The 71,160-nt window shown below is 37.2% G+C and overlaps 2 protein-coding genes across 2 annotated transcripts; both read right to left on the minus strand.

Annotated features, from left to right (window-relative positions):
• Nucleotides 1-4,078: 4,078 nt before the first annotated feature.
• LOC150078043 (H(+)/Cl(-) exchange transporter 3-like) lies at nucleotides 4,079-14,670 on the minus strand. The gene is made up of 3 exons (XM_090384440.1): nucleotides 14,574-14,670; nucleotides 10,633-10,727; nucleotides 4,079-4,226 (listed from the first exon to the last, which is right to left on the minus strand). The coding sequence occupies exons 1-3, from the start codon at nucleotides 14,574-14,576 to the stop codon at nucleotides 4,079-4,081; spliced, it is 246 nt and encodes an 81-aa protein (XP_090240566.1). The 5' UTR covers nucleotides 14,577-14,670.
• Nucleotides 14,671-16,497: 1,827 nt separating this feature from the next.
• LOC150078044 (H(+)/Cl(-) exchange transporter 3-like) lies at nucleotides 16,498-54,987 on the minus strand. The gene is made up of 14 exons (XM_090384441.1): nucleotides 54,594-54,987; nucleotides 51,137-51,264; nucleotides 46,639-46,791; nucleotides 45,069-45,266; nucleotides 42,672-42,752; nucleotides 41,753-41,935; nucleotides 31,349-31,473; nucleotides 27,611-27,749; nucleotides 25,842-25,927; nucleotides 23,392-23,504; nucleotides 19,901-20,114; nucleotides 19,603-19,655; nucleotides 19,406-19,510; nucleotides 16,498-16,598 (listed from the first exon to the last, which is right to left on the minus strand). The coding sequence occupies exons 1-14, from the start codon at nucleotides 54,985-54,987 to the stop codon at nucleotides 16,498-16,500; spliced, it is 2,073 nt and encodes a 690-aa protein (XP_090240567.1).
• Nucleotides 54,988-71,160: the final 16,173 nt, after the last annotated feature.

The raw sequence follows: 71,160 nt of genomic DNA on the forward strand, positions 1-71,160 counted from the left end.
GCTTTTGTACACCGGGTAGAAAAGGCCCGGGTTCGAATAGCGTCGATGACGCGAGGAACTTTAGCGGGCTTTTTGCACTTCGTGGCTGAGTTAGTCGGTCTCAGGCGTAGATAGCAAGGTTTTTCCCCAGAAACTGGGTTTTTTTTCGTCAAGAAAACAGACAAATCGATCAGAGAACACATGCAATTTACAGACAAAATAAATATATGGGTAGATGTAATCATTTACAGGGAACCCTAATATCATAATTTGGTATATGATTTTGTATTACTGATTGGTTTCCGTGGCTTTAAAATAATTCTTGGCATCGCTGTCTTCCAAATTCCAGGAAAGATACCACAATTTACATATTTTGAATAAAATAAAAGGTGATTTGGACAAATGAATGGAAACATTTAATAAAATGCTATCAACTAAATTCAGGTCCTAGGCATTTTTCTTTCTTCGTGATATAATTCCAGTTTTCAGATGATCAGAAGTGAAAGGGGGTATAGATTCATTAGAAACAAAACGATTATTCATAGAATTGATTTCCTTATGGAAAATGGAGTTCAGGGAAGAATTATCATCGGGAGACAGGTGGTCCAAACTTTATTTATGGTGTTTGTCCAGGTAAGGGTGTTTGCATCATCATTATTAATAATGTTGAGGATATCTCCAGAAAAGGTCTTTATTTTTGCAGATTTTATGTATTAATCCACAAAGATTTCAGTTTCCGGATTCACGAACAGACTTTTGCCAAGAATTGAGTTTGTTTTTATATATTGCTTTCCCACATTGTTTTTTAAATGTCTTATATTGAGGATGTAAATTGTTAAGATATTCAAATGACAAGGTTCTATTTCGCTTAGCTCTTTGGAACGCATTATGTACATGATGGACTTGGCGTCTTAGAACTCATGTCGTAAGTCCACCACGAATTTGTCTTAAGAGTTAAAACTTTTCTTTTAATAGACTTGAATATCGCTTTCCGAATTGCTAAGGCTATGGCTTCAACATCAAGAAAAAAAAAATTAGGGACATTGTCATAAAATGTATTAAGAATAACATCAATAAACCTTATTCCAAAGAACGTTTCTTAGGAAATACCCAATCAAATTAGAAGTAGCGAAGATATACACTGTGCTGCCACTTTATTAGGTACACCACTGCTGTGCACACAAATGGTTTGTCCCACAACATTGCAAGTCACATGGCCACAGTTGTGGATATAAATGCAGCAGAACCTTTCTAGTACCAGTTAAGCGTACAAACGTAGCAAGAATTGGGAAAAGGAGTGATCTAACGGACTTCGAACGTGGCATGGTAGTAGGTGCAAGACGTGCTGGACAAAGCATCTCTGAAACGACAGTTCCCCTGAACTTTTCACGCACCACAGTTTCCAGGATGTATCGAGAATGGTGCAACGAACAGAAAACATCCTCTCAACGGCACTCCTTTGGAAGAAAATCGCTTGTTGATGAGAGAGAGAGAGAGAGAGAGAGGTCAAAGGAGGATGGCTAGAATTCTGCAAACAAACAGACGGGCCACAATATCGGACATCACGTCAGAATACAACCTTGGTGCTCTGAACAAAATATCGCAACCCACCACTAGTCGCACTTTGTCGCGAATGGGCTACAACAGCCGACGGCCACATCGCGTACCTTTGTTATCAATGAATAAAAACAGAGCAAACCTCCTGTGGGCACAGCAACACCAGCTGGACTATCAAGGATTGGAAAACAGTTGCTTGGTCTGACGAGTCGAAGTTCCTGGTGCATCATGTTGATGGAAGGCTCAGAATTTGGCGAAAATAACATGAATCCATGGACCCGTCAGGTCTGACGACTACTGTGCAAGGTGGTGGGGGCAGTGTTATGGTGTTGGGAATGCTTTCTTGACACACGTTGGGTCCATTGATACCCATAGATTCACGTCTGAATGCCACATCGTACCTAAACATCGTTGCTGACCAAGAGCATCCGTTCATGTTGACAGTTTATCCTCAGTCAGATGGTTATTTCCAGCAAGATAATGCGCCGGTCGGTGCACAAAGCCCGAATCACTATGGAATGGTTCCAGGAACATGACAATGACTTTTCTTTGTGGAAGTGGCCCGCTCAGTCCAAGGATCTCAATCCTATTGAACATCTTTGGGATGAGCTGGAAAGGGCTGTTCGCTACAGTCCTACACCTCCCATCGAATCTCAAAGAACTGCGTGACATACTCATGTCTGTATGGTACTTCATTTCTGCACGTTTCCAGCATCTTGTTCAATCCATGCCTAGACAAATTCAGGCTGTTTTGACGACTAAAGGAGGCTTCACACGCTACTAGGTAGCTTGTGCACTTCACACGCTACTCTGAGAAGTGCACAGTGTATGTCGGGAAGATTAACGTTAAAAGCAATAATCATGTGGTTGGAGATCGTCAAATCCATGAAAACATTCCAGTCACGAACATTAGAAACTAGAAAGTTTATTGCTGATAAGATATTGATATTCGAATGCCCTAATGAGTTACAGAATGTGAAAGGTTTATCAGGTAAGTTCAGGATGTGCAAAGATCAAATCTTCAAGAAGGCAACCTCTTTAATCATTAATGGGATTAAACCACAAGACTTAGAATTGCCATCCATAAGAATGAGTAAGGGTTGAGAAGACATCCAACACGTGATCTAAGTATTGTAAGCAGAGATTTATATCTTCTGTAGGAGGACAGAACAATGCGACGATATACAAGGCTATGGTAGCATCCGTGACTTGTATACAGGTAGCATATTGTGAACAGTGGCTAGAAATTATAAAAAAACGAGGGTCTGGTTAAAGATGATAGCAGCAGCTTTAGGATTATAAGAGTTGAATTATCCTGGATATTTTACAGAATATCCCATTATTTTTCCTTTTGATTAGTAGTGTTCTTGTGAGCATGTAATATCATGTTTTTTTTTGTTTGTTTTGTTACTTCAGCCATCATGCAAACCTTGTCGGCAACCGTTTTAGACCTTTGGCATTTAATCCGACGATTCTGACATTGAAACAAGATCACCATTCTCTCCACACCGGGTGGAAAACGCCCAGGTTCAAATCCCGTCGATGACACGAAGAACGTAATGGGAGTTTTTCACTCCGTGGCTGAGTTAGTCGGTCTCAGGCTTAGATAGCAAGGGTTTCCCCTCAGATACTGGAGTTCTTTTCGGTCAGCAAAACAGACAAATCGACCAGAAAACACTCGCAATTTACAGACACAAATACGGGTAACCCTAATATAATTTTTTTTTTTTTTAACTGTTTGATGTTAGGTGTGAATGGTACGATTCCTCACAATTTTAATCGCGTATATTCGAGGGATGTGGGATTCCGAACCGAATATCTAGCATCACGTTTCTTCCTTCTGCAGTTTGGACATGTCGGTGGGTCATCTTAACTCGAACACCCTGAGAAGACATGCTCCAAATAAGCACAATGTCCGCATGTGTTTGATATACAATATGTCCATACGAAGAACAACAAAACCGTTTGGTCTCAACAGTGCGAAATTTGTGAGAATTCCAGCCGATATAAATTCTGTCCATTGACATGAAGATAGAATAAATTCGGAAAGAGAATCCCAAAACCCAGAACTAGTTGTATTTGTAAAGTGGTTTAGTGTTTCTTTTTTAGTTAAAAGTCCCCAGACTTTAACTAAAAAAAGACGTTAGCATCATATTTATGCATTTTATATAATTATTTCATTTTAAAATAAATGAATTCCTATTTATACTGTGGGATAGCCACCCAAGGTCAGAGGACTTTTAATTTTAACTGAAATGGGTTTATGATATCTTCACAAAAGTAACATTACAAAAACAGTAAGTTGAATTTTTTTTATTTACATAAAACACAAGAAAGAATAACTCTGCATATATGCAGATTAAAACTTGTGTACATTAAAATATTCAGGCTATACAAATGAAAACAATAATAATAATGAGCACTTCCAAATCTTAGATTTTTCAGGTTTGAGCTTAGTTGATGACCAGAATTTCAAGAACTTTGCAATATAAGATGGGCGAAATATATCACAGAGATTCTCTCTCTTTCTCTCTCAACTGCTTCAAATGACCTTTACAGAATGTAGAATTTCTGTTGATGATGACGGAACTGAAGAAGAAAAGATACAGGAGGAATTTTTCATGCTCCCGATATTGTTTTTTTTTATATAAAGAATGAGATCCTTCTTTGTTATGATTCCTTGAAGCACCCTGCAATTATTGAACATTAGTATTTTATTAAAAATACATTTCTGCTTAGAGAGGAAGAGAGGTGAGGGTTGAGGGCAGAATAATGAAATAACACAGCACAGTCACTGAGTACAGTACCTGGGGAACGTATATGTTTGAGTGTCACTTAGGCCTCTAAAGATCGACAGCAGTTACAGCAGCTTCTCGCCCAGCATGATTCAGAGAAGTCATTAAGTGAAGCCTTAATGAATATTATATAACAATAACATTCATATAATATTACATGAATTTTACAATTCATATAATAATATATGAATTGTAAAACTATCCGGACATACCTCACAACGTAGTGAACAGTACGAACTACATACTGTCATATTAGGAGTGCCGGAGAATAAAAAATCATCTGCCCATATGCAATATGTCCATAAACTGCGTATGTTCTCTGCTCGATTGGCCTGTTTTGCTGGACGGAAAACACGAGTTTCCGGGGATGGGACCTTGCTTGACACTGACTAACTCAGCCACGCAGTGAAAAAAAACCATAAAAGTTTCTCGCGTCATTGACAAGATTCGAACCCAGGCTTTTTCCACCGGAATATACGAACAAGATGTTGCAAGGTAAGAACAAATTTAAAGGTGCACTGGTAATAGAAGTAATAAATCGCAAGGAGGTGCTTACAACTCATTTCTTCTATTGCCAGTGCACTTTTAATATCATCATATCACCTATTTCTCTCTACTTGTCACTTCCGCACTTTGAACCTTGCAAAAGTCAACCGAAGTTGTGAAAAATGAAAGATCGAGGGCGATGTAGATATGTTCAAACAGTCAAGTGGACCAAAAACAGATGGTTAAGAATCGCTAATCCTTGAAGAAAGTGGCGAAAGAGAACCGAGCAACGTCCTTAAAAAAACTGGAAATGTGCCCACTGTTCACAGGGAGCTGCATAGCACGGGTTTTCACGACAGCTTTCTAGGGCAACTGAGCAGTTGAAACATGTTCCATGCAGTGAGTTGTGTTACAGTCTTCAACATCTGATGATCGAGCGTGCAGAATACCTGCAGTGTGTTGTGCCACAGTGAAGTTCGGAAGAGACAAGATTATCGTTTGTGGCTGCTTCTCGTAGCCCGAAGTCGGATCGTTGGTTATAGTGTCAAAAATCATCAATGCAGAATCGTACACACAGAATCTTGAATTATTTGTTGGTACAGTTCTATGGAAATGACCCTTCATCTTCCGGCACGATAATGCTCAATCTCATACTACAAGTGGTGTAACACAAATCTAGCTTGAGAAAAGCGAAGACCAACAATGCAACTTGCTTCTCAGGCCCAGAATCCCTTGATTACAAAGCGTTTATTTGAGGAATCTGGTAATATGTTACTTTTCAGCGTAATCCACTTTAGAGACAATACACTTTTGCCACCGATACTGCAATGTGTTGATTCCAGCTACGAAGGAAGTTTTCTCTTGGGCCTCCAGGAATGCATTCACTGTAGCAATGACATCACTATCCGTAGGAAAATGGATGCCACCCAGATCCGATGGAGCTAGATCTGGTGAATATAAGGGATGGTCTAAGATTTCAAAGTCGCACTTGCAGTGCAGCCATCGCAATGACTTATGAGAAGGTGTTGTCGTTCCTGTGGAAGAAAACTCCTTTGCTGAGTTTTCCTTGGTGTTTTCATGCAAATGCTTCATAAGGTCTGTGTAACATATCTCGAACTGTCTGGACTTTCTGTCTGTAATGTACTAGCAGCACTCCATCAGCATCCTAAAAAAACCGATGCCATCACCTTGGACACAAAAGGAATCGATTTGGCTTTCTTTGGAGGGAGAGAAGAGCTATGTTTCCACTCTTTTAATTGCTCCTTTGCTGTGGCTGAAAGTGATGCACCCACGTCTCATTCATGGTCACAAACCTTGCAAGGAAATCTGCTGGATTTGCTTGAAGACAATGTTCACATAACAACTTTTGTGCGTTTTTGATCTGCTTTGGGACCCGTCATGCTTACACCTTTTTCTCAGCAAGAACCTCTGTTTATATGTGGTACACACATTCAGATGTGAATTCCAAAACACTGGCAATGTACCAAACTGTCACTCATCACCAGATCATGCACAATGTCAACAATTTATGGAATGTTGGACGTTGCAAGTCTTCCAGAGCTTGTGTCCACTTCCAGGTCCTCCCTCTCTCTCTCTCCTTTAAATTCTGCTGCCCAATTCTTAACCATAGAATAGGAAGGGGCATCCTCACTCAATATTGTAATCGTATCCTCATGAATTGCCTTTGGCGTTATTCACTTTATTCCGAAATATTGGAATAAATTTTGTCCATCTTTCCTCATTCGCACAACTTTGATGACTTTGGGACGTGTAATTAATAAAAAAACTAATTAAACTGCATAAAACTTGATGGGTTACTATTTGAAGTGTTATACATTGAGTATGGAAATTTTTAACATTGTACTACTATTCTTTCACACTCAGTGACTCAGCTCATGAACTTTTCAAACGCTCCTCCTAGGTTGGTCTATACCTTATTAATTTGCTCATGAAAATTCGTATTTTGTAAAACATGGTCTCCAAATACTTTTACTTCGACAGTACACATAAGTGATAAAAAAAAATTGTCCCACATTGTATCAATGCTCTAATGCTAGAATGGAGGTGGATTAATTATCAGATTATGAAAACAAAAACTGAAATACAGAATATTACACATAAATAATGAAAACATTAAGAAATTTATAGTAATGTCATTATACAATTTATACTATTACATATAAATAAATGAAAATAAGTAAATAAACGATAAATAATTTATAAATAAAAGGAATTATATAGTCAATAAATCATACATAGACCGCAGATATCTATTAAATTGAAAAAATTAATAATTTTTATAACCTTTATAGCATTTTGTTAAAGTAATTATATTTTTTAATTTTTTTTTTACTATGTTACTTTATAATAGCTCCAGTACTAGTGCCATATATCAGGCCACTCGCAAATAATCTCACCAGTTAACAAAAAACAAACAGCGTCCATTTTATTTTGTCCATTAATTTAAAATAGTTAATTTTAGGATTTCTTTGTGAATTAAGTTAAGTTTTTGTTATTTATTTTTATATATTATATACAGGGTGGCCATAATTAAAGTATTCCTATCCAGAGCTCTCTGTAGCTCTAAGTAATAAGCGGAATGCCACCAAAATTAGTAAGTAAACTATGCAAGGCAAGGGAAGAAGGATCCCATGAAAAAAAAATTGTTCCAAAATCTGCCGATAGTGGGTAATATGGAGCTGTACAAGAGGAAAGACATGACAAAATACCAACAAATAAATAACTAAGACAAACCTTAATGAAATTACAAATTTTTATTTGTGCTCTTTGCAAAAAAACAAAGAAACTGAACTAAACTGCCAGAGGAAATGGTTTCACAGCTCCAAACTCACTCACTCACTCACTCACAGTTTACTCTCGATGGTCGATGATGTCGCTGATAGTAGAGTTGGTTTTCGATGTGATTACCATTGTTCCTGACCAGAAATTGCATTCGATGCACAGTGTGCTCGATCGCAGAATGCAACATCTCTGGAGTAATGTGACGCAGCATGTGCAATGTAACGCTGCACATGCTGCGTTACGTTGTCCTTTAAGACAGCCAGGTTAGAGACACTTCTTCGATAGACATTGGCCTTGAGGTGACCCCACAGCCAAAAATCACACGTGTAAGGTCAGACGAATTTGGTGGCCATGCAATGGGAAACAAACGACTAATGACTCAACTTGCATAAAATTGTCTCGTCGCATAAAAATCCTCTTTGCTGCAATTGAGGAATAATGAAACTGCTCAGTATGTGATGATATCTTTGTGCTGTAACGGAACAGGTGGCTGCTTCTGCTGGGTGCAATTCCTCGAAAAAGTATGGCCCTAGGATGAAATTTGAAGTCACACCATACGGTGATTTTCGGCGAGTACAACGGGATTTTCTAAATAGCATACGGTGCTTCTGAAGCCCATATTCGGCAGTTTTGAGTGTTGAACAGTCCTATCGAGATAAAAATGGGCCGCATATCCCCAAAGGATGTTCCATGGCCAGGCATCGTCCACTTCCATTCTGGCCAAAAACGTTAGAGCAAATGCCATTCGTTTTTCAGGATCATCTCTTTGCCTCTGCTGCTGGCGACTGATCTTGTATGGATAATGGTGGATTAGTTTCCGAAGAATTTTCAACGCAGTGGAATATGGGACATCCAATTGCCTGGCTACTCCCCGTGCGCTGCTACTAGTTCCAGCAGCTGTATCCATGAAACGGTCGACGATAGCCGTTGCAACTTCCTCTGCAACCTGAGGTGAAACAGGCTTCCTTCCTCTTCCAGGCTTAACAACAAAGGACGCAGTTTCCTCAAATTTGTTAATCATCCTATTAACTGCCGCAGCTGATAAAGGACCGTGACGTAAGTTCTTACAGTGTCTAAATTCACGCAGAGCGGCTGCTGCATTGCATCCATTAGCGTAAAAGAACTTCGCAATTAAAGCGCGATCAGGCAGAGTGAGTCACATTAACAATTAACTTACAGAATATGCTTGCGATGTTCGCGTTGCGCCTTCATAGCTCTCTGCTGCTGGGAAAATTAAATTAACTCAGATTTATGCAAATTTTCTGCTCTCTTAGGTGTCTTAGTTTTTAATCTGGATTTAAAAATTTAACGCAATTCAGTTTCTTTTCGTTTTTTTTTGCAAAGAGCACAAATAAAAATTTGCAATTTCATTAAGGTTTGTCTTAGTTGTTTATCTATTGGCACTTTGTCATGTCTGTCCTCTTGTACAGCGCCATATCTCTATCGGCAGATTTTTGAACTTTTTTTTTTCACGGAATCCTTCGCCCCATGCCTTGAATAGTTTACTTACTAATTTTGATGGCATCCCGCTTATTACTTAGAGCTACAGAGAGCTCTGAATACGGATATTTTAATTATGGCCACCCTGTAGATAAGGTGTGTGCGTTGCGCACCAAAGGAACTACGGCTATGAGGCGTCAGTCAGTGGTGTAGCTACCATGTAGGCAGGCACCTGCCCCGGGCCCTTGGGCTGTCTCCTGTTTTTGCAATTTTCAAGGGGGCCGAACATGTTCTTTGCCTCCGGGCCCGAAAAAGGGTAGCTACGCTACAGGCGTCAGTATATTATGTCTGTAAATGGCAATATTGAAATTAAAGTTGAGTGTTTATTAGAAACACTTTCAAGCCTAAAAGCAAGCATGGATACTGAAATTGATGGCATATACCCAGTAATACTGAAGGAGGCTGTGAGAGGGTGCATTAAATCATTAAACTGAATTGTGAGGGCATCACTAGAGTCAGGAGAAACCTGTTGGATTGGAGAATTGAATTTATCGCCAATACCTAAAGATAATTTCAAGAGCAAAGTTGTTAACTACAGATGGTTTATTCTGACTTCCCTGGTAGGGAAAATCATGGAGGCAATGATCAAAAGATCAATGACGGGACATTTTAGATGGAAATGAAATTCAGAAGGATACACAACGGTTTTGTTAAGAGAAAATCATGTTTAATTAAACTGGTGCATTATTTTGACGTAGTTACTGATGACCTGACGTAGAAAATAATTTCGACATCGTTTATTCGGATTTTAGCAAAGCATTTGACTCAATTTCACGCGTGAGAACTTACTGTATAAGCTGTTGGGATCACTGCAAGATTCTGAGATGGATCGCAGAATGGCTGCAGGATAACTGCAGAGTTGTGATTATTAGTAATCTTCAGTCTAGTATAACGTTAGAAGTGAATTTCCAAATGATTGAGTTCGGGACCAACCGTTGTTTCTGATTATTCATAAATTACATCGAGGGCGTGATGTCAAAATTTGATGAAGATTGGGAAAGTAATTAATGATCAGCGCCATACATCAGGATGATTTCGATAGGCTTCAGGGATGCTCAGAAATGCAGCAAAATGCAAGATCTTAAACTTCGGGAATAGCAACCCCCCCCCCAACAGAATAACTTATACAGTTGGTGGGATAGAATTAAAAACAGAGGAAGAACGGGGTTCGAGAATTACAATACAGTCGGATATGACATTCTCCGAACAGTGTAGACAGGCGGCAAGGAAGGTCCATGGTGTCTTATCGATGACATATCAAACATTTGGTTGTAGAGACAGGAGTTCATAATGCCGATGTATAAGGTAATTGTCGTACTTCGAACACTGCGTCCAAGTATATAGACCGCCCCTAAAAAAATATATCGAGCTTATTGAAGGTCCAAAGAAACTTAAACTTATACCACACTGTTAACCCGTATAGTATAAGTTTAAAAAAGCTGTATGGGGTACACTTTTCGATCATTCTGTACAATTTACATTCTTTAATGAATCTAACAAAGAAATTACTTACCCTTTATATACGACCATCACTCGATCCACTTCTAACTTTCTGAACATATCGAGCGTGAGGCGCAGCGAAGTACCGGGAGACACTGTTATTGGAGCCTGAAATACATTTCATGTGACATGGAATTATACGCGGCGTTTTTGAAAGATCTCAAACTTTGGAAGCGTATTCTACTAAGCACAGGGATCGAAAAAAAAAAACAAACAAAAAAACGTTCATATGGACATGGGTCCGGAACTCTTCCCTCCCGAGTTAATTATATTATTTTTTAATAGAATGAAAGTAATTATGCGTGCCACTAAGTAAGATTACAGGTAAATTTAATTCATTTGCAAAACTGAAGTCAGCACGTGTATGCACATTTTGGAACGAATCTATTACTTCATCTGAGTGAGACAACTGTACTTAAAGTCAGTTGTCATTTGGTCTGTTTATTTGATGTAGTGAAGTAATGTGGAAGTGAATCAGTATTCCTGTTGTTATTTTCAATTCATATATTAATTTTTACCTTGACCATGAATAATAGGTATTCAAAGCTAAAGTGGCAGACATTCTTTTCATTTATAGACTAGGGAAGAAGAAAAGTAGCGAAGCTCAGCGTCTCTTTCGGGACACTTTTCTGCAAGAAAATGTTCGGCCAAGGATTCTTTGGGAGCCATTATTGTCGACTTCCAGGATTCTTTTCCCCCTGTTACCGCTGATTAAGGAAGAACTGGAACTGTCCGAACATTAGCTTTAGAGGACATGGTGGAGAACAAGATCAAAAGACTCCTGGAACTAGAACATGAAGTGTAGCAGCAGTATTTAGTGTTACACATTCAGCACTTGCATGAAAATGCTTCATAAGCAGCAACGCTATCCATATCACGCACAACGAGTGCAGGCCCCTCTCATAAGGTGATTTTCATCCAAAACCATGTTTTGTCGGCTTTTGCAGCACTGTGAAACGGATTGTTGGAGCACTCCGGGAATTTTCGAGAGTGTTAAAAAATGTATGAGAAGACCTTCTGAGACATGTACGAGGGGTATCAAAAAGTTCGTACCCTTACCTAGAAATAATAGCCCTAGAAAGGTGAAATTTCACAGGAACTTTAATAATCCTTTTCTATGTACTCTCTAGTTTATAGTAGCACATTTCTCCCATCTATGGATCAGTTGTTTAATGCTTGATCATAGAAGTTCGCACTTTTTTTGCCTGAAACCACGATTCCACTTCATTGATGACTTCTCTCCACTGCTTTGACATGTCTTTGGATCATACTGGTACACCCAGCATTCATCATTTGTCACCAACTGATCAACATCCGCATTACACAAATCCAACAGTTGGTGAGAACATTGCTTCGGCAAAGGAGTCAGCAATCTTTGGAACCCATCGTGCGGAGACCTTAGACATGTGCAAATAGCCATGTAAAATGCTGTGGGCAGACCTATAACTAATTCCCACTGCATCTGAGATGCTATGGATTGTCCCACGTCTGTCACTGCACCAGCTGCTCAATCTTTGCAATCGTCTCACTGTCTGTGGATGTTGATGGCCTTCCTTCTCTTGGCTCGTCAAAGACATTTGAACGACAGCAATGGAACTACCGTTACCGTTTTTTACAGTGTCATAGGATAGACAATTTTGCCCATATATAGCTATCATTTCTTCAACAATTTCCTGAGCTTTCTTGCCCTGCCCCACCTCTGGTGTACGATCACCTACGGGAATGAAATTTCACATGCTAGTTATTGAATATGTAATTACTTATATTAAAAACGGTACCTTCCTACTGATATTTTATCTAGGTCAGGGTACGAACTTTTTGATACTCCCTCATGTGCTGTTTAAGCAGACATTTCAAATGCCTCTCTGATGAGACATAAAGGAAAGTTCTCGTCGGTCACTTACAGTGTGCACCAATTATTTTAATAAAAATAATTTAACATGAAGCGTCCTTACCTTCATTCTATTAAAAAAAAAAAAAAAAAAAAAAAAAAAAAACACGCAATTACTGGGAAAGGAAACGAATTTGAAACTGTCAATATTAACTTTTTTCATCCCTATGTTCGGTAGAACACTCTCCCCAAGTTTGAAGACACCTGTTAAAAACACTCTATATAATTATTGTGACACATACTTATTATTATTTTTTTTACCAAACGCGTACTGCTAGACTATAAGAAACTTTTACCTAAAATTAAGTAAACTTATGATTAGTTGAAAGGGGCCAGACTTCGAATCCCGTTCAATAACGCGAGGTATTTTATGAGCTTTTTTTCACAACGTGGGAGGAGTTAATCAGTCTTAAGTTAATATGCTTTAATCCGGACATACTGGACATACAGACCGAACAATTCGCAGACACAATGTACTCACGCCTCATCGCTTTAACTAATTTGGCACTTAACACAGACTCACCACGTGTAATTATTAAGCTGCTTTATTACAAAGTTAATTGGACATCCCACAACAGAAACACTTAAACAGTTTGACGTCATTTGTTGTTGCCAAATGGTTTATTATGTCTGTAAATTGCGCGTGTTCTGTAATCAATTTGTCTGTTTGCTGGACAAAAATCCCAAGTTTCCAGGAAATAAAAATCACGCTACCATCATTTGAGACTAACTCAGCCACGCAGCGTAAAAGGCCCATAAGAATTCCCCACGTTCATCGACGGGATTCGAACCAACCGTGCAACCGACTAGAGCTAGTATCCGAAGCACATTAAGTAAAAAAACTGCAGCCATTATCAACCCATTGCAGGATGGAAGCCTCCACAACAATTCATGCTGAGAGAAATGGACCACAATCTGCCACGCTGGTCCAGTGCGGGTTGGCAGATCGACCGTATTTAGCAGTCAGGGACTTGAACCCAGGTCTACTCAAAGAGCGTGTGCTACTGCATTCCCACTCCTGACCACTCGGCTACGGAGGCCTCTTCGAAGCACATTAGCTCACAACAAATTTCACAATGGAAATGCACGCGATATTAATAACTTTCAAAGAGGAAAGAGGCTATTTTTGGTAGTTGAATGGCTACAATGGCATCCTTAAAAAAACAAGCCATCCAAGATAACCATATCAAAATGCTACAATGTTAAACAAAAAAAAAAAAAAACTGTTACTGAAATAGTATATCAAAGATCCACTGCTGCTAGAGCAGAAGGATAAATCACCATGAAGCCGTAAAATGTTCGATAACATCAAGGTGAGAGAAATGTGATCAACCCAAATCTGTGCAGATCATTCCCAAAAAAATTCAATATCTCTAGTTTGAGGGTCATTACCCCATTTGCCTCCATTGCATCTGCACTGTGATTTAATAAAAGCTTTGGCAGAGACCCATGTGGTCAGGTGAATCCAGGATTTCGCTAGTTTGTAAAGCTAGTTCTCGCACACATACTGCACCGCTTAGGGTCTCAAGACAATGGAACCCTTACAGTTTATCTCTACTGTAAAGTCTGTTAGAAGTTGAAGTAATACTGGGAGGAAGAGGAATGCTTCCATCGCATGGAATAGATTCTCTGGATATGTCATTTAAATTAGTTGTGTCGGTTTGATGAACACAAAGATTCACTTTTGTGATTGACCGATGCTGCTGCTGCTGCTGCTGCGGCGGGCTCCAGATCATAACGCTATAGACACAAAAAATGTTTTGGAACGTCTTATACAGCACATAGTCCGCTACCATCATTATTGCTAAAATAAATGAAGAACTGTTGCTTAGGTCATCTGAATAGCACTCATAAAAAACTAAGAATACTTACAAGAAATATTTTTAACTTCTTTTAAACCTGTAATATGGAAGTTTTGATTTTCAATTTACAGAATGCCATTTCCCCTAAATCCGTCATAGTGGAAGCGCATTCACCAGCTGGGAAAAATTTACCTTCTGAAAAATTTTATGATTAAATCAATGAAATCATGAAAAAAGCCAAGTTTTTTTCCAGAAACTTACCATATCTACGGCATCACTTAAATTAATCACCGAGGGAATTTCAATGGAACCTGAGGTAATATTTACAAATGAGACTACGGAGTCCACAGGAACTTGCTCACTAGAAGTTTTTAGCTCTACAAAATTATAGTAATATCAATTATTATATATTTAACTTGAATAAATATTACATAGTTATTTTTCAGAAAAAATATTCAAAACTTTCCATCAAAAACGTTTTATCTAATTAATAAACATTCTATCTATTAAATAAATTTCTATCCAATTTTCGAAAATTTACATTTGTCTCACAGCTTAGCGAAACAAGTTGATCATGTATGCAGTGCGTCATATTTCAGGCGAGTTCGATTTTTTTTTTTTTATTAAATTACTTTTTTTTTACATTTTCTTGATTAATAAGAATAAAAAGAAAATAATAGTTATCTCCTTATCAATTAATTACTGAGATTATAACTTTATAGAATACAATAAAACTATAGGTTTACATTTTCTAAACTTAACCATTTAGTTTAATTGCAAGTGTAAAATATTTATTACCGTCCTTCCGTACTATTCTCTTTTTTTTAGTCTATTTTCTCTCTGTGTACATGAGTATGTATCTCTTCATATCAATTAATCTTACATAACAATACACGCAAAGTGTGCACGGACATAATACAGTATTAAATTAAAATTACATTTAATGTATGAATTTTTTTGTTTTTTTCTATAAAAATTGTATGGAAAAAGTAAATAATAACTGTCAGATTTTAATGAAATTTGGCTCAAATACAAAATTTAACGAGAATTCGTCCATCCAGCAAACCGAAGGATATAAGCAATAGCAAACACAATATACTGAATTCATATCTTTTGTTGCTTTTGCGCTTAACACATACACTCACAGACACGCATCAAGTTTAAACAGAAGACAATTTAAAACTTTGCAATTCTTTGGGTAAATATTTTGTGTACAATGCTATATAGATACACACACTAGTCAAAAAATACGAAACTTTGTATTAAGGCAGTCACAGACAGAAAATAAAATGCAAATAAATGTGAATAAATGCAAATAGCGCAAATAAAACTGTGACGTGGGTGATGACATATGCTTCGTTGAGTAAAAAGACTGCAGTAATCTGAAGTCAGAATAAGGAAAACGTGCGTGTGGTGTCAGATTTGAAAAAATCTTGTCGTGCTGCACGTTTATCAGGAGCCACGATCCAAGAAAAGAGGGACATAACCGGTTTCAAAAGCATTCATCTCAAAGGTTTTTAATGACTGGAAAGAAAGTGGTTCTTCTACATCTCAAAGGTGTAAATGTGGCAGAAACACAATACTTCAAGAGCGAAGCGGTCATACTCAGGAGGACTGTACGGAAAAATAGGACATTCAGTGTGCAGCACATAACATCTGAATTCAACTAAGCCCAGAACTGTGTGGTCTTGGTTGAATTCAGATGTACCCGTATTGAAGTACGCATATTTCAATGCGTATCATGCACAAGGAATTGAAGAAATTGGGTACTGGCAGTAGTTTGCTTCTCCCACTTTTTTCAGAGAAAAACCCGCTTATAGTGGTGCCGAAAACGTCGTGATTAGACAGTGGAACGTCACGTGGTCAGATTAATCACGATACACTTTGTTTTGCACTGATAGGAATAGAGTGCAGCGAGAACCTTTCGAAGCGATGGACGTTGCTAAGACAACCCGAGCATCTGGAGGTGGTATCATGACATGGGAAATATTTTGTTGGCACACAATGATACCGGTGGAAGGTCGAATGTCATCCAGGGAGTACCTGAATTTTGTACCACCCTGTAATGTTACACACACTTTTATCCCGAAAGTGATGACTACTTCATGTTTGACAATGCAACAGCGCATCGTGCCAGAATGGTTCGGAGAACATGACACGAATTTCCACCATCTTCCTTGGCCCCTCACATTCTTCTGATCTCGATCCTATTGAGATATGTTGGTGAGAGCTGTCTGGAAACGAAGTCCCCTTCCTTTAACTTTGTCGCAGCTGTGCAATATTCAGCTGTAAGAATAGTTACAATTAAGCCAAAATGCATAAAAATACCTTATAGAATCATTGTCATGCCTCCCACTTGCTGTTACTGGAAACAAGGAAACAAAAGCGGCTCGATCCAATACTGAATAAATGTCAGTTTTTTTTTTTTTTTTTTTTGATAGTGTGTGTGTCTGTGTATAATTTTGATTCTATGGATTGTTTTAAATACCATTTAAAAGACCAGTCTGCGTTTAATATCTCTGTAGTGACATTTGTATTAAAACTGATGTGAAAATAATAACTAATTAACGAGCTAAGTAATGTACACAGAGATTTACATTTCAGGCGCCTTCGATTTTTATTTCTTAAATATATATATTTTTTCTGTGATTAACAATAGTAAACAAAAGATAACTAATAGCCAATTAATAACCAAATAAAAAAGGTATTTTATATATTATTTGTTAATTAATTACAAATTAATTAAAAAATCATATATAAAAATTAATTATTTTCACCTAATTGCACATACCTCACAACATAATATTCACTCCAAGTTTTATAATACTTTACTTATTTTCTCCTGGATTTTTAATAAAGATTGAAATGCAACACGTATTCCACGTGTTTGCTGTGATTAATATAATACGCATATAGTAATAATTTATATATTTAGCAAACTGATAACAGAAAACGAGCTCATAAAAAAGCAACAACTTCATTTGAGCGAACAGGCAGCATTTCTTTTCTGCGTATTTGCCCAATTATTCTCCAGGCAGGGCACGTTAACAAACAATACGCAGTGCTTCAACTACAATATAAGCTATATGGATTGCCTATGTAAGCAATAATATACACTGGTGTTCAAAGAAAGTGCATCACCTAGGAATTTAACATTTCTAACCCTTTTTCGCGATGGTATGTTACATTAATGACTAGCATCACAAATAGAAATATAAACAAAATATATTTATTAATAGTTAAGGCAAAGCTAAGTAATATTTGACAGGTGCTCTCAAAATATTCCAAAATGAGCATTTGCAACCTTTATACAACAGTTTTGGTAAACACGACAATTATGGCTGAAATGTTATCAGAAGCCCTCAATTTGCTTCAGTTCATTATTTTAAATGGAAAACAAAATGAAAAGTTCACCAGGTGCAAACTAATATTTAGTTGAACCGCCTCTGGCCCTGATGACAGCAGCACACCGTCGAGGCACTGACAAGATCAATTTCTGATGATAATCAACTGATAGTTCGTGGTTCCAAACACGAATTATGGCTTCCTGAAGTTCACGAAGGGTCTTTGGTTTCTTTCTGGCAACTGCAGATTCCACACGATGCCAACAGTTCTCTATAGGATTGTGTCCTGGCCAACTAACAGTTGTAATGGACCGTTCTTCCAACCATTTTTTTATCTGTAACAAATGTAAAGACATTACTGTCGAACCTCTAATGCAGAAATGAAGCTAAAGTAACTACAGAAGTGCCTACTTACACTTTTCGCCTGATGACAAGGAGCAGAGTCGTCCTGATTACAAGATGCAGTTACTTGGCAGGTTGAAATGGTCTCTTAATGGTTGGCAGCAATTTGCCTTCCAATATAGCCAGGTATCCACTGGCATTTATAGAACCTTTTATAAACTGCAGGTGACCTACTCCGCGATACGAAATGCACCCCATATCATTTGGCTGGTACAGAATTTCACTGTAGACACCATACAGTCGGGATGGTATTCTTCACCACGTCTACGGCGAATCGTTTGTCTCCCATCAGAGCCATGCAGGTTGAATTTCTTCTCATTCGAGAAAATAACTGATTTCCACTGCTCGGGGGTCCATTTGAATGCTCCTTACACAAATTAATCAGGCCGTTTTCATTTTTTGTGTGGGGGGGGCTACAAGTCCATTTTTGAAGAGGCATCTTCTGACTGTTACTGCACTTGCTACCACTGCTGTATGTTCTTCCCATTCTCTTTTCAGCTCAGACGAAGAAGCTTTATGGTTTTTATGGCATGAGCGCTTCAAAACACGGTCCTGTTTTGGCATAGAGACTTGTTTGCGTCCGGTTCCTTTTTTCCTATCATAAAAACTAGTATTCTTGAGTTTGGAAAGAAATTTACTTACTGTCGACTGATTACAAGTTACTCTATAAGTAATATGATGGGAAGAACATCCTTCCTCACGTAAAGCATCAATAGCACTCTTTCTTCGTGGCGTCAACTGCACGTAACTCGCCATCCTGACACAAGCAAGGAATGACTGCAACTCTTGCAGAGCGTGCTTATACAGCTGAAAGTAACAGCTGATGCAATATTACGTCATCAGCCACGCGTGTCAATCTTTCTGATACAATCTGTAAGAAATATTGCCATATAGTTACGCTATTCGGATGACAATTACAATTTTAAGGGATGATACACTTTCTTTGAACACCAGTATATATGAAAAAAAAAACAAAAATTTCTGGATTTCTATTCTTCCGACTTTAATGAAAATTAGGAATGGTTCTCCAAATCTTTCTAAGAGAACTAAATATAAAATTTTGCGAAAATCAATCTTTGTGCCCGAATTTATCAAATTGAATTCATCAAAATTTAACAAATTGAATTTATCGAATTTAACAAATCGAAATTTTGCACTAGTGTGTAGATTGAGATAACGTGCCAAAACAATGGCGAGTGACCTTTAAAATTATGTTTTTAACCAGCTAAATATACAATTATAGAAATATATATATATTTTTTATCAGTTAGCATTGCAATCACTTTGACCGAGATTTGCATTTGTTCTTTCGAAATTCATTTATAAAAACATGAACTCTTTACTTACCAAGTGCTTTTGCTAACGTGTGGGTATAAACATAGCCTACGAGATGCTGACTGCAGACTGAGTCGACAACAGGAAATCCTCTATAACCTTTCTGGAGCAACATTTCTATAAATAAAACAAGACCATAATTTTATTCAATTATATACATTAAAGTTTATATTTCATTCTAGAATGAGAGATGTTCTAAAACAACTTACCAATTTCAGAGATACTCATTCCACTTTCAGAAATGCTGACTGGACTCCCTTTCCTATGAGTAAAAACGAAACAAAAAGGAAATTTTTCGTTAATTAATTTAAAAATATATAATTTGAATTCTATAATTAAATAAAAAAAATGCAGCATACGGGTGTTACCAATTGCTACATCAATATTTGGAAATATATATGCAATCCAAATAGTCTGTAGATAAAACTAGGAAAGAAAACTTCCTTGCATCGTTCTTCCATTTTAACTTTAAATTGAAAGATATAGTTTTCATAACATACCACTTACCTAGGTTGCATAACATCAGAAGCTACTTGAGTTGTAGAACATAGCTCTTCTCTGTTATCGAGGTACGGATAATTTTTGTAAGCAACAAGAGCATCATAGATTCCTTTTGTGTAAATTGCTTCACCAACCACTTTACTAGTCACGATGGCTACCATTAGAGGAACAATGTAGTTCACACTGCCCGTAAGTTCAAACATGATAACTATCAAAGACACTGAACAAAACAAATCTGATATTGTATATGATAAGTATCAATACTTCGTTCCTTTAATATAGAAATTAATCATAATTAATAGAAATTAATCTTAATTCACTGGTAATGTTAACATAAATATGGTTTCGTAACAGTAAATACTTATTGTTTAAACCCTTTAATCTCAATAAATTTTAGGAAGAGGAGAATTTTACAAAGCAAAACTATAATTGAGTGGTCCAGCATACAAGTACGTACAGAAACACATGACACCATAAAATATATCTCGTAAATCCTTCCATCTCTGACTGTAAGCAAAAATATTTTATACCGACTCCTTGATCCTAACAAATCTTAAGGCAGCAGAGATTTCTAACATTGAGCCGTGACAGGCTTAAGAAAATTGTTCCCAAGTTTATACAAAATAAAACACATTCAGATTCAATTGAAATTTAACTTTGCCACTACGTTGAAATTTATTTTAATAACTGCAAAATATATACTTACATACGGTAACTACACTGAACACTCGATTTAAAGTTTGAATCTTTTCATTTGGATCGGTTGTTATATATTTTTGCTTTCATTAAAGTGAATTTCATCCTTAAAATCCAAAAAAGAATGAAATATTTTTTTCAAATTTAAGTGAGAACTATTCTTTCAAATCTTATACTAATTCTCAATCTTCGTAAAAAAAGACCTGTTTAAATAATTTATTAGGAAAATTTAATATTGCTTAGTTTATAATAAGAATCCATAACAAATTACAATATTTAAATTGGTAATTAATTAATTTTTTTTAATTTTTTTATTTTAATACCGATTTAACTAAACGGTAACAACATAACTGGGAAAATCAATTGAGGAAAAACACAAGGTTGTTTCTTTGTAAATGAAATTATGAAAAATTATACTTTTTTTACACTATGAATTGTAACCGAATCTAGGATGAAACCCTGGCAGATAAAAGTTGATGTGCACAGAATGACCTGCCTCTGAGAATATGCCTGTTGGCCTAAGTTGCCTCGCCAAACTACTCGTACCGAACATAAGACTAAGAGTAGTTTAAGAATGTGCGGGAAAGCAGATTGAAAAAACAAAACGAAAGGTTCAGCACAGCATATAACAACTTTCTGTACACCTATTGCGTGTATGCTCTGATTGATACATGACCTTTTTTGGGAAAAATTGGGGCCCTGGGACTGCAGACAGCAGTGTGCTGTCAGTCAATTATGCTTGCTAGCTGAAAACAGATTGTCACCACACAGAATTATCTTCACAATGGGTTCGGAAGACCATCCATGATATGATAATAGGGTGAATGACAAACACCAGCTGGGAAGAATTGGGAAACATTGTTTCATCTTCCCATAAAAGATTGTTGAATGAGAAAGTATTTCTTAAAATAAGCTATCTAATTCAAATCAAAGGCAAAAATTTCTGAGACTTCGAAAGGTACCGCACAGTAGTAATTGCCATCCTCCATCAGTGAACCGTATGTACTGGGTGGTTATAAAATAAGTTTCCCTATTCAGGAGACCATAGTGTCAAAACGGTTAGACATAGCCCTGTGAAAATCGGTGGGTATGTCATTTATGGTATGATCTGCAGAAGAAAAAAAATTACGCAAATTTCCGCCACCAGGGGAGAAATTGGCACTGTAAACATGAGATGGAATACTTAACTTAGGATTAGATTTTAATATCAAAACTTAGAAATCTACAGATATTGTTCTATGTGCTTTCCTTCACTTGAGATGATAAACTGAAAACGGAGGACTAGGTGCGACACGTTTCGCGTAGTATCTCATTGAGGATGTTGGCTACATGTTTGCTTTCAAATCGGCAAGCGTCTGTATGCCGCCACGGTAAACTCTGTCTTTCAGGTATCCTCAGAGCCAGAAATTACAGGGATTGAGATCTAGTCATCGTGCTGGCCGGCCAGAACTGCTGAAAGTCTAGAAATTATGCGATCATTTCCGAATGTTGAGCGGAGCAGATCCTTCACTTGTCGACCAACGTGGGGAGGGGCACCATCTTGCATGAAAACTACGGTCTCCAAGCATTGCTTTTCTTGCAGAGCGGGAATCTCTTAGAAGAGCGCAGTACCGTGCACTAATTACCGTATGGAGGCCATGAGGCGTAGACTCTTCAAAGAAAACATATGGACTTTGTAGTGGTCTTTCAGGCACAGCAGATGGATGAGATGGAGAAGTTACCCATATTCGGCAGTTTCATGCATTTACAGCCTCCTGAAGAGTGAAATGTGCATCATACCACAAGTCATTCGAGCCCATGTATCGTCAAGTTCCATACGAACCAGAAATCGTAGAACAAAGTCTATTCATTATTGCTGATCACAAGACTAGTTCTTGCCCTACGTGAATCTTGTACGGGAACCAGTGTAAAATTATTCGAAGCACTTTACGTACAGAAGATCAAGGAAAGTTCAAGTCTCTTGACACACCTCTGGTGCTCCGCTACTGACTGGTAGTGTTTCGCATTCTAACCATTACAACCGCCACTTCATCCACTACCTCCGTTCCGATAAGCGGTCGTCCCCTGCCTGGAATTACACCTAATTCCCTGGTCGCTTCAAATTTCTTTATTAGTTTTCGAAGCCCCATTGAAAATGTCAAAGATCCTTTACGCAAACCTTTAAGTCTTCGATATTCGACCAGGGGCTCAAATCTGGTATGGGCTGGTACATCCAGGGTCCTGAGCTGGATATCATCATACTTCTCTTTCCCTAGAAGGTGGCGTTGACCTTCCTGCTTTTATTTAACAGGATGTCATTTGCGTAAGCAGCGTGTCTTGAAGTAATTGACAACTTTTACATGTGCAGCGCCGTTTTCCCCTGGTGGCAGAAATTTGAACTTTTTTTTTTTTTTTTTTTCCCTTCTACAGATCGCTTCCCCATACCCTAAATGACATACCAATCGATTTTCACAGCGCTAACTCTACCCGTTTTGACACTAGGGTCTTCTGAATAGGGAAACGTATTTTATAACTACCCGGTACAGTACTTGTTTTAAACACGTCTAAACAGTAGTTCAATAATCGACTCTGCATTTTTGTGGCACTCAAGATTCTCATTTACTCTTCATCCAAATTAGCCATGCGAATTGAAGTAATAATATGCAGCTATTTTTTAATAAAGGATAATTTTAAAAATTGTTTTATAGAAATATTTGCAATTCGATAACTATAAAAAGTAAAATTTAATATACTTTTATTTATTTATGATTTATTATTATTTTAATTGAACTGAATACAGGAGGAAATTCTATTGAACTTACCACTCATCCTCGTTACTCCACCAAGACACGCAGCAGCACCGACTATAGTATATAAATCCAGAGAAAGACAGCTGTCTTCTGATTCACAGAAATACTGGAACAACCAGGAGTCTCTATATAGTTGCAGAAATGGGCTCTTTGGTTAGGAGGTACTGTTATCTGAGTAGAAAAGTACGGAATCCAACAGAAAACCAAATATATTCTAATTCCATCACGGTCAGATATCTAACACACTTTCAAATGATATCGCAAAAATTCTAGTCATAGGGTAGTTTAATTTTATAAAAACTGTTATATTGAAAACAATATCGTATTTCGAATAAAAATATTCCTGATCTATCCGATACTATCTTCTGACATAGCTATCTACCAAAGGAGCGCATTTACTTTTAAAGAATTCTTTGCGAAATCAATACAAGTTTTGTTCATCAACTTGAAATCACACAACATAACTTTTTAGCCAGCGGTTTCCACTCCAGCTATATTTCTTAGCCAAGGGTTGAAATGGAACATTTACAAAACGGAACAGTCGTTATTACAATATCGTAATTTTAATAATTAAGTACATATATATGACATCACTAATGCGTGTGACGCACAGAAACCATACCGGTACACCCCAGCCATTCCGAGCCCCATTCTTAGCTGAAATCTGGGTCTGTTTCTGTTTGCTGCAATAAATGTTTCCATTTCTTAGAATATGCAGAAATTGTACATTAATTCATTATTTGTAAAATAATAAGAGTTTTACACAGGCAATATTTTAATCACCATAAACAAATATGCTAACAACGACCTCCGATACAATTCTATCTTTCCACCCGAGGATTAAAATATACTTTACAAACGAAAAAAAAACAAACAAAGGTATCTTAATGCTTTCATTAATTTGTTATATTGTACTTTTCCCATAACTTGAAGCAGTTATTTAAAATCTTCAGTTACAAACCCATATGGAAACTACCAATTCTGGGTCCTTCCCTCCTTGAGGTTCACGAACGGATCCCCTCTTTAACAACCAATTCAAACCAACCGTCCGGGTCCTCCAACCCTTTGTTTCCCCACTGGCTTTACGATAGTTTCGCCACTGCACAAACACTATCTATTATACATTATCAAAACTGTTTTTGAATTTCTTCACGATATATCGCACCACTAATATATAGAAATTTCATATCTAACATATAGAAACAAAAGTCTACAACAATGACAAGAAAATAATGGACTCTACGCATAGAACATGCAATTATTATTTATTGTAGATGGGTATATATGAGGTCTGTTCGAAAAGTATCTGGATTGCTACGATATAGAGAAAATAAGCATACTACACGTGGGCGACTTCATCCCCTTCGAAATGGTGTCCTTCTGAGGTGACGCACTTTACCCAACGACTTGAAAACATTTCTGGAAAGCCGATTTCGAAATCGCTGAAAGCTGAGCTGTCCTATTACTCTTTATGTTATAAAATCCACCTCCTTTCAAGGAGTTTTTTTTTTTTTTTTTTTCAGTCTATGAAACAAAAAAAGTAACATGGTGCATATCTGAAACTGCTGAATTTCAACGATTACGCTTTATACAAAAAAAATTCTGTGCTCTGTTATGTTTGTTGCAGTGTGCTCTGCTCTGTTATCTCAAACTTGAACAACGAGCAAGTCCGGATACATTTTGAACATTTCTCGTATTTTTCAAAGAATTAACAAGCCCCTGTTAAAAGAAAAGCACACCAACTTAAGAGAAACAGTTCGTTTCATTTCAGAGAATAACTCAAAAGGTTTCGTGGAACTTCTTCAAGTAACGTAATCGCTAGGTGGAGAGGCTGAAAAACACAAAGCCTGGTAAAGACGTTACCAGTTAGAATATGGAGAGAAGGCAGCCAACCTAGGGGTAGTTGAAACCATTTCAAGAAATGAAGGCAGTGTTCTGCCAGAAAGGAACGGGCATGCCTTCTGTTGAGACTGGAGCAGTTGATAGAGTTCGTAAAGCCTTTTGGCTCAGCTCAAGAAAATCGACTCGTCGTGCCAGCAGTTGGCCTGATGGTATGGGAGATTCTCCACGCTCGTTTGAAGCTGTATGCATATAAAATTCAAATTGTAAGCGCTTAAATCAGACAACCAACCACTTTTGAATGATTTTTGCTCTAAACATACGGATTGAAAGCAATCTGTATCTGAACACGAGAGTTGAAAACAATGGAGTTAGTTGGAATATTATTTTTTGTTAAGAGTTACCTTTTCGAATGTTTGGTAAGATAAACAGGCAAAACTGTATAATCAGTTTCTCTTTATGTGGTATACTTTATTATTTCTTTTTATAGCAATTTGTAATGTAATGGATTAATTCCATTTTCAAACAATAAAAGGCAAATTTTTAAAATTATGTCTGTGCATCATTTGTAGAATATCATATTATTTCGTGAAATAAATTTCATACATTTTAGATCTACTTACTTAACTATATGTTCCATTACGATGCCAACTACTCGTCCGATTATTGCTCCCATAGCCAAACTTGGAACAAACACACCCGATGGCACCTAATTAAAGGCAAACAATTTTGATTTCGGCGATGTTCAAATAAATACTGAATAATTATATTTCATAAAATTGACTTAAATATTAAATTAATAATAGAACTTTTTATACATATTATTTAATACATATATAGAAGAAAGCATTTGGCTGCTTAAACTACTGTATGCATATAACGAACAAATTTGGATAAAAGGTTAAAACCATTATACCTCTTCTCTGAGAGCTTTCATCAATGGCTAAATAATATTTTTAAGGGACTATTTACGTTAGGGGTGGCCAATCCATGGCCAGCAAGAAACTTGTTCACTTTCTTTACGCTACCGAAACTTTCATATGATAGATCAATATCTTGACAATCTCGCTGCATGATGTTCCACTCTCATTGATTTCTATTGATCATGACTGACAAATTATCATAATAATGTTAGCAATCAACTACCATAACCGAGATAGTACCAAATATAATGATAGCTTGACTGCATGTTGGCAGTCAAACAATCATTATATTTCAAAATCAATAAATGAAAATCCGTCCACTTCGAGTTGTTCCATGCGGACAGATGGACAGACATGATGAAGATCATGTTGGTGATTTTCGCATATGCGAACGCCCTCAAAAAAGCTCTGATCATAGTAGTTTAGTTAACGTAAGCTCATTGGATAAGGTTACATAAAATAGGATAATTAATTTTCACTCAGATATTTAGGAATCGTAATCGTTTACATCGTCTGCAAATTTTGACATCACGCCCTCTATTCCTTCGTTGATGTCGTTTATGAAAATCAGATACAACAGTGGTCCAAGAATTGATCCTTGGATGACCCCACTTCTGACATTATACCAATCTGAAGAATATCCATTAATCACACACCCAATGGCACCTAATTAAAGACAAACAATTTTGATTTCGACGATGTTCAAATAAATAATGAATAATTATATTATTCAGTATTTATTTGACATCTGCCCTGCAGCCACCCTGCAATCCATCTTAGAATCTTTCCAATAATCCCAACATGTTCCAGCTTATAAAATAACCTCTCATGAGAGACTAAGTCAAATACCTTGCTAAAATCCAAATAAACTACAGTATATCAAAATTGTACCCTACATTCAGCTCATGAATAACTGTGCCAAACTAGCTTACCAGGTTGATCAAACATGACTTTCCTTAACAAAACCACGTTTTACGTCCTCAGAATGCCATTTCTATCTAAATATGCCCGGATTATCCTCTTAATAACTGCCTCCAAGTCAGCTAAGCACTCTGTAGTTACCGATTCTTTCCTAGAACCGTCGTTATGTATTGAAGATACGTTGGCACTTCTCCAATCAAAAACAATCTTCCACGAGTCCAGTGATGCCCTCATTAACCTCAATGGTTCAATACACTGTCTGGCAGCCTCCCTCAAAATATGCCATCAACTCCAAGAGCCTTCCTTGCCTTTATGCTGAAAAGTTTTTCTAATACACACTCATCTGTAATTTCGAAATCATTTTAAAAATTAATGTGTTTATATTCGTAATTTAATGTAGTTTGTGCATTAACATTATAAAACCATTAAATAAAGAACAGCATGATGCATATTCTTTAGCATCTATTTTTAACTGAACAATCACCATTTCCAATATCTTCACACTGAAATTAAGCTCTAATTAATTATAAAATACAAAAGTAGCTTACCTGTATGCTTATAGTGAAAATAGTAATAAGCAGCTTGTAAACTAGAGTTATCAGTAGAAGTTCCACGCTTTCATGCAGTTGAATTGCTGTTACAGCATTTAAATGGAGCTCAGTAGATGTAAAATTCCACCAGCGGTTACTAATAACAGATGCAATAAAATGCGCATTAAAATCTTGAGCAAAATAAATATATATAATGAAATATGGACTTCATAAAATAGTTTAAAACTTAATAGCGCTTTGAGACTGCAGCTGAGGGATTTATAAATTTTGGATTGGATTGGATAGGGTTTTGGATAGCGAGATGCAAATTTATAAATTTGCATCTCGCAATACGTTTATTATCTTACTCAAGTCACATGTTTTTGGTAATTGTTTTTAAACTGGAAAACATTTTGTTCCTATATAACATTTTAACTGCGTGATTGAACCACAATCCTTTATCTTGTTATTTAAGGGAATTCTATTGCATAGGTTTTCAAACTCTAAAGTTCCGAGAGACTTTGTATTCCCTTAGATCAGCAGTTCCTACCGGTGGTTCGCGAACCCCCCAGGGGTTCGCCCTAAAAATTCTGTAATGGCGTCTACTCAGATTGGGGACAACCTGCCTGGAACACCTCCCCCCCCCCCCTTTCCTGCTGACGTCATGCGCTTCTATTGTGGCATGGGCCGCCGTAGCCTAGTGGTCAGGCGCGCGGGTGCATAAGTACACGTGCCTTGAGTGACCGGGGTTCAAGCCCGTGACTACTGAATACGGTGCTGTTTCTTGTATTCTGTCTATCTTGTGAACTCCTCTGATCATTTGGTCGTCCCGGAGTATAAACAGAAAATTTATTTATTTATTTTATATGCTAAAACCGGCTACAGCCAGTGTCACTTTAAGAACATAATCAATATTATTAAGGTGGGGCTGCTACAGCTGGTCTGGCTGATGTGGGAATACACACAGAAAACCACTGCATTCAGTGCAATCTCCTCCTACATAGGGCACCCTTGCCCTATGCTTTTAATTCCCTGGGGTCAGTCCCCTTCCCCACTCCTCCCTGTTTCCATTTCTACTATACCCCACCCCTTCTCCGTGGCCTGCTCTTATTTAACTACATCCTGACTCACCTTTCTTTGATATTTCCTTGCTCATTTCTTCCAATCTTTTTTTTTTTTTTTTTCAATCTCTGTCAGGAAGCTCAGGCAACCTTGGCGGAGACCTGCCGGAGTATAATAGGCAGCCTGGCTCGCCTCCCAGTATGGGTGGCCGTCAGTTGGGTCCCACTAGGGGTCCTGCAGCCAAGTAGCCAGAAAGAACAACAAACATAGCACTACTCTGACACAAACCAGACAATACACTTTTTCTGGCTTTTATACAGGTTCTGTACTTCTCCATAAAGTACCATGGTACAGATGTGGGAAACCACCAGTGGCGTCTTCCACAAAACACTATACTTAGATTTACATAGGTATATTTTTGTAAACTACAAAATAGTAAAGAATTGCCAACAAAAGAAACTACATCTCCCACAATTCCTTATCATTAGTTTACTGTCTTACAGTAATCGTATTAAATAAATGTTTTCCATACAATTTTTTTTTTCGTTCTCAAAGACCATTGTTGTTTATTTAATAATAATTTTATATTTTACCTAATATTCTGTATAAAAACGTAGTGTTGAAAATAGTTTATAATAAAAAAAAATTCAGAACTATTATCAGGCTTAGTGGTTCGCGATAAAAATATTATGTTGAAAGGGGTTCGCGAGTCAAAAAATGTTGGAAACTGCTGCGCCTTAGATTGTTATTAATAAGGGAAAAAGAATCTGTGATAAAGGTTTTTTAGATATGATTACATTAATTTAATGCAGATCAAGAAAGATCCAAGATTTAGAACTTTCTAGAGCAGTTCATTTCAAAGTTTCTTTCTCAGAATCTGGGATTTTGCAAATGTTCCGGTTATTCTTGCGGAAACAACACGCTCAGTAGGCCACGTCGTTAATTCTACAACAGAGATGTGCAGTGGTGCGTTATACGTTCATGATGACCCAAGGTAAAATGGAATTTGGGGGCCCCATCTAAAGAAAAAGGGGTTCCCATCAACATTAAATATTGAGTGACACAAGAACACGGAGAGCTGTTCTTCTGTCACCGAATTATTCCTCTGCACCTCAGTTCTGCTTGGACATTCGCTCAAGGGTGGTTGACAAGATCGTGATTATCTTCTCCCTGCTACTGTACTGACTTAAGCATAAGGGTGCCGGTTAAATACAAGACAGTCTTTATTTTTTTTAATTACCTCAACTATTTAAGGAAGAACTAAATATAAAATTTCGTCAAAATCGGTAAAACTATTTTTGAAAAAAACGTAATTTTCAAATTAAGCTTCAAGTAAAGTCCACTGACCTTGGCAGGTAGAAAGTTCAGTTTCCGATAAAAATCACTTAAAAATATTAATAAAAAAACAGCAATGAGTTTCTGAAACAATGATTTTTGGGCCTCCCTTTGATCAGGGCCCTAGGCAGATGTCTTTTTTGCCTATAGGATAACGCACCACTGGAGATGTGTTATTGTAAAACGGCATCTCAAACTCAATTCCTTTGAACAAGTTGGACAGAAATATTGACAATATTTCAAGCCAAGCACGAGTTACCACTTAATTCCAGTGTGTGGGGATTACTTAAAAATATTCGTGAGAAAATTTCGCATGATGGGGATATATCATGTTGCTGAATCATCAGCCCCGTTCCCTTTAGAGAAACAGTCAACATCCAGTGTGGTACACATTTGTAGCAGAACTGCAGACAGTGAGGTAAGGTCAACGGACCTTACCTCTCCTCATTTTACCCCTTTTGGGGAATATCTTAAGCAGTTGGCATCGCTGTACAATCCACATTCATTGAGTTAACGCTATCCCCCCCCCAAACCACAGTGCATTGCGTCGCCGAAACGTGTCGTCGTGGTAGAATTTGTACAGAATAGCGGGGACCTCCAACATAAATAAATAAATATTCTCTTTATACTCTGGGAAGACCACACGGTCAGAGGAGTTCACAAGATACAGAGAATACGAGAAACAGCACCGCATTTAGCAATCAGGGGCTTGAACCCCGGTCACCCAAAGCACGTGTACTTATGCATAATGGCGCTGACCACTCGGCTACGATCTCTTATTACTCGTTGTGACCTTATAACACCAGGTTTGCACAAATTATGTTGTGCTCGCAAGTGTAACAGAAGATATATGCAATTATATGGGTTTAGCGACTTAAAAACACCCTATAGGATAAAAAACCCGCTAAGCCGCGATAATGGCTAGGCTTCCAGAAGCATGAGCATTGACCTGCTCGGCTTGTTCACTTGTTATAGCTAGAAAGGTGTAAAGAAGTATAAATAGAGTCTGAGATAAATATTTAATTTTTTTCTTTTATAATAATATTCTTATCTAAAAATGCGTTTTCAGTTTTCTCTTTTGTATGAAGGATGATTTTATAATTCAATTCTGAAAATAATAATAATAACTTCTTAATCTGTTTTTATTTTTCGATTGACGATCTTTCCTAGAAAATATTCTTTGGATCCAACATCAACTTAGCAGCCCAATGCATAAATACAATATCACTGTTTAGGAATGAATTAAGGTAAAGTTATAACAAATACAATGCACTCTTTAAAAAAAAAAAATTGTTTTACAATATAAATCATATTAATCTTAAACTATATAAATATAATAGTGTTCAGAAAAACACTTACCACAGCTGAGAGTGTTCCTCTACGCTACATGGATTTAATAAAACTTTAATTAAGTTTCTAGCATTTACTTTTGTGAATGGATTTGGAAAGTTCAACAAACTAGTAAGTACAGCAATGAGAACCACCTAAAAATTAAATAGTCACTACTTTAATAACAATTATTAAATATAAAAAACATCTGCTGATTAATAATATTTATTAAAACATTACTACACTATAAAAAAAGTGGTAATTGAAATTTTAGGTTTCTTTCCCTAGGGAAAGAGAAACCAGAGGTCATGTCTGCATATCTGTTCCTCACCCTCAAATAAAATTTGTCTAAACCAAATTTACAGCAATTCTGTAAATGTGTTAATGCCTTCTGTACGTATCATCCTCATAAGTATCCCATTTCGAGCCCTGGTCTTATGGACATCACCCATTTTCTGTTCCTAATCTGATCCAAACCCTCGTGGGTAGCACAGTTGGTAGGATCGCCCTCCTCCCACACAGAGTGGAAAATACCGAGTTCGAGTCCCGTCGATAATGGGAGGAATTTTTATGGGTCTTTTTCTCAACGTGGCTGAATCAGTCGTCTCAGGCGAGGGTAGCATGGTTTTTTCTCCCGGAAACTATGGTTTGTGGAAAACACGCAATTTACAGACAATGTACACGGAGCAATATGGCCTTAGTGGCTGATGTTCCTAAAACCCTATTATAACAACAACAACAACAACCGATCCAAACCAAATTTACAACAGGAAGGATCTACGAGTAATCTCGTAGGATTAACTTTATTTCTGTCGCCATCTTAAAACAATATTCATTATCCATCATGTTTAAATAGACCTTAGGTCTATTTAAAACTTTTTGTCTTATTCACACCGCGTGCGCAACCAGATATTGAAACAGTTTGAAAGACACGTTCACAATGATTTTTCGCATTGATGTATCGTGATATAAGAGTAAACACAGGGAATTGAGTCTTGTTTTTTATCACAGAGGGAAAAAAAAAAAAAATTGCCCAAAATAATTAGGGATTATCAGGATAATATTGATTGTGGTAAGATGAGATCGACACTGTTATATCGCTAATGTAATATAATAGTGTCATTAGTTCATTGTCTAATAAGATGACAGCGTTCCTCTTCAAACTAATAAAACTTTCTAAAATTAAGAAGCATCATTAAGTCACGTGGTCAACTGCTTGTTTATACAGATGTGAAATTTGATCGAAAAGTTTCCGGATTGGTTGCAAGATGACACTAACATAGTTAGTACAAATTTCATCTGTTGGATAGTAGTTAAGAGTGTAATCTGATGAATCATTTGCCTTTTATTACAGACCAGTTGGATGCGTCATTTAGAAGTGACACGCCGTATTTAGATTAGATCGCAAGTAGTGTGCTCTCTACGATTTGTGTTTATCAGAACATAGCCGAGTTCAGAGAAAAAAGTGCATACAGTTCAATTTAAAAGTAGTCAAATAATAAGCAGAAGTGGAATGATTTCTGTGATGGTACTGAAGGTTCTGGAAGTCCATCCTCAAGCAAAACAGATGGAAATGTGATGCGTTTTAAAGAACTTGTTCACGAAAACAGGCTTCTCACCAAGAGAAGTCTCGTTCGGGTCATGCCAACGTATTTTAATGCAAACTTCGCACATGCGATGCAAAATCGACATGTCAGCTTTATGGAACTTTCTCTCATTCTTCCAGATCAATTGGAAAAGGCAATTCCTAAGTCTATTGTTAAACGACTTCCCTCCCACCCCCATAGTGATTTAAATAATACAAAAGAAATACGTATGATGCTTGGCCACTCACCATTCTCAATGAAGAGTGGTCAAGGATACCCAGGATCTTTTAGATAATCCGATTGGTTGACATGTTTTTTTTTTGTTTTTTTTGGTACTTGTTGGTGCATCAGCTTCTGTGGCCATAATGCACCTCCCAAGGTTTTTGCAGTACTTTGATCCAAGCCCGAGGCGGGATTCGAACCCGCGACCTTTGGTTTGCCAGGCAGGCACTTTACCCACCCAGCTAGCCCGGTCGGCCGGGTTGACATGGTGTTAGTTGTTTTCGCACAAATGCAATGCGTCAGTAACCGTATCTGTAAAATGCGTGTATTTCAAGTTCGGCTTTGCCATGTTTTTCTGGATGGAAAAACACGGCAAAAAAAAAAGAAAGAAAGAAGTTCATAAAACAACTTCTTGAGAAAAAAAAAAAAAAAAGTTCGTAAAAATGATTGCAGTCGACGAAGTTCGAACCCAGGCCTTTTCCATGCAGTACAGAGGATTGCGACTGCAACCGCTGTGCTATTTGTGACGGACCACATTGAGGTGAAACTTGTCTAGCAATGGCAGGAGGCCACATGCCATTTAGGAACTCCTACCCTCGTGATGCTTATGTCAGTTACTGTAATAGTGGTCATGCAACTTGTGCTTTTCTTCAATTCTAGCTTTCGTAAACTGATTTTTCGTTTCCATTTTTCCTTTAGCAAAATGATTAGTCTAATATTCATTAGTGTCATTCTACAATAATATGAATTTTCTTATGGAATGATATCAATTTCCAGATAGCCAGAAACTGCTTTTTATCAGTGTAAATGTTACGCAAACGTTGGTAGAGTCCAATATTTTGATGTAGACATTTAACATTATTAATAAAAACTTACAAGAGTTAATATTCGGATCCTAACTTTAGCAGTTACCTTTTAAGCTGGTTAAGAGACAAAAAGAATTAATAATAATTCCAACTTTAATTTTTTTATCAATTTAACGATCAGCACAAATAAATTATCTAATTTCAAATCAAAAGTACTTTATCTTACTTCGATAACTGGAGAGCTGTTCAAAGGTGACTTCATTTTTATACTGCACCACATCACTCCGAATTTTATCAGAGCTGTTCCAAGGATACCCTACATTAAAATAATAAAATAACATTACACGTGCACAAAAATATGATATGAAATATTCAAACATGTCATTGGTCTCCATTATGAATTACTTTTAAACTTTGGAGCCGTGTATATGGTTAGTTCGGGGGACTCCTAACTCCTAGTTTATAAAATAACTATATTATAATAATTTACTAAACGTCTATAACTCCCCCTTTCCATTTTGAGGCCCTAGTGTTTCTCACCTACTGAATTCGTTCTTTTTTATGGCCCTGTTTGCAAAAGAGCATCCTATTAGCTAGTTAAACGTACTTAGTCTTATATCGGGTATTTCAAACATACGTTCAAAATTTTTAGATGCATTCTAGAGTACAAAAAATAATAAAATAAAAAGTCACGTGAACGCCGACTATGAAGACGAAATTCTTGACATGGTATAAGAAATCCACGAAAAGTACCCGACAAATTGGTACTACCTATTGCTCTCACATCTGTTTGGCACATTCTTTAGCGAAGCACCCTTTCACTGGAGAAGGCCAGTTGATTGACTACTCCAGCAGACTACCTGCAACGACAACAGCTCTGTCAAAGGCTACGCTATCGTAATATTCAAGCTCCTGTTTTCATGAGTAGGATACTGTTCACTAATAGAGGGCGCTGAATCTCTTTAAAAGTTATAGCTGTCAGTTACAGGCTCCGCAAAAACGATAAGTGTTTGCCTTTTATTTACATGATTGTTATTTTATATTGTACTTAATACGTAGTCATATAGTTATAGTTACGCTGGTTATTTTTTATTTTTAATTTAGATAAAGAGTTTTTGTGGATTTTACTTACGATAGGTAAAACCGTTATTTCGTTCGATTTTTGTAGCCATTGTTTTTGTATATAGTGGTAGGGAATTCAAATTTTTTAATTGAGGTAGCTAGGTAGCTCTAACGCATAATTATATAGTAATACGCTTCACTGTTTCTATTTAATAGTTTCTATTCAAATACTATTGACATTTAATTTATTGATTTTATTAATTTAAACTACCATGCCCCAAACTACAGCAGCAAAGCAACGGGCACAAAGTGGCAGGAGTGCTGTGACTCGGGGGAGAACTGAGGGGGGGCAATTCTCCAACGCATCACAGCCTAAAAAAATGTGCAACTTGTGAAATGTTTGCCGAACTCTCTGGAACGGAACATGATATTGCCATGGGGGATGTCTTTGAGTGTGTGCGCGATGTAAGGAGTGTAAGGAAATCAGGCGACAACTCAGCGTTGTTATGGGCCTATATGAGAGTTTGAAGGACAGGGTGGATGCTCTCGAAAGATCTAAATTGAGGGGCCCATCAGGCTCTCAGCTGCCCACATCAATGCCAGAGCTTGCACTTGGTCATCACGCAACACAGCGGCAACCCCTAAGGCAGAATGCGCTGGTCCCACAGGAACTAGTAGTTGTTGGTGACCTATTGTCAGGGAAACGGGGAACATCCTTTGTAAAAAGGATAGGTGGAACAGGACCAGGGTATGTCTGCCAGGGGCAAAGGTTGATGACGTTGTAGAGCGGATATCATCTTTCAAGGGCACAAAAGGTGATATAGTTGTACATGTTGGCACTAATGATATTAAGAGTAGGAGACCGGCGGAATTGCTCAGCAAGTACAGGTCACTGTTGAAAAAAAGCCGTGAAATAGGGTTGAATTTGAAAGTGTCTGCAATTCTGCCCAGACACGATAGGAGGGAGTACATGATGAGAGCCTTGTCGATCAATTCGGCCCTGGAAAGATTGTGCAAGGCTCAAGGGGTTGAATTTTTTTCAGCCTGGACTGTACTTGTTAACAGGAGAGATTGCTTCTACAGGGATGGGATACACTTAAATAGAAAGGGTGCAAGAATATTTGCTGATGCTATCGAGGCAGTGTTAGGTGGGTCGGAAAACTGCTAGTTTGGGGGGATACAAAGACTAATAGTTTAACAGTAACCGCAGGCAGAGGTTAAGGTGATTCTTGCACAACTTCTATTAGAATAAGAAGCGACCTGGAGCGAGGGGTGTTGGGGGTTTCAGGGACGGATGGCAGTCATCATGGAACAGTTGGGTATATGGGATGTGTTAGGGTAACAAGGAATAGGCATAGGAGCATGTATGCTTGCATGTATACCAATGCTAGAAGTATAGTAAATAAATTTGATGAATTTGAAGTGTTGGTCAAGACATCAAAGGCGGATATTGTTGGGATAGCAGAGACGTGGTGTCACAAAGATATAAGGAATGCAGAACTGGAATTTGGGGAGTACAATGTGTACAGAAAGGACAGAAAGGGAGGGGGTGTTATGCTGTTCATTAAGAAAAATATAAAATCAAAGGAAGTGCACCCAGTTAATATAGATGAACAGTGCTCTGTTGAGTCAGTTTGGTGTGAGATAAGCACTGCGAAAGGAAAAATAAGAGTAGGAGTGTGTTATAGGCCTAATGACTTGAATGAGTACAATGAACAATTGTACAGAGAAATAGAGTGGGCCAGTAAATCAGAATGTCTTATAATGGGGGATTTTAACTTCCCAGATATTGACTGGAACTTGTGGGTTGGTCACTCACACACTAGTCAGACTTTTGTGGATTTATTGGATGATTGTTTTCTGCAGCAGCATGTTCGAGAGGCAACCAGAGAAAGTAACACTCTTGATCTGGTTATCAGCAGTGATCATTCGTGTATTAAGAATTTGCAGATAAAGGAACCACTAGGTGGCAGTAATTACAGTGTGCTGAAGTGGGATTTACTCAAAGAGGTAACTACCGTCAGGGGTAAGGGAAAGGGTTTTTGCTTCCCTAAAGGGGAGTACAGTGGTCTCAGACAGTTTTTAAATTCTGTACAGTGGGATCAACTGACGATGTTACAAACAGTAAACTCTAAGTGGGAAGCATTCAAGGAATTAATCGTGGAAGCTACTAGACTTTATATACCGATTAAGAAATATTGTTCAAGGTTTAGGCCTAAATGGTTATCAAATGAACTAATGAGACTCGTGACAGAGAAGAAAAATGCATGGAATGCATATAAATTATCAGGTGACGCAGAAGCCTGTGGCAGATATAAGTTTAGTCTGTAATCAGGTCACAAAGGAGGTTCGGCAGGCGAGGGCGGATTACGAGAAATCTTTGGCAAAAGATGCTAAGAAAAACAGCAAGGATTTCTTTACTTATATAAACTCTAAAAGGAAGGGGATGAATATGATTGGTCCACTTGACATCGATGGTTCGACTGTTGATGATCCTGCTCAGATAGCAAACAAACTGAATGAGTATTTTGCATCTACATTCACACGTGAGGAATTATTACAGTTTGAAAATGGAAGAAGGTTATCAAATTGTAGCAGTGTGCTTAATGATTTTGTAATAACTGAGAGCAAAGTGGAGGAGAAATTGTTGAAGTTAAACATAAGAAAGGCACCTGGGGTGGATGGGATCTATCCTGTTATTTTAAAGGAGGCGGCAAAGCAACTAAGCAAACCCTTAGCCATAATTATGAGAGCATCCTTGGACTCAGGGGAGGTTCCCACGGACTGGAGGTGTGCAAATGTATCCCCAATTCACAAAGGTGGATCGAAGGGTGACACGAGTAATTACAGACCAGTTAGTTTAACTTCTGTTCTGGGTAAAATAATGGAGTCACTGGTTAAAGATGCATTGCAGGATCATCTAGACAAGACTGCAGCAATAATTCAGACACAGCATGGGTTTGTTAAGGGAAAGTCTTGTCTGACAAATTTGATTGGTTATTATGATGTGGTCACAAAGGAACTGGATGCAAAAAATAATTTTGATATCATATACTTGGATTTCAGGAAAGCTTTTGACACTGTTGCGCATGGAAGACTACTGTACAAATTGGAGCAGAATGGTATTAAGGGTAAGTTGCTACAATGGATAAAAGGATGGTTAAGTGGGAGAAGACAGAGGGTGGTAATCAATGGGTGCTGCTCTTCGTGGACTAATGTTATTAGTGGAGTCCCACAGGGTTCTGTGTTGGGTCCACTGTTGTTTTGTGTATTTATGAATGATATTGATGAAGGTATATCAGGCTTAATGTCGAAGTTTGCAGATGACACAAAGGTTGGCAGGGTTGTTAATGACAGTGTGCTACTGCAACGGGATCTAGATAATTTGGGCAGATGGGCTAAGAAGTGGCAACTGAAGTTTAACCTTGACAAATGCAAAGTACTGCATATGGGTAGAAGTAACCCCAGAGAAACGTACCAACTGTGTGGTACTACACTTAAGGTGGTAGAAAATGAAAAAGACCTGGGAGTAATTGTGCAGTCAGATATGAAGTTTTCTGAGCAATGCAGACAGGCTGCTAGGGCAAGTCATGGGGTTTTGTCAATGATATATAGGAATTTTGCTAGCAGGGAAAAGGAGGTGATTGTCCCTCTGTATAAGGCAATGGTCAGGCCACGCCTTGAGTACTGCGTACAGGTCTGGAGGCCTCATTTTAGGAAGGATGTAGATTTGCTTGAGCGTGTACAGAGAAGAGCAACACGATTTGTGAGGGGAATGAAGGGATCCTCTTACCAAGAGAGGCTTAAGTTCTGCAAATTGCAGTGGCTGGAGACTAGGCACCTGCGCGGTGATCTGATTGAGGTCTATAAGGCCTTGAATGGGTTGAGCACGCTGAATTCTGATGGGATCCTTCCACTTGTTCAGATTACGAACCTACGGGGACATAAGTTCAAATTAAGAAAGGACAGATGTAGAATAGATGTGCGGAAATTTGCCTTTAGCCAGCGGGTGGTTAATTGCTGGAACAAACTTCCATCTGTCGTTGTGGAAGTTGATAGGTTAAATAAATTTAAGGAGGAACTGGACAGGCATTTGGAGGGAATGGTGTGATTTTTTTTTTTTTTTTTTTTGGCTGATGCTGCATAAGCTCGTACACTTGCTTTCTTGCATCATGTGCCACTACTACTACTACTACTACTTTGCGTGGATGGACGAGTAGGCTGAAGAAAACCCGCATAGTGTAATGGCAAGGGATCATCAGGGGCAATTTTCCATTAACATCTGGCACAGTATTGCTGGTGATCAATTAATCGGACATGTTCTTCTACAACGGGTGATGGCCAAGCATACAGACACTTTTCGGAAGATATTTTGTTGGAGTTACTTGAAGGTGTTTGTCTCCGGATAAGAGGTGCCATGTTGTTCTTCCGCCATGGCGCTCCCACCATTTCAGCTGATAATCAATTAACCGCCAACTCTTAAACTACCTAGAAACTTTCCGTCTGATCAATGATCGCCAGTTATGGATTCCGTCAATGTCGATCCACTGGTGATATTCTGGCCTATGTTACCCATTTATGGACAAACTCAATGGAAAAGTTCGGGGAAACACAAGTAGTTGCTCTTGACATCTCAAAGGCTTTCCATCGTGTTTGACATAAAGGTCTCCTAAACCAGCTTCCATCTTATGGTTTGCCAACTGTTTTTTTGTAATTGGTTATCCAGTTTTCTCTCTGATCGCTCACTGTGAGTGATGATAGATGGCTATCTGTCTTCTAACTTTTTCCACTAATGCTGGTGTCCCCCAAGATTCAGTTCTTTCCTCTGCTCTTTACCTCTTGTATATTAATGACCTTCCATTCACTGGAAATCCTATCCATAGTTTTGCCGATGATAGCACATTGCATTCCACTTTCCATTTTGAGAAACCTTGCCCTGCTGAATCAGCTTCAACTTCTTGAATATCCACTACCAATTCCTTCAATGCCGATCTCCAGGTAAGTCTCCAGTGGGGCAAAGATAACTTATTGATTTCAATCCTTATATCTTGCAACATGTCTTATATCTCGCAAAAAAAATTATTCTTCTGCTCCTATGCTTATCTTTGGTGACACTCCAATTTCTAGGCAAAATGATATACTGTATCTCTTGGGATTACCCTGACTTCTAATCTCTCTTGGCACAAGCATATTACAAATTATTGCTTCCTCTGCATCTAAAAAACTTGGTTTTCTCTTTCGCTCTCGGCGTTACTTTTCTTCCAAGCAGCTGTTGACTCTGCACAAATCGCAAATCCGCCCTACCATGGAATATTGTTTCCACATCTGGGGCGGTGCCCCCAAAACCTCTCTCAGGCTTCTAGATTCCATTCAGAAGAGGGCAGTTACGTTAATCAATGACTCCTCTCTAACAGAGTCTCTTCACTCGCTGTCTCATAAACGTACTGTTTCTGCTGCATGCCTTTTCTACAGATACTTCCATGGGCACTGTTCTTCTGAATTGGCTTCTATAATTCCCGCTCTCTCTTTTTAAAAACAGTCCGAACACGTGCCGCCACCAGCCAACATCCATTTACTGTCCAACTTCAAACTCACAGAAACAACTTTTCATCTTCCTCATTTATTCATTCAACTGCCGTTTCCTGGAACAACCTTCCTTCGTACGTATTTCCTGAAAATTACAGTCTACAGAAGTTCAAGTCTAATGTCAACAAATATCTTCTTTCGTCTTCTCAACCTCCAACCCAAGCGTGGTACTAAGTACTATAGGTTCTAATACCTCTTGTGTTTGGGGTTTTCATAAAAAAAAAAAAAAAAAAGCTATCTCTTTCCACTCAAATGATAGATAGAGGAAGCATAATTATCAGAAATCTTTCCCTTCCCTGGCTCCTGTGGGGTCATTTAAGGAACCTGATGCATGAAACGGGAAGTTCCGACGAATAGGATGTGGTTAAGAAGCAATTCGAACTCTTTCACAGTCACACTTCCACAGAGATTCAAATAGAATGTGGCCATGAAACAATTGGAACCATTACGAGAATGTCTGTGTGCTCGTTAGTCACAAATTTGGGGAAACTGAGATCCACGTTCAGGTGCAAAGATGTCACTTCGATCAATTATTGTAAAATCAGTATGTGAACCTTAAAAATTAATTTTTTTATGCCTTTTTGAAAGTTCAATATAATAACTACCTGAATAAAGGGTTTTCAGACACTTTCATATTCAAGGCAGGCTTTAAAGACAATAGTACAGTTTTTTCCAGGGCTTAAGGTGGCGCCTCCGTAGCCAGGTGGGAAGGAGCAGCCGTGCGTAGCACACGCTTCTTGATTAGGCCGGGGGGTTCGAGCCTGTTACCACCGTATGTGGCAAAGGTCAGGGAATAATCACCGCATATCCCTGGAGCACTATGGCCTTAGTTGCTAATGCTCCTAAAAACCAAATAAAAACTAAGGTTGTGTGGGGGGGGGAAGAAATAAATTACTGTAAAGTTTAATTACGCCATTTTGTTTCAGAACAATATATTTCGTGTATTTATGGGCGCCAGAGTCTCAAGACTAGCTAAATCTGACATTGTTATATTTTTCCTTTATCCTAGAATACATCCCAGAATATTTTTATTCATACTTTTGAAGCAGCCTGTATATATGTTTATTTATTTACATTACATACAATTATATCATAAAATTGCATGGGCAATTTTATAATTCTAAAATGTTAGTAGATATTTATATATTTTATAGAAAAACTGGCTTACTTACACCAAGAATTCCAATGAGCAAGAAGATAGGAAACTCGATCATTGACCAGGGACGCGGATTCTCGATGAAGAACATAACAGGATACTCCTGGTTAATGGTAGTGATCCAACGATATACAGAAGCTCCCACAAGAGCACAGAAGAAAGATCGCCAAACAGTTTTCAACGGAAAATAAGAACATACCTATACATGATAACGTTAGGGTTTACAAATATCAAAAATTTTTGCTTCTTAAAAAAAAAAAAAAAAAAAAAATTAAAAGCTAAATCATTGCTATTTAAAATATTAAAACAAAGAATTACAAATCTATTGCCTAGCACACAATTTACACGTAGTTTAACAAAAACAAGCTTTTTTTTACGTACAGTTCTAAAACTAAATTGAAAATAATAACGAATGGGCCTGGTGTACTGGGGTCCATGGTTGAGAGAACAAATATAGATACGTATAATTATAACCCAGTTTAATGTAAAATATACTAATAAGTAACAGGCAGTAGCTTTCGAGACTAACGAGTCTCTTTATCAACTAAAGCGAAAATGTCACAGAATTGATTGTGCAGTTTAAAAATTCGATGTGGAAAAAAAGAAACCTGCCTTAAATACTCTATTCTTCTTTAACAAAAGATTAAACCGTTCTAAAGCTGCATATCACGATGCAAGATATCGTAAATGAAATTAATTTTATAAATGAAAATTACAAACAATATAAATTGATTTGGTATTATAAACGAAACCTGTTTAAACGATAATAATTGTTGCCTTATAATTTTTAGTTAGCATATAAGTTTAATTATAATTCAAGAATTATCTAGAAATATGCGGCAGCAAAGTAACATAACGTAATGTTATTTCTAATACATTTATTGTGTAATGCAGTTGAAAAAATTGCTCTAAATTATGCAGAAGTTTAGTCTTACCTCTTCAAGGCTGAACAGAACGCCACCTATCGGTGCTTCGAAAGCAACGGCAACTCCTGCAGCAGCAGAAGCAGATAATATCTGAAAATTAAAAATGAGTATAAATATTTGAAAGAAACAGTCAGCATTTATATAATAGTTAACATTTACTATTTCAACCATTTACACTCGATAATTCACTTCTTGTTCTATTTTATTACAATGATAACGATAAATTATTTAAAGTGAACAGAATATAAGAATACAGTATCGTTCCATAAAACAACAGAATTAAATTAAATATTTCCAAAATACAGCATCCAAAAGTCAGGAAACCCACTTTTATTTATTTATTGCATATGACATAAGTTATACAATATAGAAACGTTTTAGAAAAATGGGAAATGTAATTTAAAACTTCGCAAGGAAGATAAGTCACAGTGGGCATTAAAAATCTCCAAGCACATACTCGCTCGGTGACACGCTATCAGAAACACAACTAAAAGTCTCACTAAAAATGCTTTCAATAAGATTCGTAATGTTCTCTTTAAGTTCTTCAGTTGAAATGTGATTGTTTTTAAAGTATGTTCCTGGAGATAACTTCCATTGCAGAGGCCTGAAAGTTTTTTGAAATAACACGATTTCTAACCACTGAAGTAATCTTAGTCATTGCAACAAAGAGGTACGGAATATTGCGCCATCACACTAGATGGTGCAATATTCCGTACAATAATCAGTAATCTGTAACCTTACAGATTACTGATTTTATCTACAGATTTTTGTAGATAATCTACAAAAATCTGTAGATAAAATTTTCAAAGAAAATTCGATTCGATAATTTGTGACTGGGACAGGACACCGTATTCTAGACACCGATTTTTTACGAGAATGTAGGCCCGATAAACGCACACATGTACAGACATATTACAAGACAAACCACATGAAGTAGAGTACCATTAAACTATTGCACTATGACTAAAGTAGCCCAAAAGTCCCACAAATTCACACAAAACAACTGGACAGATCTAGACGATGGTGGTGGTATTTCGTGTTTCGAAGAAGAGAATGGTTAGGAATAGAAGACCTATTTATATAACATATAAATTTATTTGATATATAGATTAATATTTAATTATTAAAAGTAGGTGGTATATTTATTTATGTTTTTGTTAAACTCTAACCAAATGAAATCATTAATGTTATTTATGGGGCTGCACAGTCCTCTTCGTAAACTCTGACTACGCGGCCTTTCCAAGTTTGAAAATAATCAGAAAATTTATTTAATAAAGGCTCTGGATATTTTTGTCCCTCTTATAATTTTGGAATTAAAAATTATTTAAACATATGATAAATGTCTTTCAGGAAGAAGAGGCACAAATCGAGGAATAATAAATCGTTGTATTCATCGGAAGTTCAACGAATAGTATGAATGTTCAACGAATAAACAAAAAAATAAAACCAAGCAGAATGAGGAAGAGAATACGTCTAGCAACACAGTAATCTACGAGTTTTTTGTTATTATTTTTTTTATCTCTGCAAGTTTAGGGTCAAAGTACCACTAACCAAGGACGGATGAATAGAGCTCTATGGACTAGGGACTAGTTCAATTAAGAACGTCATTAGAGTGACCTTTGAACTTTCCCTTTGTTCTTTGAGGTGGCATATATTTTTTATATTTTACATTATTTCGTGTTGTTTTTCAAGATTAAAATACAGTGAACATCAGTTTTGAAGAAATCTGTAAACTGTAGCAATCTGTCTGTTTATCCTCAGACAATGTTTCAGGAAAGCCTTGAAGTTAGATTATCAGTTGGTTGGCAGATTAACACAATTGGGAAACAGCCATCTCTTTTATATCCATGACGGGTCAATGCTCGAATTAAGAAAACGAAGAATAGTGTTAGGTGAATAAACACTGCCTACATTTTAAATGGGCTGCATTAGTAAGTGCCTTAAAGCGTTACACGAAACTTTGTTTTAGTGGCGCAATATCGGCATTTCCTCTTTAAGATTTTGCAATACCTAGAACACTTGATATTTAGAAGGGTCACAATAAGAAGGAAGTAAAATATTATATATACGGTATCGTATCTTGAACTCAACAAAGTCCTCTAAAAGTAATTGGTACAAATAAGTGAATAAATAAATAAACTAAAACATATTCATTTGTTAAGTGTACCTGCATCTTTTTTCCTAGACTTGAAACTGGTAAATATATAAGCAAATAAAATATCGGCATTTCCTCTTTAAGATTTTGCAATACCTAGAACACTTGATATTTAGAAGGGTAAAATAAGAAGGAAGTAAAATATTATATATACGGTATCTTGAACTCAACAAAGTCCTCTAAAAGTAATTGGTACAAATAAGTGAATAAATAAATAAATAAAAACATATTCATTTGTTAAGTGTACCTACATCTTTTTTCCTAGTCTTGAAACTGGTAAATATATGAGCAAATATGTTACCAATGCAGCAGGACACGTGTACCAAAGAGCCCTTCTTTCCTAGGCTGAGACCGGCTGCTACAGCTAAGGTAAGACCTAGAGACTTAATAAGAAGTGTACCTTTACTGAGACAGCCTCGAAGTACAAAGCCACCGAGGATTGTTTTGATCTATTAAAATATACCAAATAACAATTTTATTTTAATACACTAAGTCCATAATTTAACAATTTTAAAATTAAATTTATAACTTTATTTTTATTTATGTAAATTTATTTTAATAAATTTAATAATAAAGTATAATACTAATTCTAATATTGTCACTTACTACATGCATAAATTCTTTACCGACTATGGTACGATGCAGTCTTTCGCTTACATAGTTATATACACTCTGCATTTATTTTTTTCTATAAGATGGAGTATAAATTGCAAACTATAAGCCCAGAATAAAACTTTAAAAGCTTTAGCTTCAGAAATGAACTAAATCTGACTACCTAAATCAACAGATAAAGAAATCGTGTCTCAAGTGCGAACATTGGTAGGCCGAAGATTAACTACTCGTGAAATCGTTGAAGAAATTTGTATCTCCATCGGATCACGTCATTCCATTTTTAGCGGAAACTTTGAACATGAGGTTCGTTTTCGCAAAGTCCCTGTCGCGGCTGTTAATAAAGGACTAACGTGAACACAACCAACAAGTCGCATACGATTTGTTTGAACTTACTTCTAATGTCGAGTCGAGATATTTTTGAAAAGTATAATAACTGAAGATGAAATTGGGTTTAACTACGATTCCGACACCTAACAGCAGTCATCCCATTGGAAGACTCCTCCTTCCCTGAATCCCTACCCCTCGCTCCCAACCAAAAAAAAAAAAGAAAAAGGCGCGGAAATGCGCATCAAAAGGAAGGCCACGTGACTAGCATTTTTTTTTTTTTTTTTTTTTTTGACTGCGATTTGTTGTCCAACACAAATACGCTCCCAAGAGTCAAACAATTAATAAAGATTTATTCTCCATTGAAGTGAAGCGGTTTGAAGATAAAGACCGAAAAAGTGGAATTGCAAACACTGATACCACGGTAATGCGTTATTGCATTCGCTGCTAGTTATGCAGTTTTTATTGGCCAACAGGGAATCGCTTAAGTCCAGTAATCTCAGTGTTCACATATTTTGTTTCCTATAGTGAAATAGAGAAGAAAAAAAAAATCAGAAAGGACGGCGATTTGATAACATACAGAGTAACCGTACCTTGTAACCACTATAATCGACTAAGCCAGCATTCTATAAGTGCTTTACGTACCACAAGGCACTCCTCGAAAGTCGCATACCATTACGTCAATTTGTGACATCACTACATAATACATAAATCACGTAAGACGATTTTTTGAAATATTTATTACTAAATAAGAATGTTCACATTTTGTCAAAAAATAAAGTACAGTACACTTAAGCAATTGCAAGTTTTTAGAAACTGTGAAAATTAAAACTATTAAACAGTTTAGAAAAGAAAACTTTAAGCAAAACAGCTTAATAACCTGACCTCGGGAACACCGGAACCACTGGCATATGGTGCAAAATATTTGACCAATAAAGCAGCCATCGTTGCAAACAGAACACTCCATAATACGTACATCACGTAAGAAACATTGTATTCATCTTCGCTATAACCGAATATGTAAGGCCAAGGAAGCCACTACATAGGAGAAAAATGGATTATTATTTACAAATAAAACATTATTATATATGAAATCACAATGTACACTACATATTAAAAAAATTCTAGCTTTTAAATTCAATTAAATTATTTACTATCTTGGGTTTTTTTTCTCTCGGAAGAGAGAAAACGAGAATCCTATGAGAGTTTCATTAAATGTTTCCTTTTAATGGATCCAGGCTTCATTTCAAGGAGAATAGCATTTCTACAATTAAAACAGTTTTAAAATGAAATACCTGGGATAAATTGAGTAGCTAAAATAATAAAATAATACTGTGCTCCACTTTCCGAATTACAAATTAAACAGTTTACGGGCACCTAACAGGAGAGATTATTCACACTCAATAATATTCAACTTATCTGCCAGTTACAGACAAGGTTTCGGATCTAGTTTGATATCTGTTATCAAGTTTGAAAATTGCACTCGGAAAGCAACCGTCTGGCACCCGATCTGACAAATCTGTTTGTCAGCTCAGGTGCCAGACAATTATTTAAAAGTCCGAAATCCGAAAAATCCTAGGATTTACCAGTTAATTTTGGTAAAAGCCTAAAATGTTTAATTTATTTTGGATTTATTTCTCTGATACAATAGATTCTGTCTATTATAAATCCTAATATTTATAGTATACAGAATTTTTATAGGCTGGTTAAATTCATTCACTCGTTATATCGCGACTCATTCACGTCGGTACCGCTAATTAAGCAAGTACTGTATACGGAAAGAGAGAGAGAGAGAGAGAGAGAGAGAGAAGATGACAGCCTAATGAATATATTCGGAATACAGTGAATATGTAACACGGAAATTCTTGTGAGGGATAAGAAATATATTCCTTCCTCATCACCTTATTTAAAAACTCCATAATACGTACATCACGTATTATGGAGTTTTATACGCACATCATTGGAAAAGGGATTGCACCATTAATCTGAAACATTTTTTGATATCTCGGACTTTTACCAACACGAAATGATAAATCTTGGTATGTTTATAAATATTTGCCGTCTCAAAACGGTGAAAATCTGAATTTCAGTTTTTCACCAAACTGGAACGGGTAAAACTATGGATTTACTGCATTTCGGGATTTTTTATTAACATATTCATAACCAGAAACATTGCAGAATTACCAGGGCTTTTCTTTTTCTTTTTTTTTTGACGTTATGATTTACAAACATTTGCAAGTTGTGTTCTTTTCATTGAATAAAAGCGAAGAGGAAGTCTGACTATTTACGTCATCTTCGAGGATTTTCGAAGCGAATCCTCGAAGATGACTCGCTTCAGGATGGATTCCTGAAGCGAGTTTAAAACGAATAAAGGAGGTGATTATGATATTGACCAAGTGCTTCAGGATGGATTCCTGAAGTGAGTTTAAAACGAAGGAAAGTGAGAAATGCTAATTTTACCTACGTTTAGTTAGCAGCGTTACTCATCTCTCAATGGAGAATTCAGCAGTAAATATAGATCTTGCTGCGGGTAACAAAATTACGTATAAAACCAAAAGAAATCTTTGGGAAGCGAAAAAAAAAAAAAAAAAAAAAAAAAGGAGCTAGAAACCTTATGATGCAGCGAACACGTAGGCCGCTTATTCATATCGACTAACACCACAAAATGTTTATAAATCTCTGTAATTGAAACCCCCTCTGACCTTCTGTGGCCATCCTGGAGTATAAACAGAATATTTATTTCATTTATTTATTAAAAGCTTGCCGGTTAAAACCTGAACAGCAGAAACTAAGGTGGACGTCGTCATCTTTTTTGTTGGTGGATAATTTGAATGTCGCAAGATACCACTTCTACCATATAGGAATCAAAGAGCGTTAAATGCATTAATTTCCAATATCTATGGTATATCATTAATTCTCGCTAAAAATTAGCCAAAAAATGTGTTTGAAATCAGTAATGAAGCTGAAAGTTAGAGATGAGGTTCTAGCAAACTGCATTAGCGACTCGACTTGGTGCACTTAGGCATATCGAGGGCAAATACGGTTCAGAATTGATTAACAAGAGCATGGAAATGTTTATTCACAAGTTTACCAAGAATCTTGGAACAACTGAAAAGATTTTTTTTTTTTTTTTTTTATATACAATATATCCGCGGTGGTCTTGTTTATTTCCGTTGAGCGGGTGGATGGAGGAATCAGGAAGTGGCTTAATTCTTGCTAAAATACAGGCCAGGAATGGGTGTTGTGACACCAAAATCGATGGATGCCATTCCAAAAGCGTGTATTTTAGAAGAATTCGAGCTTTGTGATTGAGTAACGGATGAGGCTAAATTTCGGATTCGTTCTAGGTCAATGGTTCAACAACCTTTGACGTATAAAAAATGTTACATCGATAATAAAAAAAAAATAAAAATAAGTCAAACTCCAATACTACATCTTACTATATTTTCGATTGTTAATGTTCACATTCTTGGGTTTTATCAGCGTCCGAAGAGGTATTGAAGGTCAATTTAGCGTATGGCAAGCAAATTAGGGACTTGTAACTGCAAAGTTGGCACATGGAAATCAAAGGTCATTTAACCCCAGTCCAAGTAAAAGAAACAGGGAAAAGGAATTGCCTTTGTAAATTTCTATTAAAAATTGTGATAGATTAAAGCCAAAAGGTACAACAACTGAACAAAGTGCGGCTGGTCGAAGGTATAAACCGGACATTTCGGTTAAAAACTGCCAGGTTGACAACATTACATTTTGCCTGTTCAAATACTCTATAAGATGCGACAAAATGCTTGTAAATAGCTGTAGTTGCAAGTCCCCCTACATTATCAACAGCGTAGGATCCTTAATCTCTACAACGGAGTTTCCAAATGCATTCCCGTACAATATTTATAGCATTTTAGAAATTGGTGATAAAAATCATTGTTAAAAACTGTATATGCCTTGTCATCAAGATCGGATTTACCAAGGCAGGGGCTCAAAACTGTGGGAGTACCGAGTACTCGAACAACAATTGCTGTTGGTCCAGTACTCCAAAACTTTATTTTAGGTTCTCTAAAATATGTGCGCCAAGGCGGCTCCAACTAATTAAATCTGGCATTGCTTGCCATAGACTGTCCAAGCTCAAGAATAAAAATAAACCTTCTTTCACAACAACCTAGGAGCAGTGCTTTATTTCCCAGTCTTCGGTGTTTGTGTTTTAAAATTAGTAACTTTATATAACAACTGTAGACTGGTACAATGCTGAGGTTTATATAACTGTATTGTATACAGGCGGGCCTCGATTAACGCAATTAGTTCGTCCCGCGAGCGCATCGCGCAAAACGGAAACGCGTTAATCGAATATAATAACCAATAGGAAAAATTATAATTGGTCCTTGACCTTCTGGAATGTCCATAGAGACTTTAAAAAATACCTTTTAAATAACTTTTAAACTGCATATAATGTAAAAGATAATGAAAATAATTATGGAATTAAATGTTTATTGCATAAAACAGCGGTTCTTAAACTGTGCGCCGCGGAATATTTTAAATTTTCGAGGGAAACACAGCGATATTCGACATCTGTCGGACACCGCGTGAACTACTAGCTCGAGGTATTTCACAGTTTCAGCATTTCTTATTAAGTTGTTTGGACCTAACTACTAAACGAAACTTTTAGGTATTTCTTTTGGTCTGGGTACGCCTTGAAAAAATTACTGAGACATTAAAGGACATTATCTCCTTCGCGGTAACGTTTTCATCTGGCTCATTTAAAAATTTGAATTTTTAAATGCAAGTCTGCATTGACTTTATTAGTAGGAGACAAACACGTCTTCTTCCGATGGTTGATGGAACACACCGAGGCGGGCAGCAGGCAAAAGTTTGTTTATTGACCATACGACTCGCGGTAAGCTTAACGCGCGATTCAAATCTTTTTCAACTATCGCATATAAAAAAAAAAAAAAGATCGCGTTAACTGGAAATTTGCATCGTGTAAAGTGAAAAGTGTTATCATTTTTTCAAATAGCGTTAACTGACTATCGCGTTAACCGAACCCGCGTTATGCGAGTAGTGCTAGGGATTATATAACTGTATTGTATATTGTGGTAATGCTGAGGATTATAACTGTATTATACAATCCTGAGGGTTATAATTGTATTTTACATTACTGGTACAATACTGAAGTTTTTTTATCATATAATTTTATTTAATATATATCATAATTCGTAAAGAGGAAAAACTTTTAAGGAGGTAACGGTTTGAAGCTTTGACACAAATTTGCTAAAAAAAAAAAAGTTGAAAGTTCTGAAACTCTGACCGAAAAGTATTCATTCCTGTTCAATTTAAACAGAAATGAGCAACTAAAATACAAAGAAAAATATATATAAGTACTGAAACTAATATTTACTTGTTTACACGTGCTACTGTTAATTCCACAGCAGTGAATCTTGTTCATCCAGAGCTTGGGATAACATATTCCTTCTCGAAGATCAGCCAGCCAAGAAGAGGTTATATCAATTATGTTAGCTACAACACCTAGAAATACAAATAACTGTGAAACGTCTGAAGCATTTCAACTGTTCACACACACACAAATAGGTAGTTTACGCATAGACGCGAAGCGCGCACTAGGGCTCCAAAATGTTTAAATACACACATCCAAGCCAAGCACTAAAAATATATATTATATATATTCTTCTTTATACTCCGACACAACCACCAGTGCAGTACAATAAATCGTCAATCGTATTTAGCAGTCACGGGCTTGAACCCCGGTCTACTGAAAGAGCGCGTGCTACTGCACCTCTCCCCTGACCACTCGGCTATATAGCTGTTATTTGGTTTTTAGGAGCATTAGCAACTAAAGCCATATTGCTCCGGGGATATGCGGTGGTCATTCCCTGACCTTTCCGCATCCTCCGTATTTGGTGGTGACGGGCTCGAACCCCGGTCTAATCAAGAAGCGTGTGCTACGCACTGCTGCTCCTTCCCACCTGGCTACGGAAGCGCCTTGGCTATATAGCAATGAAACCCTAAAATCCCCACAGCACCTAAGGATCCTAACTGAGCACGGGCTTAGGAAATCATCCAGAAATTAAGCAGAAGGCTGGAAACAGCCCTATCTCGAGGAGGAGTAGAAATCTTCAGTGAACGTCCACTACCGATATTCATTGTTTATTTTATTAAATAGTATTAACCTCTTTCGGTTAAAAGGATTATAACTGAAAAATCATAAATATAAGCCGAGATTAGCGAGTAAGACAGAAATTCATTAAATTCATTAATGGAGCTTATCCCTCACAACTTATTGAATTTGTACATAATCAAAGTACAACGTAGAATGAATGAATAACTCCCCGACGTATAGTGTCTGCAAGAACTATCATTTGTTTACTTATGTCAACATTAGTAGAAAGTCAATACTTCCTACAACTGTCTTAATCTGGGAGGTAACGATAAAGTGTTGACCGAATGTTTTTAAGAATATTGTCATTACAGTAACTTGGATACCTAGGGGAAATTTTTTGTTTTTAAAACACCAGTTCGGGTCCTACGTCTTAGATAAAACTAGTGGGGTGCACAGTGTCAACAGAGTTGTGATTCCACAGACCACGGGACTCAACTAGTGCTTGGTTACGGAGAGAATTAGGCTGGATATACAATTCATTGCATCGGCGCAAATAGAGATGGAGGGTCTAAGTGGCCAGATCACGCCATTTCTAACTACAATATAACACTCTTGAATGTTCGACACAATAACTTTTCTATAAATTTCTTATTACTGAAGGTGTCTGCATGAAGGTTCGATATAAGTCCGTAAATCAGACAAGAGAGAAAGCCTACCATATCAAATTCTTGGAATCTCTGGAGTATAAAAAAACATTAGCATATATAAATCACGCTTTGATGTTGGGAAGGTTGATTGGGAACCATATTTAATCGCATTCATCTCAATGTCCCTTACCCTCTTGATAACTCTTACAAAAAGCTGTTACCTTTGTGAGGTAACAAAGAGGGATAAAAAGAGAAAAAAAAAAAAAAACATGGGGCACCTGTCCTATCAGCTACAGGCTGCTTTGCCCCCCCCCCCAAATAATAAAATACATAATATAAAATAACAGTAAACATAAAAAAAAAATTATCAGTAATTTGCATCTTAGGGAAATCACGCATATCATCTGTGGTCCAAGGACCACTGTGGTCTCGTGATACAATTTATAAATGTGCCATTGAGGCTGCCATGTATTCGGCCAGTTTCATGAGCGTCTGAAACTGGCCGAATACACGAGTGCTTAAAACATTAATTTGAGGCTGATTTTTATTTAATTTAAAATGTATAATATAACTTTAATTACAGTTATGCAACAGAATTTGGGTCGTAGCAGTCGGAAATAGTCACGAATCTTGACAATTGCGAGCTGAATAATTCTTTTATTTCTCTAAATTATGAACTAGATAGTTGTGTTATTTGTCTGGGCGGAAATTCTTCCTCTGCTGGTTTGCATATTTTTTGGGATGAAAAATGCACACTACCTTGCGGTATATATTGTAGATCTCCGCATGAAACCACCGAAGGATTTGAACTTACATCTTTCTAAACAAATGAGGGCAGACGAAAACACTCTACTATCACTGAGATCAAATACAAATAAAACCTTCATTACATCCTTAAACTTTTATATAAGAAAATTGTGATTATTTTATTTTTTAGAACAGTGCTGCTAAATTTGCTTTTATCGTTTTATCCATTTGATAACATCAAGCCGATGTACTTTACTCCGACATAAGGTCAAATTCACGAAGCTAATTGGGAATTACTTTTTTCTAAAGGCTTAATTCGAAAATTTGGCTATTTTTATCAAACAATTTCCCCAAAATAGTAATGCCATGAAAAAAAGTATTTATGTAGAGTAGGGGTTCTCCAACCTGGAACGGTTACCCCCGTGGGGTACGAGAAAAGTATCAAGGATTACAGACATTATTCTCTCGGAGGCCGAAGAAAAGATCAAATCATTTCAAGAAAAATTGGCTCTTTGGGGAAGGAGGATGAAGTCTTGTAACTTTTCAAATTTCCAATCTCTTGATGAAACCACTTCAGATCCAGTGTATCAACTAGAACCGAAAGTTCGTGAAAGCATTATAAATGCATCTGAAAAATTCGAAAGAGACAGTCCCTACTGACCAAATGAATGTGGTTTGGATACGAAGCCACTTTTCATACTGTGTAAGAAAAAATCAGCGACAACAATCCAATGAAAAACGAGCTAATTGATCTCCGCGATAATCATTGATTTCCAATCAATGAAGTTACAACTTTTTTGGTGTACCCTTGGAGAAGAATATCCCATTCTGACTAAACATGCTTACAAGGCTTTAATTCCGGTTATAACAACTTATCTTTCTTTGAATCAGGATTCTGAATCGTTTTCTCAATAAAATCCAAACCAAGAAACAAACTGGAGGCTGAACATGACATGCGGGTATCACAAAACCTTTATCAAGGATAAAACTATTGGTTGACAAGACAGAATGAAAGGGTCTCACTAATTTATTTGACTGTGTTCTGGTAAACATTTTACAACTTTATGATATTAAAAATGTTATGTACCGAATAAAGTTATCTTTATGAAAAATTAATTAATCTTTCGTTTTTTAGAAATTGTTTATTTATTTTCTTATGTGCATATGCATGGTAAACTCTAGAATTTATTTCCTTTCATATTAAAAGGTAATAAATTCTATGGAGTACGGGAAGGTTTCTAAAAGCGGGTAATGGTCCCGAAAAAGGTTGGGAATACCTAGTGTTAAGAGTATCATCGTAGTGCACTAATCCGAAACATTAATAATATATTAACTAATCTTACCTGCTACGACTCCTATCATTGTAAGACAAAGAAATCCAGCTATTTTATCCGAAAGAACATTTATCAGCCTTTGAAAATACATGTGTACTTCTAATTTTTTTCTCAAAGCCGCCCAACGTGTTTTAAGATTGAACCCGCATTTCTTCATTCCACTGTATTTTATCACATTTTCCAACTGTTCTCTAATGATCAAAAATTTTGGTGCGTATCCTGATGTCTTGCCATCCTGTTTGGGTAAATCGGGTGGAATCTTCATTTCAACCACACGGCAATATTGGTTTCTAGGCAGGATTGTACTATGCTTTGAAAGCCCAGGAAACGTCCGATAAATTGGAATTCTCTTATTATGTACAAATTGGAGCAAGGGAACCTTCTCACCGTCGGTGGAACTCATAATGACTACCTGCATTAGAACACAGAAAAATTTGCAAACAAATACAAATTTTTTTTTAAAAAACTAGTAAAACTAAGAACAAAAATAATATTATAAATATGCAGCATGCGTATTTTAAATGTGGAATTATATATTCATAAAAAATAAGAAATAAAATAAGAAATCTTAATTTCTGAAACAAGTGTTGGAATATATTAGATTAATTTAAGTAACCTTACTTACTTGTGATTCGACAGAGTCCCTTGCTTGATTAGATAGAAAAAGAAATAGGTTTAAGAATTTCGTTCAAAAAAAAAAAAAAGGAAGAAAAGAGGTAAAAAATGTTGAAGTGCACGAAAAGCTACAATTCCGTACCAAACGGAATATAACGGTTCGTGCAAGGCCAATAGGCGAGTTCGCTGATTTATGTTAAAAGCCTGTTGTATATAGTTTGAGCAGTGACCACATGACAGAAGTATAAAGATCAGCTGATAGGGTCTGCAGATTTCATGGATTTCTCTGGTTCGCTATCCGCTGACAAGGACTCTGAGAACAAGGAACAAGTACTGATTTGAAAATCACGATATCGTTCTTTCCATATGTAGAGTACTAATGTTTAAAATTTGAGATATTGGCACCTCGCACAGTTTGGATCAATAGGCGAATAAAACGCTTGTGTTTATTTAAAGCTGCAAGAATTATTATTGGTTCAAATCTAGGTAAAAATCTACTGATATATACTATATTATAAAAATGTACCAAGTGTAAACGGGACACAGTCACAATAAAGATCATGGAAACATTTCAATTTGCAACATATAAATTCATGTTATAGTATAATCATACCAGGCGAATATTCATACAACAGGTGAAGTTCGATGGGGTTCCGTTGAGTAGATCGTTGAGGTCGACAGGAATATAAAGGGGTTCAGAGAAAGTAATCACTTTAAGAGGTTAGAGAAGGTTAAATAAACTGTCAAGAGATCCGAGCAGACAGTTATATCTCTATCTGTTCTAAGAAACAGTACAGCCAATAATCTCAGTGCGCAGTAACCGTTTGTACTTAGCTTACAGCCGATGTGTAGGAGACTTTGATCTAACCATTTCGATCCTTTTATAAATTAATCCCTAATCCTTTTTAGCAGTATTTCGCAAACAGTTATACGTTGTATTCTCATGGGTTTGTGAGATGCCTTGGACGGTAACAAGAAAAAAAAGTAATTTGGTGGAGGGGAGGAGCCGCAAGTCTTTATGAAAACCCCAAACACGAGAGGTATTAGAACCTATAGAACTTAATACCGAATAAAGTTGAAAGAAGATACTTGACATTAGACTTGAATTTGTGCAGATTGCAATTTTCAGGAAGTCTAGTTTCTTTATGCTAATCAAGAGGCACAAAACTATTTTCTAAAACTTGCAGGCGTTCTCTGTAAAATCCTATAAAGTCGAAGTTCGAGTTTTAACTAGTAGCTGTGCCTAATTTTCGAATAACCTTTGATGACAGGATTCTACAGCAGATGGAGAAACGCAGTGTTTTTTTGTAAAAAAAAATAGGTGCCTGTACTCATTCTTTGCTATCAGGAAAAATTGAAAATTAAAAGGATATGAAAAGTACTCTAAATTTTTTTTTTCCTGATATTGTTACTTTCGTAGTAATGTTTTCGGAATAAGAACAACAAATTTAGTACTGTATATTAACACAGTTTATTAAGTATAAATTTATTATTGAAGTATATATAGAAAAATAAGTAAAATGTGAATAAAATAAGTAAATAAATCGGTCAACTACTGAGTCAATTATTGGATGACTCGAATGGTCGTTAGTGTAGTATCTCAAATAGAGAGCTTAATGGTAACTTAAAAAGTTTCTAGTACCCCGACTTGGCCTAAAACTGAGGAAATAACGAAAACCTTGTCTATTTGAGTTTTTCCAGTTGTTGTGAATGCCAAGGGTGGGAGAAGCGACTCCGACTTCTTCCTGGAGAAGCAATTAAAGTCTCGAGGGAGAAGCGAGTGGCAGGTGAGTACCCGTGCATGACTCCGCGCAGGCGCCTCTCCACCACCAACGCCTCAACACAGGCTCTCTGAGTATCTCCTTGCCGGGACAGACAACTCTAGCTTTGAAAATTGTTAAAAATATTTCTGGTCGCAAAATTTATAAATGACCTTTATAGAATTATTAACTATTTAGCAACCTTTTTTGTCACCAAAAGGAGAGTTACTTAGTACAAAGAAGCGCGATATCAAAGTGCAATAAAAAATTGGTTGTTTAATTTTAACACATTTATAATTTATCATTTAATTATAAATGATAATTTCAATCGGAATAGTTTTCCCTTGATAAGCATCGAATAACGCATAGCTAATGTGATTTTTAAATTTTTTGCTCCGTTAGCAACGGAAATAGAGAGGGGGACACGAAAATTACATTTTCCTGTCTGGCGCCGCCATTTTTAATTTTAAAATTATATTTTAAACGTACTCGTTGAGCTCTTTCCAACGGTGTAGCTATAGGTTATCAACAACATTTTTATCCCCCCACATTTTAACCCCCTCTTCATTTCTCAGACAAATTTTTATCAACAATGATCAATATGGCGTTATGTTGGCCCACTTGATGTGTACCCCATGCAAAATTTCTAGTCAATAGGTTGAGTAGTTCCAGAGATACAATGCTGTGACAGACGGACAGACAGACAACCGAGTGACATTTTAAGGGTCCTTCGTTAGACTATGGCCCCTAAAAATAATTAGTAAATGGAAAATTATGGAAATAATTATGGAAAATGTAACACACTAAAGAAATCTAACTTTGAATTTTTTTGAATATGGCCCCTATACGGGAAATGTTTGGACACCACTGCAGTAGAAGGTGGGCCAGAGCCCATTGGGAATACACCTTGATCTGCTCACTGCAGACCAGCGCGACTTCTTCGTATGTGGGACGGGTGGTCGGATAGTTTTTACCAGGTACCACTAAGTTGTAGAATGGTAATCCCTTTAGTTCTCTTAATTCGCGGAAGGCCAGAAATGCGAACAGGGCGTATCGAGTTAATTCTCTCCTAATCCGTTCGCTATATGAAAATTTTCTCTCTTAACGGAAACTATTTTAAATGTAACTTCCAAGGGGAATTCAAAATAATTAAACAGAGGTCCGACTGAGTAATTTAGAATTATAAAAATGGTTATACAGTTTTATACAGGAAATATCTTAATAAAGGTGCCGGTACACCTTTATAACAAGAAGATACTTGTTAACATTACACTTGAACTAAACTTCTAATTCACATGGAAATTTTTCTGCTTTAAAATATTTCCAAAGAAAAATATACCGACGAATTTTATTTTCCTCTTTCTCATATAGATATATTCTCAAGGGTGGTGAGCAATCTGGCCTGTTCAGGAGTGAATTCTACCAACTAAAAATTAAAAATATTAAATTTAAAAAAACAACATTATTGCGATGGTATTTCAATGTAGACTTCTCCAAAGGATGGCAATAACGAATCCGGTATACTGTCTCAACTGTGGGATATTATCTTAATTTCAACAATTATTTTCCTTTCTAATTCATTATTATATTCGTGGTTTTATTAAAATTGACCACAATACGTTGGCCAATTTTGTTTATTTGTAGTTCTCCACTTATTAACGACGTTATATTATACAACTCTATTAAACAACAGGAATGCTAATATTTGGCAACAACAAGTGAATTCAGAATGCCAATTTGCATAATCAAAGAAGGATCCACCAAAGCAATTTAAATTAATTATTATTATTAAAAAAATAAATTTTCTGTTTATACTCCGCTCCATAAAAGAGAGAGAGAATATAAGAACATCACTTTATTCAAGTTTATTCAATACATTACGCCAGTTCACATTTGTTCTCACATTCGGATATCACGAGTAACTTAAAAATTTTCACTTAATCGGCAATAGGAATCTCAACATTTTGATAAACTATTTTTTTCCCCGTTTTTGTAAGTCTAATTTGACCACTGATTTAAAGTCTAAAATACTAGAAGTACGTTCGAATAAGTCCTCCAGTTCAAGTAAACTTTACGTAGAGAAGTCATTCTACTAAAGTGGTCAAAGATAACATTACCGGTACAAGGATGGAAACGAGGCCATATCTGTGTCAGTTACTACAGATTATACTACGCAAAAACAGTTGTTCGCGAAACTAGTCTTCAACTAATCTGCAAATATGGATGTCAAGAAAATCCAAGCATGACATGACCTACTCATGCATGTAATTTTTTTTGTTTTTGCATTGTACTGCAGATTTTCCAAACCAACAGACGAATGCAGTAACTAAAATATAAAATACTACTGATATGTTTTTGTTTTTTTTTTCAAAAACAATATTTCTGATAGCATATTTCATTAACGAAATGAGTGAAGTATACTTAGTGCTAAAGTTTACTAACGATACGGTAGTAGTCAAAAATAATAACAGAGCTACACTTAGTGAGGTATTTGGGGGAAAGTCTCTAGTCGGCTGTAGAAGTACGAGGGGATGGGATCAAAAAAGATTTGTATACCTTAGGTGTCTGCACGGACCTACATTTTTTTTTATTTTAACCCGAACTGAGCCCAAAGTCTAGACGCCACAGCCTGAATTTGTTTTAAAATTCATTACCCATACCCGACCCGATTTTTATCTCAGCCCGACTGAAACTTTTTATATAAATAAAATCGCTAGCATTAGTTTCAGAAGTTTCATAATAATAAAAAAATAAAATAAAATAAATAAACTTGCAGATTCAATATTAATAATTATATAACAATAATAATTATCAATAGTAATTATTTAAAAAGAAGAAAATATAATAAATTTTTAATTTACCATATTTAATATACTGTAATTCCAAAGCGAATATCCATATACACCTCTACCAGCCACCTTCTCTTCACACGCTTTTTATTGCAAATTGTTGTGCAGAAATAAAATAGTCAAAACTATCGCTATTGGTTCGACGCTCTTGCACTGCTAATCCGGCTGCACTAAAATTTCTTTCGGAGCTTGCACTGCTGGCTGGTTATTTCCAGGAAAGAGTACAAATTTCGGTGAATTTTGGAGATGTTGGCGAAGTGCGCCTTATTGGTCAATTAATTAAAAATGTCAACAGACAAATAATACTGTACACATTTTTTTCTAAAAAAACCTTTAAGAATTTAAATACATAAAAAAAAATATATAAAAAATATATATATATCCACCGGAAAATCCAGCCGGGAGAGCTTATTTTGGCACCCTTTTTGCTTCCTCTCCTCCCCCTCTGCTGTTTTTTTTTCTACATCCCCCCCCAATTTTTATATATTCTTATACTTATGAAGTATACACATGGTAATTTTGTTTTTTCATATATATATATTTTTAAATATATAATTATTATGATATATAATATTTTAATAATTGTTTTCTAAATATTTTGAATGGCTTTAATAATATAATGGCTAAAATGCAGCATAGGAGGAGGAGATTAATATGAGTCATGTGTGCCCATTGAAATAAAGATTAATAAATAAAGAATTTTACTTACACACTGCTGAGTTCAGGTGAATATATAAATTAATGACTCATATTAATTTCCTTCTCACCTGCCAATGTCTAGCCATTATTTTAAATTATTACTTATTTAACTCCATAATTCTACATCTGGTCACTTGAACTAATGAACACTATTGTTTTCGGCACCCTTTAATGAATTTAACTCCTTTTGATTTTGGTTTTAATTTTTATTTAATTCTTTTCCTTTACTTATTTATTATTTTATGTCTGCCATCCTATGAAATGAACCGTGCATCATTTGGCTGTTAACTACAGCCACTAATAATTTTTTTTTTTTTTTTAGTGTACTACACAAAAATACAAATAATCTGGAATGAATGAAAAATTTGGAAGACTTATTATCTGTGACTAAATTTTGACTGTTTTATTGCTGGGTTATTTTCTTTAAAAAAAATAATTTAGCATTCTTTCATTTAGATCACTATTTATTTGAGTTAGCATTACAACAACAAAAAAAGACAAACATGACACTATAATTCAAAGTCCTTTTATTTATGAAGTTTCTCATTACATATGAAAGATATTAGAATTACATGTAGTCTTCTGTAAATTGAAATAACACTATCAAATGAACTGTCCTGTAATATATAAAAAAGCATGTTGATTCAAGTCAGGTGGTAGGCCAGACTGGCCTACCACCTGTCTCCCAACAATGTACAAGATCATGACCAGCTGCATAACCAAGAAGATATCTGACCACTTTAAGAGCAAGAACATAATGGCCGACATACTGTATGTAGTGTATGTATAGTGTTAATTGTAATGAGGCTCTTAGGGTTTCCCCCAACTCCACATCTAGCAATGAGATGAATACAAACTCTGTAAAGGCCGGATTAATGTATTTTAGTGATTGTTCATTTAGTGTTAGTGTGGGTTATGTTGATTCTGTTGTTCATCCGGCCTCGTAGCCTAGGTGCCTGTGTTTTCACACAGAAACCTCTAGTTTACCATCCGGTGCCACGAGGAGGCGTGCCGGGCAGTAGGGAGGATGAAGCACTGGTGGGGCGAACCCTGAGGTAGCCAAGGCTACAGGCAGGGAGAGCCCACTAAAACAACAACAACAAAAAAGGAGTGAGTCACATGGGTTTTGGGCCTGTTCAACCCATTATACACCTCAATCAGATCACCTTGCAAGTGTCTAGTCTCCACACGCTGCAATTTGCAGAACTTAAGCCCTTCTTGGTAAGAGCACCACTTCGTTCCCCTCACCAGTCTTGTTGCCCTTCTCTGTACTTGCTCAAGCAACTCTACATCCTTCCTAAAATGAGGCCTCCAGACCTGTATGCAGTACTCAAGGTGTGGCCTGACCATCGCCTTATACAAGGGGATAATCACCTCCTTATCCATGCTAGCAAAATTCCTGAATATCACTGACAATACCCCATGACCTGTCTTGGCCGCCCGTCTGCACTGCTCAGAAAACTTCATATCTGACTGCACAATAGCTCCCAGGTCTTTTTCAGTTTCTACCACCCTAAGTGTAATACCACACAGCTGGTATGTTTCTCTGGGGTTACTACTACCCCAAATGCAGTACTTTGCATTATTTGATGTTATACTTCAGTTGTCACTTCTCAGCCCGTCTGCTTAACTTTTCTAGATCCCGTTGAAGTAGCACACTGCCATTACTGTCATTAACAACCCTTTGTATCATCTGCATACTTGGACATTAAGCCTGATATACCTTCATGAATATCATTGATAAATATAAAAAACAACAGTGGGCCCAAAACAGACCCCTGGGGTACTGCACTAATAACATTAGTCCACAAAGAGCAGCATCCATTGATTACCACTCTCTGTCGTCTCCCACTCAACCATCCCTTTATCCATAGTAGCAACTTGTTCTTAATACAATATTACTCTAATTTGTACAATAGTCTTCCATGTGCAGCAGTATCAAAAGCTTTCCTGAAATCCAAGTATATGATATCAAAATTATGAAAATCAAAATCTAAATATATGATATGATTGCTGTCGAGGTAATGCGATATTATGTGCCGGTTCAGGTGGTCAGTGACTATCCACAAGGTTCTATTCGGCCTCTGCTTCGGTATCATGCGAGGCTTTGTAGGGTCCATTCCTTCGAATTCTGTTAGGGCCTTCTTCCACTCGTCCTCTATTCTGGATATCATGATCTCGTCTGTTTGCACTTCAGCTGCTGTGGGTTCTTCCAGAGAAGAAAGCGCTCTTCTTGCTCTTTCTTTTCTGGATCGGTGGTGGCATGTTCTTCCCCCTCTGGTTCCCTATTCTTTATCCTTTGCAGTTGATCGCTCACATCCTGCTTGATTTTTTCCAAGATTGCAGCAGCTATCAGGTTCTTCGTGACGATGGTCCTTCTCTGGTCCGCTATACGCTGTTCGGTGACCTGAATATCCGGGAATTGTTCCAGCCACTTGGTATGCAATCTTGCGCTGTAAGTTGTCATATCGGTCTCCAGCTTCGTTATTTCGTAGTATGCTTGCATGATGTACGTATTCATTTCGATACTCCACTTCATGCGTTGGCGTTTTCTTCCTTCCTGGGTGGTTACTAGCGCAGACGCGCAGGAAGCACTTCCAGTTGGTGGGGCTGGATGGCCTTGCTCTTCTCTTGTGGTAGCCATACGGGGGGACAGAGCCACTCGCTCCACTGTCTTCCTCGGGAGACAGTCTCCAACTTTTCGAGCCGACCCCTAAGGCCTGAACACGAGTGACTTTATCCTGCACCACACTCGATGCAGTATGATTAATTTTTCTCTGCGACATCATCCATTTATGGAGTGGACTTGTTTAGCTTCGGCTTATGTCCAGTGGTAGTTCTCGCGAGTGATGCCAGATGGCGCCACAATCTGCCTCAGCCGTCACTCCGACCTTCAGGTATGTAGGTCCCTTGGAGCAGCTTTCACGATGTTTTTATATTATTATTTTTTATTACTATTAATTTATTTATTATTATTATTCAAATTTATTACTATTATTATACCGGTCTCCCAGCGTGATGATCGAGCTGCATTCGCTTCCGCCAAGGCGGTACTCGAACTCGGGTCCATCAGGGTTGTAGTCCAGTGTCGTAACCCATCGAGCCCATCTGAATTACCTCAGGTAATTCAGAAATTTTTTTTTTTTTTTTTTTTTACTGAATTACCCTAGGAGAGAGAGAAGTAGAAGGGGATCACCAAGAAAAAGAAGAATGATGATGATATCCAGCTCAGAACCCTGGGTGTGCCAAGCCCATACTCACCGGATATGAGCCCCAGGGGTTATAGATATAAAAGTTAATATTTTTAAAAATATTGAATAAATATTTAAGTAAGTTGTATAATGTATATCGTTATATTACTTTTCTAAAAATGCACCACAATACCAGATTTCAGTATCAGGAGGGTACAATACCGACCCTACCCTGGCTACGCCACTGAACAGTAGTAATCCTTTTTTGCATGGAAAATAATCCTTTACATAACATGTGGGTAGTGGAGAATGTTTTCTGCTACAAATGGATGGAAAGTACAGTACTTGTCAATATTCCACTGGAATATTGACATTGTGGCGTGAAGATAGTAAGAAAAGTCCTTTGAGGTAAAATCAAACTGTTACGTTACAGAAAGTTGGGGCCGGGTCTATGGTAATATTAGGATAATACTTAATGCAACCAGCGCTTTGTTTTTATTTATTCTGTTGTATTGACCGGAGGTGCAACGCACAGAATATTTAATGAAAATTCATTTTATGATCAGATGATTTTTTAAATTATAAAAATGGACGCAAATGTAAAACCCTCGAGGACACCCTAAAAACTAGGCCATGTCCTCGGAAACGAGGACGTCTGGTAATCCTATTCAAGTAAATTAGCCTTTTTCACTGTCTAATGTTAAGATATTTGCTATATAAAACTTTGCGACCATTTTCAGAATTTTAAATTACTCAATCGGTCCTCTGTTTAACGAACTCCTGTATAGCTGATTTTTCTATTTAGCGATTTTTTTTGAATTCCCCTTGGTAATTACATTTAAAATAGTTTCTGTTGAGTGAAGAAAATTTTCATATAACGACGGATTAGGAGAGACTTAAGGGTACGCACTGTTCGCACTTCTAGCCTTCAGGCAATTAGTGCTGTTGCTAATTAACCCTTAAGAGAGCTAAATGGATTACCATTATACAACTTAAAATTTGAATTTATGTCCCTTCAAGCGAGCAAGAGGAAGAATTCCATTGGCGTTGAGCATGCTCAAACCATTCAAGGCCTTATACACTTCAATCAGATCACCTCGCAGGTGCACATCATGTGTACCTGCACAAAAACCAAATTATGAAAATAGGGTCCCCTGTAAATGATTACATCTACCCATATTTATTTTGCCTGTAAATTGCATGAGTTCTCTGGTCGATTTGCCTGTTTTCTGGACGAAAAAAACCTAGTTTCTGGAGGAAAACCTTGCTATCTACTCCTGAGATCGACTAACTCAGCCATGGAGTGAAAAAGCCCACTAAAGTTCCTCGCATCATCGACGGGATTCGAACAGGTGGCCTTTTACACCTGATGTGGGGAGGACGTTGACGATACCACTGTGCTACCGCGCAGACATGTGTACCTGCACATGAATTTGAAGCTCTGCAGCTAATTTTTTAAAGTAGTAGAGCAACGAGTAATTAAAATAATTTATAATTATATTCCAAGTTCGTTTCAATAAAAAAAGTTGTTTATTGTGATATTGATTGTAACACTAATATTTAATAATGAAATATGTAAAATTAAATGCATTTAATTATTAAATAATAATTTAATAAAATATTCATGAAAACCGAAATCATATTTCTGATATTTGGACATAGGTCCCAGAATTCCTGGTCACAGTTATTGCGTTGGCTTTTAGGCACATAAGCAACCATATTGCGCCACCTAGTCACAGTACTGGATACACATTCTGAATCAGTTTTATTTTCTCCTTACGAAAAAAAAACATAGAGAACAGCTTGTACTTTCTAATGAAAAGGCAATAAAGGGATATGTATGCATCAATCTTTGTCAATTTTTCAAAAAAGTAATCATATTTCACAGTAAGTATGTGAGACGACTCAGTGAGAACAAGTAGTACTCTCCGAAAGCGCGAAATGTGACCGTGCCTGGTAAAATGCCAATTCCGTTTCAGGTATAGGTAGTGCCACAATACGCACAATTCCATTTCAGGTATATGTAGTGCCACAATACGGACAATTCCATTTCAGGTATAGGTAGTGCCACAATACGACTCTGATGAGGAACTGGCTGTCCGCAACTGCATTATTTAATACTCTGCTCGGCAAAATTAACAGAACACGTAGAAAAAGTGGTGCAGCTTGCAATGAAGTAGGAAGAAATTTGGTATGGTGGTGTATCACAGAATAACGATGAAATGAAGAGACAGTGAGAAATTTCGGACAGGTATAAGTAGTCCCATTTTGGTATTTCTTTATGCAGTCCCATTTATAGGGATGCTCGAAAACATGGTCACAACATCTGTACGGCATATGATCCTCTCCAATGGCTAAACAGGTCTGACAGCAGTGAACCATGCTTAATATAAGGGTGTCTATACGATTGTGTGGCAATAAATACCATTCTTCCACCAGCGCAGACCTTAGCTCATCAAGTGACCGACGAGTTGGCTATCGGCGTGCAATGCGACGCCCAAGGGCGTCCCACACGTGTTCGATCGGATTTAAGTCTGGTGATCGTGCTGGCCACGGCAATTTTTGAATATTCTCAGTTTCCAGATATTCCTCCACCACTTGAGTTCTATGTGCAGGGGCGTTGTCGTGCATGAAAATAAAATCTGGGCCAACCACACCCCCTAAAAAGTCGCGCATAGAATTCGAGGATCTGCTGTCGGTACCTCTACACAGTTACAGTACCCCTATTAAAAACATAAAGAAGGGTGTGGCCGTTGATCATTATTCCTCCCCACACGAGAACACCGCCTCCACCGTCTAATGTTGGAGAGATGGTACCGCACTCCTCGTTGTGTCCAGATGAAATTACATCTAGAATCTGTTTGTAGACTAAAACGGGACTTATTAGAGAAACAGAACTGTAACCCATTTGTCAGGGCTCTAAGTGACATGTTCATGGCAACAGCTTCGACGAGCTCTGCGGTGGTTTGAGGTTAACGGGATACAAACCATTGGCTTCCCTGTGTAGAGTTCACTTGAATTGGGCCTTCTTAACACAGTCCGTTAGAAATGTTTTCAACTGTGGCCGCAGCAACCTCAAGAGACAGTTGATGACAGGACATCATAGGGTTCTCTCTTGTATTACAGCCAGATAGCGGTCTGTTCTGGTTGGAGTAGCCCTTGGGTGACCTCAGCCAGCTCTTCTTGTAATGGTTATATTAGGATCATCCGGAAAGTTATTTCATTTACCCATGTGTGTTGTGTCTGTAAATTGTGTTCTTTCTCTGGTCGATTTGTCTGCTTTGCTGAATGAAGAACCCGGGTTCCGCGGGGAAACCTTGCTATTTACGCCTGAGACCGACTAACTCAGCCACGGGAGTGAAAAAAGGCCATAAAAGTTCCTCGCGTCATCGATGGAATTCGAATCCAAATCGGTTCCATGGTGACGAGACGACACTGCCAACGTGCTGCCTCTGTCTGCACCTTCCCGGCTTCAAGTCGTCCAATGGCCAACCAACTCAAAGACTCATCAAAACGACGACGACTTGACATTCCGAGTACTGGAGATGTGGCAATCCCACTGAGCAAGACAAAAAACGGGAATGAAGTGATATGGTTGCAACCTGTGTTTTTACATGCATGAATAATTTGCATAATGTGCTGCTCTGTGAGGTGTTAGATCGATTTCTATTGGATACACAGAATTTGCAAGCCATGATGCATATTATATCAAATATTGGCCTTTGGCAACACTGCTCACAATAAAATATTCATTAAAAATATTTTGTTCTGTTAATTTTGTCGAGCAGTGTAGTTCATTCAAGTTTATGGGTTTTGTTAGCACAGGAAGGATTACCATCTGCATCAACGAATGCAAAAGGGAAAACCGGTTTTCCTTGGAAAAAATCTCAAAGCAAAAGAGAGCTTTTAACAGGGGAAAAAAAAAAAAAAGAAATTGTACTTAAAACGACAAGATATTTGCGACAAATAATGCAACTTAGAAGAGAAAGTAGGCCTATCGTTTATATTGATGAAACTTGGATCGATAGCAATTTGACATTTAGTAAATGCAGCAAAGTCAAAATGTTTGCAGCGTCTATCAAGCAGCAAATGCTTCAAAATGATTTATTGTTTTTTGTGTATGTGGATAAATGGGATTTATTCCTAATTCAAATTTAGTATATAAAGCAAACACGACAAATGAGGATTATTAAAACAAGGAGGCAAATGCATAGCAAAAAATAAATAAATAGAATAATAATAATTATTATTATTATAAAATAAAATAAAAAGGCTTAGATGACGACAGGAAACAAAATTTTTTAAAGGCCTAAAACGTCAGAAGTATGCCAAATAAACGATTCAACTTGCGGACGATGCCCTTCTTGTGTAAACATGTTTTTATCTGGTTATGCGAAAGATGTCTGCCGAAAGGGAAGAACTTAGAAATTTGTTAACCAACAGACCGTTTTATGATTGTCTCAATTCCCAGCAGAGAAAAGAACGGAGGCGGAATATTTTTCTGCTATAGAAAATTCACTGTGCTTTGGTGTTCTGCGAATAAAAATGATTAAAATAGGGAAATTAGACGAGACGCTCTACAGCAGTTACGGTCTAAGTACTCTATAGATTTAAAATTGGATCTAAATAAAATTAAAAGCCTAAAGCTAATGGTTAGCGAAAACATACGCAATTGAGTCAGAAAAAAAGTGATTCTTCTGCAGACGGTACTTGCAAATCAAGCTGGTTCGCTAATAAACATCTTTTGTTTATGCTGGAGGGAGATAAGCTAAGGACTGGAAAAGAAACAACACTTGATGACACCGTGGTAAAACACGCTCCATTCATGAAATTATTTCGAATCATTTTAGTTTTAGGTTTTCTCGATGTTCTCTGTAAATTTTTCATCCTGTTGTCAATAACCTTCATCCAAGCATCTTCTATCAGTGAGTCCTCACGGGTGTTTTCCTCGTTTAATATTCCCGGTGGGATGCACAATTGTCTTGAAGACGAGTTATTTCTTAAAATGTTGTATAGGTATACGCAATTAAGCACGTCATCTTCGGCTGTAGAAGTTTTAACTGCTAATGGCTTGCGAAATATTCTGAACAGTGATGCCAACAACCAAACCGCATTTTCCACAATACGAGGTGCTCTTCACAACCGATAATTATATACTGTATATACTCCTCTTGGATATCTTTCGGAAAATCTGCAGAAAATGGTTTCATGATGTGTGTTGAGGAAATGCGTCATCAGCCACGAGCACATACAGAATTAATACATGTGTTGTTGCATGCAACAAAGCATGCCACGTTGCATAAAAAAAAAAGGCACCATTTAAACGTAGCTTATTTGAAACTTGGGGTTATGGTCCAGCAAACAAGACAATTCGACCACAAAATACAAGCAATATACTGACGACTCATAGCCTTTGTTCCTTTGTCGTTTAACACGCACTTGCTGATACCGTTGCATAAATATCGATTTTAAATGATATCCAGTACGTTTAATAAATATAATTTTGAATAATTACACTTGCTTCGAAGTGAAATTTGTTAATAATTATTTTTAAAAATTGTATGGCATCATAACTCAACTTACAATAATAAAATATTTGAATAGAGAATAGATTATTATACACCGAATGATCACTGAATTATGGCCACTTACCTAATACTTCGTAGGTCCTCCTTTTTTCCTCAGTACAGTGGCTATCCGACATGGCATTCATTCAACAAGTGGGAAGCGTTCGGGAGGTATGGCCAACCAAGCTGTGTATAATGCTGCCAGCAATGCAGGCATGGAGCTGATTGGTGTATCCAGACGCCTGATATGCCTTTCCATAGTGTCCCACAAGTGCTCTATGGGATTGATATCAAGGGAGTTCGGAGGCCAATCGATATGCTGGAAGTCAGAACTGTGTTTCTCAAACCATTCCTGCACAACAAGTGCCCGATGGCTCGGCGCATTGTCATCTTGGAATACACCATTGCCATTCGGGAAAAAGTGTAACGTAGCGGGGTGTACACAGTCAGAAAGCAGTTGACTATAGCGGAAACCACTGGTACGTTGTTCCACATGCACTAGGGGTACAAGTGCCTGCCAGTGAAACATGCCCCACATGTTGTGTTGGCCTCAGAAATGATCCAACACAACACCGCGGGGTGCAAGGTGATAGACTGAGTACACTCATAGACACGACCAGGTAGCCAGGATAATACATCAGAAGCTAGCAAGGAAATACCAGTTGATCGAAGAGAGTGTACCGTACTACAAGTACGAACCCCAGGCAGTACTAGAGACTCCAACCCACAAGCTGTATTGGGACTGGGCCATAATCACGGATAAGAGAATCCCTCACAATAGATAGGACATAACCCTTGTAGACCATAAGGAAAAGGCTACCTATCTGATTCACATAGCGGTACTCAATACTGGCAACCTGCAGAAAACCCATAGGGGAAAAAATCAGGAAGTGCACGAACCTCAGACAGGAGATCAAAGAGATGTGGCATATGCAACAAGTTACGACAATCCCTATCATCGTGTCAACCACAGGTATGGTGCCAAAGACCCTACATAACAGCCTAGCAGCAATAGGTCTCCCAGAAAACACCTACAAGGAACTCCAGTCGCAATCCTGAACACCTACAAGGAACTCCAGTCGCAATCCTGAACACCTGGAGGATAGTCAGAGTTCCTCGACTAACAGTAACACCAGACATAACAACAATCACCCTGTGTACTTGGCAGCAATACCCCTCATGAGGTGGAATCCCTAATCAGAGAGAAATAATATAACAGCAATAATAATAATAATAATAATAACTAGGGGGATACGCCCCCTGCTCGCTTTGCTCGCCAACCCTGCGCACGCTTTTCTACGTAATATGTATAGGTATGACGGAGTAAGTTAAATCTTGTCTACGTAAACGACATATCTATCGAAACGCACTGATCGATATCTAATCTAATTTATAAAAGAAAATAAAAAGTCTAAGAAAAAACTATAAAAAGTAAAATTGTATAAAAACGTTCTATCTTAGCCTCTTTACTGCAGAGACTGATGGCTATGCAGGCCATCAAGGGGGGGGGGGACTCATGGTTATCCAGGCTGACAACATTTTTTTTTTTTTTTTTTTTTTTTTTGATTTGGTAGTTGTTGGCGCATCGGCTTCTGTGGCCATATTGCACCTCCCAAGGTTTTTGCAGTACTTTGATCCAAGCCCGAGGCGGGAATCGAACCCGCGACCTTTGGGTTGCCGGGCAGGTACTTTACCCACTCGGCTAGCCCGGTCGGCGCTGACAACATACTGTAGCTTTTCCTAATTGGCATGGCGTGGGATGCTGACACTGGCCATTAGGGACAGAGCTGCAAAAACGATACTGCACCATAGGCATCTCTTTCTCTATGCTCTTTTGTTCCTACCACCTGGGGTGGTTGAGTCTCCTTCCCCCACCCTGATGGCCTCACCCCTTT

This window comes from Mastigoproctus giganteus, chromosome 11, assembly GCF_048544385.1.
Source record: "Mastigoproctus giganteus isolate SK-2022 chromosome 11, ASM4854438v1, whole genome shotgun sequence".
Lineage (NCBI taxonomy): Eukaryota > Metazoa > Arthropoda > Arachnida > Uropygi > Thelyphonidae > Mastigoproctus > Mastigoproctus giganteus.

Bases quoted from the DNA above. Each gene is read 5' to 3' on its own strand.
- LOC150078043 (XM_090384440.1), bottom strand. The intron at 4,227-10,632 runs GTAAGTAATTTC...CAATAATTGCAG, and splicing joins GTGATGGTCGTATATAAAGG to GGTGCTTCAAGGAATCATAA.
- LOC150078044 (XM_090384441.1), bottom strand. From the start codon at position 54,987: ATGAGTTCCACCGACGGTGAGAAGGTTCCCTTGCTCCAATTTGTACAT. The intron at 31,474-41,752 runs GTAAGTAAGCCA...TTTAATTTTTAG, and splicing joins TGCTCATTGGAATTCTTGGT to GTGGTTCTCATTGCTGTACT. The intron at 25,928-27,610 runs GTAAGCTACTTT...GCCTTTAATTAG, and splicing joins TTTTCACTATAAGCATACAG to GTGCCATCGGGTGTGTTTGT.